At 45.4% G+C, this 72089-nt stretch overlaps 1 protein-coding gene across 1 annotated transcript; it reads left to right on the forward strand.

Moving 5' to 3' along the window:
- The first annotated feature begins 6701 nt into the window (after positions 1 to 6701).
- Ercc4 (ERCC excision repair 4, endonuclease catalytic subunit) lies at positions 6702 to 45537 on the forward strand. The gene is made up of 11 exons (XM_052194987.1): positions 6702 to 6959; positions 8394 to 8574; positions 19754 to 19949; positions 21015 to 21222; positions 22901 to 23081; positions 23983 to 24111; positions 25191 to 25301; positions 27514 to 28114; positions 30329 to 30421; positions 40773 to 40885; positions 43890 to 45537. The coding sequence occupies exons 1-11, from the start codon at positions 6753 to 6755 to the stop codon at positions 44621 to 44623; spliced, it is 2754 nt and encodes a 917-aa protein (XP_052050947.1). The 5' UTR covers positions 6702 to 6752; the 3' UTR covers positions 44624 to 45537.
- Positions 45538 to 72089: the final 26552 nt, after the last annotated feature.

Below are 72089 nucleotides of genomic sequence, written 5' to 3' on the forward strand. Positions count from 1 at the left end.
GCTGCACCTTCACCAATGGCCTTCTGTGGCCTCTCATAGTGTCAAGCCTCAGCTGCTCTTTATGACTCCTTTAAGCCTTCAAAACCAGTACCACCTGGGTGACTCTTACACAGTACCAAGTCCAGCCAGAGCAGAAGGTACAACCTTGGCTATCTCTGGAACACAGCCTCTGTGTGCTCTTAGAAAACACTTCCCAGAAGATTTCACCTCAGTGATGCTGGTCTCATCTTAATCACCACTAATTTCTTAGCTCCAGCTAACCAGCATCAATAGTCCCAGTAATGCAAAGGTTTTGCTTTAGTAGTTCCGGTATCTTGTTAATCACAGCTGATTCTTCAGCCCCAGCTAACCAAAACCACAGAATCTTCACAATCAAAGCAGCAACAGCCCTGATAAAAGTCTTAAATTTTCCCTCTGAAATTTCACAAGCCAGGCCTCCGTTTTCTGCACTGTTCTTAACATTATCTTCCAAACTCCTACAGAACATTCCACAGAGCTCTTAACATCCTAATGGCTCTTCTAACTCAAAATTCTAAAGTCCTTCCACAGTCCTCCCCAAACATGGTCAGGTTGTCACAGAAATACCCCACTATACTGGTACCAATTTGTCTTAATCAGGGTTTCTATTCCTGCACAGATATGATCAAGAAACAAGTTGGAGAAGAAAGTGTTTATTCAGCTTACACTTCCACATTGCTGTTCATCACCAAAGGAAGTCAAGACTGAAACTCAAACAGGTCAGGAAGCAGGAGCTGATGCAGAGGCCATGGAGGGATGTTAGTTGCTGGATTGCTTTCCCTGGCTTGCTCAGCCTGCTCTCTTATAGAACCCAAGACTACCAGCCCAGGAATGGCCCCACCCACAAGGGGCCCTCCATCCCCTTGATCCCTAATTGTGAAAATGCCCCACAGCTGGATCTCATGGAGGCACTTCCCCAACTGAAGCTCCTTTCTGTGTGATAACTCCAGCCTGTGTCAAGTTGACACACAAAACTAGCCAATACACTATATAAAAGTCCTATGGCATTGTGGTACTGTAGGCATCCCTCAGAAGTTAAGAGTATTTATTTGCTATTCTTGCAGAGGAATCAAGTTCAACCCCCAGCACCCACATCCTTGGACTTTGAACATGCATGGTGCAGGCAAAATATACATGTAAAATAAATCTTTATGAAAAGTCTTATAAATATCAGTGGAGATAAAAATCCAACTCTATTCATGATGTGTTGATCCAAAACCACTCTGACTTAATAACAGAGAGATAAGCAAGGGAAGGATGAAAATAATCAGAGTGTCTTAAGTTAAAGTCTAACAGACCATTGATTTAAGTCAGACATCTGGGCAGCAAGTTGGAAAGGGTGGATAACAGGTAGAGAGGCATCCTAGGCTCTGTACTCCATGCTTAGTCAAGTAGACTTAGGAAAGTTATTTAATATCTCTGAGTCTTATTCTCATTGCTTGACAAGGGAAGAAAGTAATACTCCCCACCTTTGCAGAGAAAATAAGGGAATGTGCTTAGTCTCCTGTCTGACACATAGTAGGTGCCTCATAAATCTTTGGTATTACATCTGTCATCATTATTTCCTACAAATGCCCAACAGAGGAGCCTGATAAAGACTGGTCTACAAAGAATCAAGTCATGTCCCAGCCTCATCACCCAACATTCATCTGGTGCTAAAAGTACTCCAGACCTCAGCTGAGTCCTTAAACCACCACAGCAAACACTGCGAAGCCCCATGGTGATCTGGCCCAAAAATCAGGCGAGCCCAGTGATCAGTTGCCTCCTAGTCAGTCCTTTATGTCTTAGAGAATTTCTACTTCCGGTTCCTCTCCCCAAGACATGTTTTTGTCTCCTTGTCCTATTTCACCAGGCCTCAAAACTGTGTTCAGGCACTACCTCCCTGGACAAACTACACTAGACAACCAGAGCAGAAGAACCCTTATAATGTACTCTTGATGCTTGTGTGCCTTACCGCACCTGATTGTTAATATTGACTTTTTTTTTTTTTTTACTATGTTAGCTTTAATCGCCAACTTGGCACAAACACCAACATATAAACATCCTAAATCTAGAATCACCTGGGAAGAGAGCCTCAAAGAAGGATTATCTACACCGGCTGGCCTGTGAATTTCTATGGGAGACTGGTCTTAATTAAGTTCATTGATGTGGAAAAACCAAACTCACTGTCAGTGATACTACTCCCTAGGCAGGGCTCTGTGGGTCAGAAATTAAGTTGAGTTTAACAAGCAAGCAAAATATAAGCATGTGTTCATTAACTACTCCCCGCTCCTGCTCTGTGATGTAACTGAGTTCCTGACTTAGTTTCCCCACAGTAGTGGACTGCAGCCTGGAATTGTGAGCTATAATAAACTCTTTCTTCCCTAAGTTGCTTTTTGATAGGATGCTTTATCATAGCAACAGAAATAAAATTAAACCATTTGGTTAGCATCTTCTCTTTGAGAACTCCAGGAGTGATTATCCCTGAATCCTCAGCATTGAGTCTAGGGTCTAGATTTAATGAGCTTTTGGTGTAGCATCTCTCCTATCTGTAAGCTGCACATCCATGCATCCAATCAATCATAGGAAAGATATATTAGAAATAATTGCAACTATAATGGGCATGAATAAACTTTCTCTTGTCAAAATATTCCCCCAAACAATAAGCCACAGGAAATGTTTACATAGCATGTGCACTGTGTTAGACATCACAAGTCTCCAGTGGTAATTAGTTCAAAACTGTGCAGCAAGACGCCATGGTTCTATGTGAAGACTACAGCATTTCCAGTTAACTTTTTTGCTCCATGGCAGGAAATAAAACCCAGGGCTTTGCACATGCTTGGAAAGCCCATGATCTGTCCCCAGCCCACTGCACCACTTTCTATAACATATTTGAGTATTTGCATATTAAGAAAGTGTCAAGGGAGAGGGGCTGGATCCAATCCTTCATGGATACCAAAGCATGACTGCATATAGTGTGAAAGACTACATGCTGAGAGAGATGTCCATGGCCTGGCTCTCGCAGTTGTGATGAGACTGGGGTGTGCAAGAGATAAAAATGGTGTTTAATCTCATTGCCAGCCTATGTCAATGGCCACTGAGGACCTGCCTGTGTCCTCATGGGCAAAATAAAAAGGAGGTGAGTCTGTTCTTCAGAAGGGAGAGGGGGAAGGCAAGGCTGAAGAAGAGGAAGGGGAAAGGAGAAGTAGGACTGGAGAGGAAAGGGAGAGGGAGGAGAGAAAGAAAGGGTGAGGGGATGGGAGAGGGAAGCAGAGGAGGAAGGGAAGGAGGAGGGGACGTGGCTAAGAAATAAGGCTTAGTGAATTGTGACAGTAACATGACAGGAAAACCGTCACTTAAGTTGAAAACTTATGGAGGTGATCTGTAGATCCAACTGGACAAAGTGTGCAAAGGTCCACCTGTCAGGCGCTGACCTGACATACTAGCTGCCACCCACCACGTGCATGCTAAATCTAGACTTGCTAGGTAAACATTTTTTAGTGTTTACACAGTAGATAGGGAGTTTCTCCTTTCATTTTTATTATAAAGACTCTAAGTACAAGGAAGGAAAGTCAGCGGGGAATAAACAGAAAAATGTGGCGTTTGAAGGTGATGCGGACCTCCTCCTTAGCCCAAAGATTTCATTTCTTTCTAGCACTTTCCATGAAGTCCTGTGAAAATACTATTGACGTTTTTAGACAAGTGGAACCATGCTTCATTTTTACTTGACAATTTATTCTTTCTTCAGTATACATTAAATATTGGTCCCTTTCCACCTTCATATTCAGACTTTAATAGCGCTCTGATAGTCTGCTTACTAGGGGTGCATGGAAATTTTCAAGTACTCTCTCATTATCAGACAATTAGGAATGTTCAAGAAATAACCGCAGTTCACACAATGAGAGGATCAACAGACTTCCTCATACACTAGCTCCCTAGAAGAACATAAGGCAAGGATTTTGCCTGCTTTGCTCCCTAATAAGACCCTAGCACTTGGTACAGAGCCTGACACATTGTATGCTCAATTAACATTCACGGAAGAGGGAATACTCCATGCGTATGTATACGTCTCTATACATTGTGGCCATTGTGGCCATTGTGTGTGCACGTGTGTACTCCCCATATGTTCATGCATATATTCTGTGTGCACATACATGTGGACACCAGAGGTCAACTTTGACTGTCAATTCTCAGTCACTGTCCACTTTGGTTGTTTTTCTAATTAGATGCATTCATTTACAAAAGGTGTGAGCCCACCTGAGACACACGTGAGGAAGACTGAGAATAACTTTCAGGAGTCGATTCCTGAGATCAAACTCAGGCTTAGATGACAAGCATCTCTACCAGCTGAGCCATTGTGACAACCACCTTGTGTTAGAGACAGCCTCTCACTGGCCTGGGCAGCAAGCTCCAGGGACTGTCGCTGCCTCCCAGCAGCAGAGCCTCAGTGCCCAGTGCAGTCTCACCCGGAACCTAGGATCCCACACAGGCACCCACGCTTCCCAGCAGGCACTTCCCCCGCTGAACTGTACCCTTGTCATTCTGAATATGCTTGAATTTTCAGTAAACTTTGACCTTCTAAAATAATTGCTGCCTCCAATGGTCCTCTCTATACTTTTGTTCGTTTGCTTGTTCGTCTGTTTGGATTAGCCGAGAACTTCATCTTCAAAATTCAGTGTGGCCAAAATAAGAAAAGTTTGCATATCCTGTCCTGTGATTGCTGCAACAAAGCACCACAAACATGGGGTTTAAAACAACACAAGTGCAATTCCTCCTAGGTCTAGGCACCAGAAATGCACAATGGGTTGTTGGCGGTGGCTGGAATACTTCTTGACTTTCCAACCCAGGTGTTTGTTGGCTCCTGAAGGCTGTATTTCCGGCCCTTTCTACCTCACTCTGACCCTAGTTTCTCCTTCACAGTTCCCTTTGAAGCTAGGTCCCCTGACTCCCCTTTGCCCCTAAGCACACCCTTATGATTATATTGGGTACACCTAGATAAATCAATATCATTTCTGCATCTCAAGAGTTTAGCTCAATCACATCTACGAAGTCTCCTTTACCATGAGAAATAATAGGTTCTGGGAATTCAGTGTGGGTATCTCTGGGTTGCGTCATTCTGCCTGCCACAGCCTCGGAGGACTTGGGTGTAAAGATCGGCACTGTCACCCACGCATCCACCTCTGAATGTGTGCTGAATGCCTACTTACTGTACCCTGAACTAACGCTAGAAACCTAGCATCTGGCTCTGTGCCCTTGCCTGGTTATATAACCTGCTTGCTGAGCTACAGGCATTAGCTCCTGGTTCCCAGGAATGCTGCACAGAAAGCATCTGCAGGCGTCTCTGTCCACTTTGGGAAGATTCAGGAATTATTATATGCGCTTTTCATTGTGACTAAACATAAGGAAAATGCCGGAAGAAGCAGAGGAGAGAGAACAGATCAGCTTACAGAAGGCTGATGTGAAGGGAGATTGGTAAACTGGAAGGCAATGTAATGAAGGTTGTGTAAACTCAGATAAACGTGTCATTTTTCTCCCACTAATCATCCACTTCCAGAGACGTACCCTGAGGGCCTGGGTGAACCTCTATGAACGCAGCTAGCGAAATGCTGGTGGGGAGGGATGCGAGCCAACTGAATGTTCTCAAGTAACTAGACAAGCATATGCCTCCACATTACAGAAAGTCCAGCCACATAAAGGACTTTAAAGGATTATTATATCAGAGATTTGGGAAAAATTAATAACAAACTAAGGACCTACCACTAAGTTATATCCAAACACCCTTTATACTTGTGCTGGAGTATCCCATCTCTAGCTCAGGCTGGCCTTGAATTTACTTCAGCAAGTGGGATAGCCTGTCCCACAAGGATAAACCAAAACTCGGGTTTCGTATCTTGGTTGTTTATTATTTCATATAGATAAGCAAGCAAGCGACGGAGCAAAGTGAGCATCCGCAGACTACCGGGGGCACTAAAAAGTATGGATTTCATATTGTTAACCATGGTTATTCCTGAGTAATAAAACAATCTTATTTTGCCTTCATTTGTATTTCGTATGGGCTGAAAATAAAGGGGGGATTCTGAGAGAGAATTGTCTCCTAGATTGCTTACCTGGGGTTTCTTAGATATTACAAACACGACCCAAGATGTCCCTCTAGTGGAAGGTGGAACGCGGCTGCAACTGGCGCCTGATGGCTGCTTTGTAAAACAGCTTGTTGTGTTCAAGACCGTTGCAAACAAGAAACTGAAACTCATAAAGTATTGTGCTTATTCAAAAATGTCAAGGCGGGGGAGGGAATAATTGCAAAGGTAGAGACTAAACCCTCACACTAGGAAAACGGTGTCGATTCTGGGTGCACTTGGAATACTGACAGCTAACATTCTGAACTGTCGGATTAGACTTCTCTGTTTGCATTTTGTTAGTTTATGCCTAGGTCTAGAGAACCAAAGGATAGGGAACCCCGACGCCCGCTGATTGCGGTCCAAACCCAGACGCCTTTCCGCTTGCTAACGCTTTTCGGCACCTCTCGACTGAGTTCGGCTAGACCTGCCCTCAGGCTCGGGCACATTCGGGCCATATTTGTCCCCGCCTCGACTCTTCTTCGGCTACAATCGGTTGGCTCTCTGAAGCTCGGCTCCCTTCGGCTACCTCTGTTCCGCGCTCCTTCGGCCTTGGCGTCCCTCCCCTGCGTTCGGCCATTGTTCGGCTGGATTCGGCTCTTTCCGTCGCCGCGCGGCCGCGGTCCCGGAAGAGCGCCCATGGAGCCGGGTCTTCCGGGCGAACGCCAGAGTATGGCGCCGCTGTTGGAGTACGAGAGGCAGCAGGTGCTGGAACTGCTCGACAGTGACGGGCTGGTGGTGTGTGCCCGCGGACTCGGCACCGACCGGCTCCTCTACCATTTCCTGCGGCTTCACTGCCACCCGGCATGCCTGGTGCTGGTGCTCAACACGCAGCCGGCAGAGGAGGTGCGACTGTGGGGTGGTTAGACCCGAGGGTTTGGGGGACGTCGAGCTGAGATCGGCGCGGCAGGAACGCGAAGCTGTACGGTTGCAGGGACCCACAGCCCATGCGGGTCTCAAACAGGGCACGAGAGGGAATGAATTAAGATCCCACGGGAGATGCGAGGCACCCACACAGTTCCAAGTCGCTGCGAAGGAGGGAAGGGAACCCCAGGGAAATCCAAGTGGCTGCCACGACAGGGGAGGGCATTGAGTGAGGGTCCTTGAAGGAGATCCTGGACTCTGACACTGCGGGATGACTGCCAAGTATGGAACGCATCCCAAGGAAGTCTTGGGTTCCTCAGTTGACATGGGAAAGCATTGTATAGAGGTCCTTGAGGGAGATACGCAGCCCAGACACTGTTCGAGGACACTGAATAAGGGTTCCACACACTCCCTAACACTGAAAAGGAGAGGGCCGACTAGGCTACACGTTGAGGTAGAGGAGTGGACTCGATTGTGCTGCAAAGAGACGGTATCAGAATCTGAGTAGGAATAGTGTCTGAGTTTGAAGTTGGATATTAGGGGGTTTGGGGGGACAGAGTATGGTCCCTAAAAGGACAATGACAGAGATGACAGGTCTCTGAGAGTGATTAGAAAGTGGAAAAGGAGATCCTAAGACTTCACAAAAGAAGAGGGACTACCGAAATAAGGTAGGGGTCTTGCGGGGAGACCGGAAGTTAAAGCTCAGGGAGCGATTAATCTGGGTTAAGGAGAACAGGTGATCCTGAGGGCAATGGGATGGGCTGTGCCTTGCTGGGGATGTTGGGAGATGGGGACATAGCCTAGCATGATAAATCTGATGATCCCTTAGGTGTAGTGGCCAGGTGTAGTGGTCAGCTGAGAAGAGTCACAGACAACTAACTCCTTTAAAGGCTGAGGTTCTGTTGGCTTCCCCTAGGAATCTCCAGTGCTTGGTGCAATGTAAGATGCCCAGAAAAGTGGCATTAGACTGAGAGACTAGCGGGCCATTGGACCTATCGACATTCTGGCATCTCTACAGGAAACATCAACACTGGTCTAACTGTCTAAAGCATTCTCTGCAGAGAGGAATCCCTTGTCTCAAAACCTAGCTTTGCTTGGAAGTAGTTTCTAGCTAGTAGAAAACTTTTAACCCAAAGTTTTAAAGGTTCTGTGGGTTGGTGTTGAAGTGGAAATAAGGACTGAAGCACAATTATTTCTTAATCTAAACTCCAAAGCACAACTTAACCTTACAAAACAAAGCCTTAATTAAAGTGACCTGACTGGCTGATGGGTATAAAAGAATAACTTAGTTTGCACATTTGCTGTAATGTTCATGAGCTCTGAGAATAGAGACATCATTTTAAATTCCTGTAACCTATTTTAAAACTGTCCTGCCCTGTACTAAGCCAACTTACTAATGAGTTTAATTTGATTTAGGAATATTTTATCAATCAGCTGAAGATAGAAGGAGTTGAACACCTCCCTCGACGGGTGACAAATGAAATCGCAAGTAACAGTCGCTATGAAGTCTACACACAGGGTGGTATTATATTTGCCACAAGCCGAATACTCGTGGTTGATTTCTTGACAGGTAGAATACCTTCAGATTTAATAACTGGTAAGGATTTGAAATCTTCCTTATCTACAGTGTGAACATTTTTATTTTTGTCTATCTCCTCTGCTAATGTTCTGCTCTTATTATTCAATATTGTTTAAGCTGTTGACATACTACCTGACGCTTATAGAGGAGCAGCAAATATTTATGACAGGAATGAGTATGGCTGTATGTTGCTTAGCACTGAGGATCTCTGATTTAGCTATTATATGAAGGCCCTAGAGCTTACACACAAAACCCGCATGGACGGACTGGAGAGGTGGATCAGAGATTGAGGGTTCACTGCTCTCCTCACAGAATACCACATCCCCAGCAGCCATGTAAGGCAGCTCACAACTGCCCGTATTTCCAACTCCAGGGAGTCTGAGTCTCTCCTTAGCCCTCCGAGAGCATGGACTCAACCTGCACAATGTGCCCCACCCCCACCCCATCACACATGCACAAACATATTCATAATTTTTAAGGTACAAATAAATTTAAAAATCCTGAATGTTACAGTTCAATTAGACATTGACCTCTTGATATAACCAAGAGACGTAGTAAACAGAGCTGTTCGGGCCTAACGTCACTATTAACACAGCACACTGTTTAACAGTTGGTTTGCTTTTATAAATAGAAGGGAGACCTCCAAAAATAAGGAAGAAAAGTACAGCATAGTAAATTAACTAGTCATTTAATATATTACTGAGTATTATGTACATTGCACATAATTGTACATGTTGTATGCTGTATAACTAGTGGTATATTTGTGCTAGACATTTTTAATTTTTATTTTTTTGTTCAGGGACATTTTGTGTATATGCCTGTGTACCACACATATCTGGTACCTGCAGAGGTTAAAAGAGATTAGATTCCTGAAACTAGAGTTATAGATGGTTATAAGCCACCATGTAGGTACTGGGAATCAAGCCTTGGTTCTCTGAAAGAATAAATAATTTTTACCACCGAGCCCTCCCACTAGCCACAGTATTAGTATTGGCATACAAACCCAGAAAGGGCCATGCTCTGACAGAAGTGTACCCATTGGAATATGGGTATTTTTCTGCTCTGTTTTAACCTGGCAGCCCACTGCAGGTTGAAGCATCATTATAGACTGTGTTTGTATATAAAATGTGGCCCCTTGTTTTCCAGTCTGACTTTTAGTAATATTGTAGTTGATAGGCATTTGTCCTTTGGGTATAGCCAGACTTGATGTGATTATCAATACTCTTCATAAGTCTCTAAGTAAATTTGCTTTCCTTCCTTTTCCCAAGATTTAAATTAAACTAAATAGTTACTTGATAGTTCAGAGGGGAAAGGTGGGAGATAATTTCAGCTAGGAGTAGTGTAGAAGCAATTGATTCTCATTATCATTTGCCCCTTCAGAAATCTCTGACTGCCCTGTAGGTAATGTAAGAGCCCTGCTTGTCTGCCATTAAACTACCCTGTGCCTCTCTGCCCAGAAGAAAACACTACATTACACTTGCCTGTTTATGCCTGGCTCACCCACAAGCTTTGTATCAGAAGCCCTTGGTCATCTCAGATCGGATAGCCAGTGTGTGTCGGTAACACTTATTTGATGGCTGCTGTTGAGTTGTGTGTACAGTGCTCAGTGGTGATGTTCTAATGGAAGGAAACAAGGTCATACACATACTTCCCACTGTATGCACCTGATTGGCTGATCAGGTTTTGCCAGTCTTATTAGCATGTTTCATTGTCTTTGACAGTGTCTTGAGCATCACAGCCAGATGTACCTAACTTTGAGGGCTAACACCCCACTCAAACAAAATCCTTAATTTTCCTGAACTTCATTGTCTTAGTTAGGGTTTTACTACTATGAACAGACACCACGATCAAAGCAAGTCTTATAGATAACAACATTTAACTGGGGCTGACTTACAGGTTCAGAGGGTCAGTCCATTATCATCAAGACAGGAGCATGGCAGCAACCAGCCAAGAATGGTGCAGGAGGAGCTGAGGGTTCTACATCTTTATCCAAGGAAGCCAGGAATAGACTGGGCATGCATCTAGGCATCTAGGAGGAAGATCTCTAAGCCCATCCCTATAGTGACACACTTCCTTCAACAAGACCACATCTTCTACTAGTGCCACTCCCTGGGATGAGCATATATAAACCATTACATTCATTTTCTCAGTTTTTCAATTTTTATATTAAAAATAGATTCTTCTCTCATATAATACATCCCAATCACAGTTTCTCCTCCTACCACTCCTCCTAGTGGACCCCCAGATCTACTCCCTCTCTGTTCTTTGAAGAAAAGAGCAGATGTAAGACCCTAAACCTTGGTCAGTGGTATTTGCTTCGAGATGTCCCTGAGACACTGAGATCTATGCAAAAGCAAGAGGTTTATTTTCTGGTGTGTTGGGGTCAACCTTCAACCAGTCCCTTGAGGGGAGTGACTAGAAGGCAACCCCGAATAGCCATTACAAGCAGTTTTCATACTTTTTAGGGGCACAGGTTACATCAGCAAGGTTACAGTTCAAACTTATTGGCTAAGCATGTGACCTTTAAATCTATTGTCTAGCAAGCATGATAGGCATTTTAACTCTACCTGGGACTTTCTGGAGGGTCAGGTGACTATGAGTCAGTACATTCTGAGAATTTTTTTACTCAAGAATGTTCCTGTGGACGGAGAATGGAACTTGGCCTGGCTTTGACCCCGGGTCAGAGGGAGAAGCTGTAAAGAGGTGTGGGACTGGAAAACCTCTTAGGGTTCCTCATTCCCCCCTTTCTTGTACAAGCTCCAATCCTGGAGCTATGCTTAGGGGTCTCTGGTAACTAACTCACATTCTTCCTCGGGGTCTCATATCGCTGGCATGGGGCCATCAGCTGCACTGCTCCTATTCTCTCTCTTATGAAGGCTATAAGGATGTTTGATATGCAGGGTCCAAAGGGCAACAACAACAATACAATTAGGGCTCCTAACAAGGTGGTTAACCAAAGGAAGCAGTTAAACGGAGACTCAAACCAGCCCTGAGGCTGTTCTCTTTCTCTCTTCCACTGGGCTATCCCTTCTCTCACCTTGGCCATTGAATCTTTAACTACCCCCAGAACGGTCTCCAGTATGTGCTTCTCGATGTTTCACACCCCCAGGTAGTACAGAAAAAGGGGTTGGCCCCTCAACACTGATGGGCCTGCTGCTGGCTTCTCACATCTCAGGGGCACGCATATATGGGGGTTTCTCACAGGATACTCCTCAGCTCTGGGTGTCCACATCCTAAGACCCATCCCCTTCTACCTGGAGTTCACTCAAAGAATCTATTCTGTTTTCCCTTCCCCAGGAGATCTATGCTTCCCCTGTAGCCTTCCTCTGTTGTATTCCGTAGCTGCCTGCAGCTATTACGAACTGGGTTGCTGGAACAGACGCTGATGGAGAAGGGACGAAAAGAAAGAAGGACCAGGACAATGTTTCACTGATCGAGGCCGAAACTTTAATGTCGGTCAGACCTTTTAACAGTTTGGGCAAACCCTTCCCCCCAGACTCCAGGTTGAGTTCCAATGTAAGTTGTCTAGCTTCTCCTGGAGGTCCTTGTCTTGACTGCTCCAGCAGCTGGGTGGGTCACCTGCTTAATTCAGGAATTCCACAGACCTGGAAGAACAAAGAGCTTAACCTTCACTCTGAGCTTCTCCAGCCTAGGATAAAAATGCCTGCTGTAACCTACTTCCTATTATACCTATTATACTGGCTGGTTCTGTGTGTCAACTTGACACAGGCTGGAGTTACCACAGAGAAAGGAGCTTCTGTTGGGGAAGTGCCTCCATGAGATCCAGCTGTGGGGCATTTTCTCAATTAGTGACCAAGGGGGAGGGCCCCTTGTGGGTGGTACCATCTCTGGGCTGGTGCTCTTGGGTTCTATAAGAGAGCAGACTGAGCAAGCCAGGGGAAGCAAGCCAGTAAGTAACATCCCTCCATGGCCTCTGCATCAGCTCCTGCTTCCCGACCTGCTTGAGTTCCAGTCCTGACTTCCTTTAGTGATGAACTGCAATGTGGAAGTGTAAGCTAAATAAACCCTCTCCTCCCCAGCTTGCTTCTTGGTCATGTTTGTGCAGGAATAGAAACCCTGACTAAGACAGCATGCCATGTCTGTCTTTTTGCGTCTGGGTTACCTCAGCTAGGATGATTCTTTTTTTTCTACTTGGATCCATTTGCCTGAACATTTTATGATGTCATTCTTTTAACCACTGAATCATACTCCATTTTGTAAACATACATTTTTTTTTCTTTCAGTTAAAAGATACCTAGGTGGTTACTAGTTTCTATCTATTATGAATAAAGTCTCTGTTGAGCATAGTTGACCAGGGGTCCTCGTGGTAGGATAGAGCATCCTTGGGGTGTTTGTCCAAGAATGTTTGCTATAGCTGGGCCTTGATGTAGATCAATTCCCAGCTTTCTGAGGAACTGTCATAGTGATTTCCATAGTAGCTTTACAAGTTTGCACTCCTCACCAACCGCGGAGGAGTGTTCCACTTAACCTACGTCCCCACTAGCTTGAGCTGTGACTTGTGTTTTTATCTTACATTCTGACGGCTGTAAGATGAAATGTCAGCGTTGTTTTGATTTGCATTTCCCTAATGGCCAAGGATGGGGAGCACGGCTGTAAGTGCTTCTCAGCCATGTGAGATGCCTCTGGTGAGAGTTCTCTGTTTATAGCTGTGTCCTGTTTTTAGTGGATCTTTTTGTTTTGTTTTAATATCTAGTTTCTTGACTTCTTTATATATTTTGGATATTAGATCTCTATCAAATGTGGAATAGGTAAAAAACTTCCCATTTCATAGGCTGCCTCTCTGTCCCATTGTCCCTTTACCTTAAAGAAGCTCTCAGTTTTATGAGGTTCCATTTATCAATTGTTGATCTTAATGCCTGAACTATTGATACTCTGTTCAAAAAGTTGTGTCCTGTGCCAGTGCGTTCCTGGCGTCCCACTTTCTCTTCTGTCGGGTTCGGTGTATCAGATTTGATGTTGAGGCCTTTGATCCACTTGAACTCGAGTTTTCTGCAGAGAGATGGATATGGTTCGATTTGCATTATTCTATGTGCTCACATCCAGTTAGACAGGCACATTTTTTCCAGTGTGTATTTCTGGGTTTGATAGTTTGGTTTTTCTTTTAACCAAAAATCAGGAGTCCATACATGTGGTACACAGACATACAAGTAGACAAGGCACTCATACACATAAAATAATATTTTTAAAAGAAAAAACCCACTACGTTCACATGATAGCATACTGTGCTGCTAGAACACAGTACACCTTTAATAAACAGTACCAGATAGTTACCCTTTTCAGTTGGAGATATTAGAGCATCTAAAGCCCTTATCTGTCCTGCTCTATATTGTGTAAGCATATTTTTAAGTTGCTAACATGAGAACATTGTCTAGAAACTACCACTAGATGTCAGTATTACACCAGCAGTCACGCAGAGTAGGCCTGCACAGTCTAAGAGCCTTCAGAGCCCAGCTTACAGGTGGGTTCTTGACTGAAACTGACAAAGTCAGTCCATCCTGGGACACACAGGACTCCTATAGCCCCCACCACCCTCCACACTCACCCTGCGCAGGTGCTTACGAGGACCCCACGGAGGCTTCAACAGGAAGCACGTGGTTTAGAACCTCTTTCTGTATGACCTCAGTCAGGTTGCTTCTCCTTCTCCTCTTTTTAATCTTAAAATAATGCCTCCATGAAAGGGAAAGGCATGGAGTCCTCTGAGCACACCTGCAGGGGCAAACCCTGATTGTGCAATGAGCCTCGGGGGACATTTCATATCTAAATCATAATGTCAACTGGCCCAGGGTGGCCCAGCCTCCGAAGGCCTACCTGAGCGTGTACCAAAGCCTGCACCTAGATCAGGGTGAGTGCTCTCCTTTCTTCTGGATTCTGAAACAATGTGGACCTTTTTACAGCGCAGTGTCCTAATTTGAGGCTTACCTATAGTTTGAAAGACCAGTTGTTTTGTTTCCAATTTTATGTGATATTTCTGTTGTGTGTGGTATGCACGTGTGTATGTGTGGGTGTGTGCACGGCCAGAGAAAGGGACTAGGTGTCCTGCTCTGTCACTCCTCATCTGACTCCCTGGAAACAGGGCCTCTCTCCCACTGAACTTAAAAGCAGGCTGGCAGCTAGCCACTCCTACAGCCGTGCACAGGGTGGCCGTGTGTCTGTCTCCGTCTCCTACAGCTCTGGAGTCGCTGTGCACAGGGTGGCCGTGTGTCTGTCTCCGTCTCCTACAGCTCTGGAGTCGCTGTGCACAGGGTGGCCATGTGTCTGTCTCCGTCTCCTACAGCTCTGGAGTCACCAGCATGCACAGGGTGGCCGTGTGTCTGTCTCCATCTCCTACAGCTCTGGAGTCGCTGTGCACAGGGTGGCCATGTGTCTGCCTCCGTCTCCTACAGCTCTGGAGTCCCCAGCATGCACAGGGTGGCCATGCTTGGCTTTCTCTATGGGTGGGCGCTAAGGTTTGAACTCCAGTCCCTGTGCTCGTGGGCTCTCCCTGCTGTCTGTGTTCATGTTTCAGCACAAGCTGAGCAAGTGCCGGTCACCTGCTAGGTTTAAAGTGTTTTCTGAGCAGGAGCGCGTTCTGCTCATGCCAGTTCTCCAAGCAGTTCTCTTTTGCTGTTCTAAAAACCTCTGGGTAGTTCCTCTCCTGCAGATCCTCAGACCAGTCTTTTGTTTTACAATCCAGTCATTTACTCCAGGCTCCCTTTTGATTATCCTGTGAACCACTATTCCTTGCTGATTTTTTTAGGAGACAAAACAAGCACTTTTTTTTTTTTTAACTTTGCAAATGAATTCAGAGCTCTGCCTGCCTGGGTGAAGCACAGACAATTAGCTAGCTGGGTGAGACCCCACCCTAAAATTACCATTTCTGTCCCACCTGGGCCTGTATTAGATGATATTTTCAAAACCCTGACCCAGGGTTTCTTCCCTGACTTTGACCATTTATGTACCTGAGTGAAAGACACACATAATCTTTATATCTTTAAATATGCCTTAGGCAGCACAGTAGCTGGGCTTATCCTCCATGCTCCTAAAATCAACCTTCCTATCAACCGCGTTAGTTACTAATCTAACTCAGATTGGCCAGCCACATGGCCACATGTAGCTCAGCTAACCCACAATGTCTCTCCTTTCTCCTCTCCTCCAGTGGTAAGTCCTCGAAACCTAACCCCACCTATCTTTTCTGCCCAGCTGTTGGCTGTTGGCATCTCTATTCACCAACCACAATTAACTAGGGGCAGGATCTCTCTCCCTTCTTGGGGGGGGAGGGGAGAAACAGTTTTGGGTGTGGTGCAAATTAGTATTAGAATACAAGGAGCTTTAGGCCAATATGCCTCTGGGCCTAACCTTGCTCTGTCCCAGGTCCACTCTGCCTTTATAAGCATAAACAGAAAATTTAGCTGGGTGGGATCTCCTGCTACCTCTGCTCCCTAAATCTCTTTATCTCCTCTGTTGAAGTGTTGTCTTTTACTGTTTATTGTAATGCTAAGTATCTTCCATGATTTGAAGTCCCGCACATAGTCTGAGGGACCCTGCCCCAGTTAATTCTGATTGGTGACTAAAGATGCCAGCAGCTAATAGCTAAAGAGAAAAAGCCCAAAGTTTAGGTTTTCCAGTGATAGAGACATGAGAAAGTCACTGAGAGAGAAGCCACCATAGGAAAGAGAACAAGAGAAGCCACTTTGAGCTGGGGGGCAAGAAAATATGGCCCAGAGGACTGCCCAGTTGGGTTAAGAGCAGCCCAGATGGAATGGGGTTATCGGTGAGAAAGTGGATTCTAATAGCAGTTGCCCAGCTATTGCGCTGCATGAGGCAGATTAAAGATAAAGGCTGTGTTCCTGTCTCATCCAGGAACGTAAATGGTTAAAGGGGGGGAAGGAACCCCGTGTCTGTTTTTTTTTTTTTTAATTTTTTACAATACTCCTGATGTAAGTCTCGGAGAGCCTTGCTTGGGAAGACCCCTTCTCAAGGAGACACAGACAGCAATCGATGCCAAATGCAAGAGGTTTATTGAGCCAGCGTGTGTTGCGTCCCACCCATGCAGGAGACGCAGCCCCAAGGCACATTACAGGCAGTTTTATACTTTTTAGGTTACATCAACTAGGTTACAGTTTAAGCCCATTAACTAACATCTATTGACTATTGATCTTTAGATTTGCCTGGGATTTTCCAGAGGTCAGGTGGATATCAGTTAGTACACTCTGAGCATTCTTACTCAGGAAAGTCCCCTGGGTGGAGAATGGAACTCCACTTATCTTTGACTCCTGGTAGGAGCGGGAGGCTGTAAAGGGGTTGAAAAAGCTCTTAGGGTTTCTTAATTAAGACAATTATAAGAACTCTGAACTCTTTGTGATGTTGGTCAGGTAATTCTGGGGACAAAGAAGGGAGACAGGGTCGCTGGAGCCACAGTCTTTATTTCTCACCTCCTTAGTATGTTTCTGGAAAGTTGGCTTATAGCACAGCTGCTGCTTTTGTTCCTTTAGATTCATAAAGCCCCTCACAATTACTATTGCATTCTTATAGTTTTCACAGTTGAGAAATTATGTATAACTGTGTAACTATATATAGATATATAGATATATAAAACTCATGTTTTTATAGAGTTGGTTTTTTTTGGGGGGGGTTGTTTTGTTTTGTTTTGTTTGTTTGTTTGTTTCGAGACAGGGTTTCTGTGTGTAGCCCTGGGTGTCCTGGAACTCACTCTGTATAGACCAGGCTGGCCTCAAACTCAGAAATTTGCCTGCCTCTGCCTCCCAAGTGCTGGGATTAAAGGCATATGCCAGGCCCAGCATTTACCGTTTTGCTGTTTTGCTGAGACATCTGCTATACCTTTGCCTCCCAGACTATTGTCCCTGATTATCATGAAGTCATTAACAGAGAAAACACTCCTTGAAAGAGGAATGTAAAATATGTTAATTATTCCACAAATAAGCCTTAGTCCACAGCTGCCATGGGCACTCACCCACGCATGCTGACTCTGTCCCAGAGGCAGGAGCCATGTCGTTCTGTCCCTACCAAGGCCACGCTGGACCAGCAAGGTAATGCACTGTGCAGTGTCATTGAATGACAGAAAGGGCCCTTTGTCAGCATGTCATTTTCAGGACACTGTGAGTGAGGCAGGCAGACCCAAAAACCAGTGCATGGACAGGCCAGTGTAAAGACTGAGAATCCTATGGAAGACAGTTTGACAGAAATGACATCTGTCCCCTATTATATCTCATGCGTCTCTCTATATTGTCACTAAACACACTGTATTAAAATGGGGGCTCAGCAGGTAAAGGTGCTTTGCCTGACCTGAGTTCCATCTCCACAATCTACATAGTGGAAGGAGAACCGACTCCCGGAAGTTGTCCTGTAACTGCCACCCACATATGTCCTGCCTCCCTTGTGTGTGCATACACAATAAAGAAATGAATGGAATTAGAATGGTAGTGTGTTAAAGCTCTGAGACTTAAAATTATCTTTTTTGTAATAGGCATGTATTTGTGTGTGCTTTCACATGAGTAGCTGTGCACATGTGTGCTTGTGTGTGGAGACCCAAAACTAGACATCAGATGTCTCCCTCAATCTGTGCCTGCTTTACTTACTGAAGCAGGCTCAGTAGCTCCCCCGGGTACAGGTGGACCCAGAGCCACCCAGCTGTTCTAGGAGTGCAAGCTCCAGTCTCACACCGACGTGGTTAGTGCTTTCCCCGCTGAGCCGCTCTTCAGCCCCTGGTCTTGTTTTTAAGATTCAGGGGCATTGTGCCATACAGACCAAAAGGCACCTTGCCAAGTGTGGTGGTGCATGCTTGTAAGCCCAGTACTAGGAGGCTGACACGAGAGGATCGTGAGTCTAATTAAGACCAAGCTAGGTTAAAGATCATGTGCCTGCCTCTACAAACAAAACAAAGCAAAACGTATTAAGTCTGTTCATTAAAGGTCTTTGTTTAAAATAGTGTAATTTATAATTTAGCTCTTTGTTGACTGTATCCTCAAAGCTGACTTCATCTAATAGGATGCAGATGCTACCCAGACTTATTAAAATGAAGCTCTTTTATGTAGTTCATCTGTTCAAGACCCTTGCTCCCCTCACTCCCTCAGCTTGTGCCTTGTGGTCTAGACACTCATGTAGCTCAGGTTTGTTGTGGGCCTGTGTCCTGGAGGCTTTGGCTCGGCCAGGTGTGAGAGTTCTGAAAAGGCGAGAAAGTGCAAGCAGGAAGGGGGAGTCCTTTCTATGGCTTCCACTGCTGCAGTTGGCTCCACCTCCGTCCGCTGTGCCATCTCAGTTGCTTCACGTTGCCCTGCGCTGAGTCTGGCCGGCTGACCAAGGAGGAGTGTGGGGGAGCTTCAGGTGGCATTTCCGGAAAGCAGACCTCTCCCCAGGTGTTACAGCTCTTATGACAGAAGCTCTCAGACAACAGAGTAGTTCTCACACACCTTTAATCTTTCTGGATAAGATTCTTAGATACAGTTTTGGGGTGGTCAGGGTCTGACAACAGGTACTTCTCATTGGCTTGTTCTGAGAACTGGGGGAAACCTTATTTGCAAGTAGGAGGGCTTGGTGCTGCTCCTATGTGACTGAGGACCACCCACCTCTGTGGAGGAGGGGCTTGTGGAAGGCTGTAGCTGCAACAGGAGCCAGGGACCAGGGGCATGGCCAGACACCTGCTGTACTTGCCTGCCACTGTCATCTCCTGGGTCTCCAGGGTTTCAAGCCTGAGTTTGTGTCCTCTTGTCACCAGCCTACATAAGGTTGGGCTATAAGCAGACATATAGGGCATTGTCTTAATTAGTGATTGGTGGGGGAGGGCCATCCCTGGGCTGGTGGTCCTGGGCTCTATAAGAAAGCAGGCTGAGCAAGCCATGGGGAGCAAGCCAGTAAGCAGCACCCTCCATAGCCTCTGTACCAGCTTCTGCCTCCAGGTTCCTGCCCTCCTTGGTTAAGTTCTTGTCCTGACTCCCTTCAGTGATGAACAGTGATGTAGAAGTATATGCAGAATAAACCCTTTCCTCCCCAAGTTGCTTTTGGTCATGGTGTTTCATCACAGCAATAGTGACCTTGGCTAGGACACCACCTTGAATAGGAAATCACCAGGGTTACTACTGCACTCTAATAAATCCCCTTCCACTGTCTGTATATGTATAGAGAGAGTCATCCTATACATTCTGTTACTCTAGAGAGCCCTCACTAATACAACTCCCAACAGGCATCCTCGTGTACAGAGCCCACAGGATCATCGAGTCCTGCCAGGAAGCCTTCATCCTGCGTCTCTTCCGCCAGAAAAACAAGCGCGGCTTCATCAAAGCTTTCACCGACAATGCTGTGGCCTTTGACACTGGCTTCTGTCATGTGGAAAGAGTGATGAGGAGCCTTTTTGTGCGGAAGCTCTACCTGTGGCCAAGGTAATGATGTCAGGAGCGAGCACGCTCTGTGAGCAGAAGTGCCTGAACTGAGCTGCATTTTAATTTAAGTTAATTTAATGCAGTGGATGGAATACAGTGTGACATTTCCTGTCCAGTCTATAAAGACCTCCTCCTCCTCCTCCTCTTCCTCATCATCCTCCTCATCCTTTGTCCTCCTCTTCCTTTTTGTTGTTGTTGTTGTTGGGTTTTTATGAGACAGGCTTTCTCTGTATAGCCCTGGCTGTCCTGGAACTCACTCTGTAGACCAGGCTGGCCTCAAACTCAGAAATCCACCTGCCTCTGCCTCCCAAGTGTTGGGATTAAAGGCGTGCGCCACCACCGCCCGGCCCTCCTCCTGTTTATAAACACATTTGTGTATGTCTCTCAATTTTATGAAAACTACTAGTTGTACAGTTATTCTTTTAATTGTTTCTTATCTTGAATTAAGAACCAGTGTAAATGGCAGGTTTTTGGTAGTGGAGGCCCAGCCAGCTCAGCCCTGCTGTTAGAGGCACAGAGCCAGCGGATTGCTCAGGGGTACAGGCGCTTGCTGAGTTTCATCTCCAGGAACCACATGAGGACAGAACTGACCACGGCTTGTCCTCTGATCTCTGAGTGCACAGACACACACCACAAGCACACAGATAAAGATATCTTTTAAAAAGAGTAAGGGCGAAGATAGTGAGACGGCTCATGGGTTGAAAGGCTAGCTCCCACCCTGGTGACCCCGGCCCCCAGGGCTGTCTGGCAGCCACCACACATGCGCCATGGCACGTGCACACCAAATAAGTGTCGTGGGGCTTTTTGTTGTTTCATTTTGTCTTCTGAGAGCACCAAGCTGCCCTACACAGTAAGGACTCAGGGCCTGGAGCCATGTTGAGCCACACTGAAAGCAGGCCCTGGGTTGGCCCGATGTGTTCTCTGGGCCTGCCCTGTCCTCTGGGCCCGCCCTGTCCTCTGGGCCCACCCTGCTAGACTCGGTGAGGCCCAGTGTGCTTTTATCATTGCCTTGCACTTCCGTTTTGTTTGCAGCTGTTGAAGCCGATTTGGAAACTGTCTCCTTAGGTTCCATGTGTCAGTCAACTCCTTCCTGGAACAACACAAGCCTGAAGTCGTAGAGATTCACGTGTCCATGACCCCCGCCATGCTTGCCATTCAGACCGCCATACTAGACATCTTAAACGCGTGTCTGAAGGAACTGAAGTGCCACAACCCGTCGCTAGAAGTAGAAGATTTGTCGTTAGAAAACGCTCTTGGGAAGCCATTCGACAAGGTCCACTTCTTTTCTTCCTCTTACCCCACAGCTGGTTAGGTTGTTGGTTTAAAGAATGGAAGGCGTCTCAATAGTCACCATGTTCTTTGTAGGAATTAAACTGTAGGTGACTTAAAGTGGAGCTGCCATGCCTACTGTGAAATAGTAAGTCGCAGTGACATACATGTTTGCCATGTAAGCATAAGACTGACTTTTTCAGTTATGTAGTGAGTGAATGTCTTATAGGAAGTACAATCAATGTCTGTTCCAAACCGGCAGTATCTGGGTATCTGTAGACAACAAGTCTAAAGGAATACGTCATAGTTGGGCACCCCTGAATCTACTGAAGTCTTTTTTAAATAGAAAGTTGGGTGCAGTTTTTTGTTTTAGGTTTGGGTTTGGTTTGGTTTTATGGGGGCTGTTTTTGTTTTGGGACAGAGTCTCACTATCTGGCCCTGTAGTCTGTTATAGTGAATCATGAGCTCCAAAATGCTCTCTAAGAAATTCCAGGTCACGTTTATTTTAACCCATGCTGCTATCTTTTAAATCCTGGGTCGGTCTCTGCATCACTGGGAGCACTGTGGGGGTGCACAGGACAGGCCTGTCTCCTGTGCAGTGCTCGTGTGCAGGATGGACCCATGCATTCTGTGTTCTCCTTCATGTGTGTACAGCTTAGTGTGTGCTAATCACAGACCTGTCCTAGAAAGCAGGATGCTTTGTTCAGCACTGATTTCTGTCTGATGTCGCTGACAGGTGAAAAGCAAGGATTATTTAAGACATTTCTGCACTAATCACGTGTAAAGGTAGACAGAGCTTGCATCGGGTCAAACAGAACCTTGAGGATCCATACACCCTCTAACAGAGTGCTCTGCTGCTGTGGAGTGGCTCCGGCCTCCTCGCCCCATTGCGTCTGGTTTCTTGTCCATACACATCCCGGTCTGGAGCATGAACCATTCGATCACACAGATACCTCTGTTCAGTGTGTCTGACGGGATGCCCCACATGCTGCTACTTCAGTTTGTGAGAATGAGTTGCTGGTTTCCCGATACATACCAGGCCATTTCTGTCTATGATATGTATGACCATGTGTGTTGTGTCTGCATGCTGGGTACACATGTATGTGTGTGTTACACATGCCTCTGAATGCACAGAGGGCAGAGGAGACATGGAGTGACCTCTATCACTTCTCTGCCTCATTTCAGTGAGAAAAGGGTCTTTCACTGAATCGAGAGCTAAGCTAACAGCCAGAATGTCCCAGAGGTCCTCCTGTCTTTTCCTCCGTAGCTCCAGGGTTGGAGGTACAGCCCATCTTTTTATGTGGGTGCTGGGATTTGAACTCAGGTCCTTCTTCTGCACAATGGACACTTTTACCCACAGAGCCATCTCCTCAGTCCCCTGACAGTAATGTTAATAATAATCAAGGGAGCATAACTCCATCTCATCATAAAAATTATAGTAATAAGACATTATGCTTGAAAAATTAAAATTATTAGGATTTAGTGACCTGAAACTTTTTAGCTACTTCCTTGGAAAGAAATATTTTGGGAATCTTATTGTAGTAAAATGGGAAAAACAAAACATTAAGCATCTTAAATATGTTTTTACATATCCAGTGAATAACTCTTATGGAAAGTATGGCTGTGTTAAGAAAAGCTATATTGAACATATCTTAACAACAATAAATTGTATTCTTTTTCAGACAATCCGCCATTACTTGGACCCTTTGTGGCACCAACTTGGAGCCAAGACTAAATCCTTGGTGCAGGATTTGAAGATACTAAGAACTTTACTGCAATATCTCTCTCAGTATGATTGTGTTACATTTCTTAATCTACTGGAATCTCTGAGAGCAACAGAGAAGGTGTTTGGTCAGAATTCAGGTGTGAGATTAAAAATACCAATATTATTCTAGGAGTTGGCTTGAATAATGAGTTAGTGGAAGACGTGCTGTATTCAACTCATGTTATAAATTACGTTTCATGCTCACTGCACAAGGATATCGAGATTTATTGATTGCTGATGTTCCCACCTACTTAACTTCTGTTCTGTATAATAAATATATCCATTCCCAACAGTTTTATTTCCAGAGGAGACCTCTGTAGTACAGAGAGCCTAACTTAGAAATAGGTTGTGTTCTGGGAGTTTGGTTGGTAGAAACTTAAAATTAATTTTCTTAAAGATCCCAAGGGATGGTTTCATCCACTAGAATGTCAAAGGCTTATGAGAGTCATTTAGAAGTACACACATGTACAGTAACTGTCATGCTAACTACCTAAGACCCTCGAGCCATAGGGTCAAAACCTGTGCAATTAGTAATTTTCATTGCTTCTTCAGAACTTTCTCAAATAACAAAGTACAGACCTGGGGATGTAACACCATGGTAGAGCACAGACCTGGCGCTTGTAAGGCCCTGGATACGGTGTGCAGTCTCATGGACACACAACAGTGATGAACTGCAGAGTGCGTGAGAAAGCACTCAGTGCTACTGCCTTGGATTATGCAAAGTTATGTGTGGAGTTCCCCAGTACCACCTTGGAAATGTCACCATGGTTACCTTAGAACTACTATAAGCAGAGTTTTGAGATCTCATACCTATGAAAACCTTTTGAGGAGTCCTAAAGGAGGCCCTGGGCCACACTTTGAAAACCACTGGTCTAGCTAAGCAGAGGCTACAACAGTAAGACGTGAAAGCAAGATGGCAGCCAATGTGTCTCATGTGACCATAAAGATTATTTAAAACTGCCACTAACGAAGCCCTTTTTTAAAAAAACATTCTATTAGGTTGGCTTTTCCTGGATGCTAGCACCTCCATGTTTGTGAATGCTCGTGCCCGAGTTTATCGTGTTCCAGATGTCAGACTGAGTAAAAAGACCAAAACATCAGAAAAGATGGCGAGTCCAGAAGGGCAAGGTCAGCCTTACATGCGTCTCTGTTCACAGTGGCCACAGTGGCATGGAAGCAGGTGTCACCTTAAAGCAAATGTAGCATCTTCAGTTATGCGTGGAGATGTGTGCAGTACGTGGGAAGAGTATGCAGTGAAGCCAGGATGATAGCCATGGCCAGAGACCACCAGTGTAAAAGCTACACACCGATCAAGAGTGTTCTTACTGCTGTACAGGAAGCACTTCTGCTGTTACTGTCTTGGGCACTAAAGTCTTAGTGAAACATTTTAGCATTTTTTTATAACTTTTAAAGAATGTAAATACAGTAGACAAAGGTGACTATAGGTTTGATTCCAGTTTCTATCTAGTAAGCATCGAGTACCACTGTTTCTAAGGCCTGCCAGGAATGGGATATTTAATACTTGTTTTTGCCTATCTTAAAGATGTATTCAAAACAGTATATCCATATGTTTGAATACCTATAGAATAAAAAAAAATAGTTGTTACCTGCTTTTGTCTATGTTCAGGATTGTAGAAAGCGTAGGCCTATTAGAAATAATAAATACCGCCAAGTGGCAGCGGCGGAGGTGGTGCAGGTCTTTAATCCCAGCACTCTGGCGACAGAGGCAGGCAGATCTCTGTGAATTCCAATCCAGGCAGGGCTACACCCAGAAACCCATGATTCTAAAAAGCCAAACAAAACAAAGAGAGGAAGAGAGGGTGGGAGAAAGACAGCAAAGAGAGGGAGGGAGGGAGGGAGGGAGGGAGGGAGGGAGGGAGGGAGGGAGGGAGGGAGGGAGGGAGGGAAAGAAAGGAATAAGTACTACTGGCACCTGTCCCTTGCCTATGTATAGCATCATAGCTGACAACGCAGAGCAGTCTCCGTCGGCCATGCACATGGCCTGTCCGCCCTGTCCGCCCGTCACCTCTGCACGCTTCAGCTAGGCTCGTGAGAGGCTGTTCTAGGGAAGCAGCTCCTCTGTTGAATGGTGGAAACCCAAGGACACGTCCATTCACAGTGATGTTAGTTTTCTGTTGCAGGAAAGCCTTTGGCGTAGTTCTAGCGAAACATCACACAGAGTAAGGTTATCATATATTTCTTTACAGAAACAAAAAAAGAACTGGTCCTAGAAAGCAATCCAAAGTGGGAGGCGCTGACTGAAGTCCTGAAAGAAATCGAAGCAGAAAATAAGGAGAGCGAAGCCCTTGGTGGCCCAGGTATGAACAAGGAAGTTGGGGGCATTGGCCTGCTCTGGTGGCACTGGCCTCCTCTGCTGTTTCTGGGACAGGATGTCATTGGCCCACACTGGCTTGGACTGTGCTTTGCATCTGAGGCTGGCCTTGACATTCCGATTCCAGGCCGGTGCCACCAAGCCCCACGCGGCACACAGACGCTCAAAGCCTGTTGCCTGGAGCCAGCACTGCTTCAGGTTTCTCCAGGTTGTGTCATTTTGTATTCATGAAGCACAGTCTTTACTGCTCAGCTTCTCGGGGCTTCTGTTTAAAGATTCAGCTTATTTCCATGTCTGTATTCACCAGGTTTTAAATCTAGACTCTTCCAGGACTCAGCTAATGGCTTTTTCTGTTTTATAAGCCCAGTCAAGTATCTTTCCAAAGAAGCTGAAATGCCTCTCTTGGCCGAGCTCTAGAAAAACAATTCTGATTGTAGGCCTTCTGCCTTCAGATATGAGCAAGCTATCAGAGGAGCACTATAAACCGAGACAGATGTGTAAATTAAAAATAAAGCTAGATAGTGAATGTGCATGCTTGAACTGCAGAGTAGTAAAGGCGGGGGGTGAGGGGTGGGCACTAGGAGTGAGGACGAAGTGTCATGACACTGAAGACTCCACTGGAAAACAAATGGCTTTGTGCACTAACTAAATGCTTGGTTCTTCTAAAGTCGCTCAAGGGGCTGGAGAGACAGCTGAGCCATGAAGAGCACTTGCTGCTCTTGCAGAGGACGGGAGCTCAGTCCCAGCACCCATGTTAGACAGCTCCAGCTATGACTCAAGCTCCAGAGGGTCAAATGCCCTCATCTGATCTCCACAGACATCTGCATGTTCATGCTCACACATGTATACACACACACACACACACACACATACACACACACACAAGTCTTTTATTAGAGGGCTTTCAATCCTTATATTAGTAGATCCTGGTGATAATTACCCAGAACTTACAGTACTATAACCCACAACTCAACATCACTCACACCCACATGCTCACTTAGGTAAAGTGAAATGAATAATAAAATATGGGGCGGGCAAAATTTTCTCCAGCAGTGATGAGGGTGTTGACATTAGTGTGTTTCCCTCTAGATTTCTTTCATGTGTATTTCACACTGTAATGTCACTAGGATACACCCATTCCTTGGCCTGCAGTCAAGGTTAGCTCCCCAAATGGCCCGACACAAAAGCGTATACTTGAAGCTTTAAGAGGGGGCTGGTGAGATGGCCCAGTGGGTGAAGGCCGTTCCTGCCAAACCAGATGACCTGAGTTCATTCCTGGAAACCACATGGTGGTGGAAGAGAATAAGGTTCTCTGACCAGTACACATACATTAAATAAGTTTAGTAAAATATATATAATTAAAACTTTTCATTAGAAAACTGAGGGGATTTGTGACTTTTTTTAATAACTTGATTGCACAGTTCTCGAGCAGCAAACTAGAAACTCACTTTGTAAACCAGACTGGCCTTGAACTTGGAGCCATCCTCCTGCCTCTGCCTCCTAAATGCTGGGACTCGAGGTGTGCCATGACGTTGGTTTTCATAAACTCATTTTCATTTTACTTAGCTGATTATGAGCAGAAATCACACATCTATAGCAACTGCACTGAGACAGCGTAGGTTTTGACGTCAGTAGCCTCCTTTCAACAGGGGCTCTGACGCACGCTGTCGCGCTTGCCTTGACCAACTGGAACTACACCAGGGTGTTTGCTAGTTCTTAGTAATAATGGTACCATCTATCACTGCCGGTCTCTGTCTTTAGAATCTTAAATGCTGTTTTTATTGTTCTAAAATCAACCATTAGATGCAGTGTTCTCTGAGAATTATTATTCTACTTTTAAGGCTAGAAAATCACCTCCATCTTGGGAGTGAAGACAAGTCATCTTTTCTTGTGATTTAAGATTTTATATTTAACTCTATAAATCCATTTGAAATGTATTTTAGTGCCTAAGAGCCTCTAGAAGATTATTCATTTGAAGCTTCATTGAAACCTCCATTGTGCCTTTGCTCTAAATAGTTCTGGCTTCGGCTTTCCTCCTTGGGCCTGTCCAGAGGTTGCTACTCAAGCCCCCTTTTGAAAATTTTGTAAATTGGGTTCTTTAACAAGGGTGGGATGCCTTCCTTTAGAAGGGAACCAGGGCGGCCCAAAGGGGCCGAGGATGGGAGTGAGCAAGCAGGCGTCCTTCCCTCTGATTGCAGGCCAGGTGCTCATCTGTGCGAGCGATGACCGCACGTGCTGCCAGCTGAGGGACTACCTGACCTCGGGAGCAGAGGCCTTCCTGCTGCGCCTCTACAGGAAAACCTTTGAGAAGGATGGCAAAGCTGAAGAAGTGAGGGTGAATTTTAGAAAGGGGGACGACCCAAAGAGAACTACGAAGAAATCTGACAAAAGACCAAAAGACCCCCAAAACAAAGAGCGTGCTTCTGCCAAAAGGGGGGCTCTCAAAAGGAAGAAGCGAGAGCTGACTCTGATGCAAGTGTTGGGGACTGCTGAGGAGCCGCCAGAGGAAAGGGCTTTGGAGGAAGACCTGAGCAGACAGACCAGCAGTAGCCCAGAGGACTGCGGGGGAGAGATTAAGCATGAATCATTTGATTTAAATGTGTCATCAGATGCAGCCTATGGTGTCCTGAAAGAGCCCCTGACCATCATCCATCCGCTGCTGGGGTGCAGCGACCCCTATGCCCTGACGCGGGTACTGCACGAGGTGGAGCCCAGATACGTGGTTCTGTATGACGCGGAGCTCACTTTTGTTCGGCAGCTGGAGATCTACAGGGCTAGCAGGCCTGGGAAACCTCTGAGGCAAGTCTATGCCTGACAGTTAGTTCTGCAGGCTTTAATACAAAAACTGCCCTTCGTGGTGGCTTTCTTACCATTCACCCACAAGGAGGCTGGTTTGATGCTGCTTTCTGGTGAATGAGAAACACTCCAGATGGACGTCAGCCACCCAGGCTGAACTGCAAGTCTCCAGCACCCCTGGCGTTTACCCGTACCCTGCTCATATTCTTTCTTTATGTCTGAGTGTGTCTCTTACAGGTACAGTATCTGGAAAGTCTAGGAAATTGATGATGTTCTGTGTAATACCAAAGGTAATATACTAATGACTTAACCACTGTTATTAATCTTCTAAAATACCCTGTAAAATCGTGAATGTTTTTCCTTACATGTGTGGGCATGTGCACACCATCCCAGCCTGCAAGAGCTCTATGCCTTCCAACTTTCGGTGGGCTCTGAAGGCCACACTCATATTAGACAGTGATAGATAGATAGATAGATAGATAGATAGATAGATAGATAGATAGATAGACCGACCGACCTACTGAGCCATCCCACCATCTCACGGCCTACAAACTTAATTAGTGATTCTGAATTTCTTTCTCATAAAACCAACATATTTTAGGAATTACTGTACCAAGTTTTTTGGGGGGTTTCTAGAAATATCTTTAAAAAATCTACCAATCTATCAGATGAGAAAGAATACGGTGTTCTTGCTCTCCAGCTAGCTAAAGGGAAATAAATATCAAAATTAATATCCTGAACTCAGTCTGAACCAGAAACAGAGCCAAGAGAGTCCTTTGTAGCAGGGTAACTAAGGCAGCCTTTCATAGCAAAAGCAATAGAGGCAGCACAGACAGTGCCTGGGGCACAGACCCTGGAAAGGCATCGTCCGATAGTCAGCTGCAGCCTGTTAGCAGTCAGCACCCAGGTAGCTTATGTGCACTAAGCTTCTTGCCCAAGAACAAGATACTGCCCTGTCAGGGGCAGAAGAGATCTGCAAATCAACTGCTCACTCAGCCAATGGGAAACTTGGGCTCAGAAATGGAAGTTGTTGGCTTTAGTCATACGGCACATCCCTGGAGCAGCTGAAATCTCCTAGCTCACCCAGTGACCTTTGCCCTCTCTAACTTCAGAGTAGGATGATCTGGGGAGATTTGTGCTAAAAGTAAAGCAGGCTTAGAAGGAAATGCCTCCCATGGGCATGAGGTGGCGGCAGCCTCAGCCACAAATGAGAAAGAAGAGAGTTCTCTATAGATTTTTAAAAAACATTTATTTTTAATGGTGTGTGTGTGTGTGTGTGTGTGTGTGTGTGTGTGTGTGTGTGTGTTCCAGCTGTCAAAGATTCCAGAGGAGGGTGTAAAAGCTGGAGTCACAGGCAGTTATAAGCCACCCAACATGAGTGCTGGGAGCTGAACCCCGGTCCTGTGGAAGAACAGGAAGCACTCTTCACCAACAAGCCATCTCCGGCCCCAAAGCAAGACCCTTTAGAAACCATAAGAAAGAAAGAGAGAGACAGAGAGAGAGAGAGAGAGAGAGAGGAAGGGAAGGAGAGGGAGGGAGGGAGGAATGAAGAATGGAAGGAAGGTAGGTAGGAAGGAAGGAAAAAGAAAAGAAAAAAAATTAAGATTCCTGATGCTATCCATGTGTTAAACGTTTCTGGCGCCCTTCTGCTGTGACATGGATAAAAGGGAACTGAGAAAGTACAGAGAGCAAAGATCTTAGCTGTTGAATTCATGAGCTTGTCTTTAACATTGAGTTTCCCTAAGCTGGTTCTAGTGGTGATTTCCCACTTCTAAGCTATCATTTAGTAAAAATACAAAGAAAAAAATTAAAAAATGAAGGCTCTAAGAGATTTTATGGGCTTCATTTCTTTGTTTATAGTTATAAAGAAAGAATTCTTATCCTCTAGTTCTATCTCAGTGTTTACCTAAACTGTGTTCCTCCTTTTGCTGAAAAGAAAAAGAAACCTCCCTGGGTGACAACCCTGCCCCTTAGCAGGCCGGTCTGGGGCAGCCCATGGGAGGCTGCGGGCTGAGTGGGCTGGAAGAGCTGCTCACTGGCGGGCGTAGAGGGAAAGGAAGGCTGAGCGATGGGGGTGGGGTGGAGGAGGCTCACTCTCTCTGGTGTCTGTGGCTTGAGCCTCCAGGGCTGCCGCTCTAGATGCTCCACTGTGCTGTCACTTCCAGGGACTGAGATTACATTTTTTGCAGCCTAAAAGAGTTCTGTCTTAACCCACAGGGTTTACTTTCTTATCTACGGAGGCTCCACGGAAGAGCAGCGCTACCTGACTGCTCTGCGGAAAGAAAAGGAAGCTTTTGAAAAGCTCATAAGGTGAGGTGGGAGCCCCCCAACCATGCTGCGCCTGTCCTTCTGGGTCCTACTCCGGAGGGAATAGTAAACAGCTCCCAAAGAAGGGGGTGTCGTGAGCTGGGGCATGTCTGCCTGCTGCACACTCCCCTTCTCTTCCCTCTCTCTCACCCGTGCAGTTGCTCACTATAGGTTTGAGGAGTAGAATACAAGTTGTATCTCTTACCTGAAATACTTGTAACCAGTAGTATTTCAAATGGTGTGATATTTCCGCATAAGTAATATATGTGTGAGTGACAGGATCCAATCCTGAGTGTGAAGTTCGTGTGTCTGCTAGACTTGTGGCCTGAAGGTCATTGGAAGCAGCAAGCTGGGCGCTTCTGTAAGTGCCACCAGCACAGGACTACACATGGCATTTCCTGTTGTGCCGTTGTGTTGGCCAGCCAAACACTTTACATTTTGTAGCATTTTGAATTTCAGATGTTTCATGTTAGAAATGTGTAAGGGAAACTGCTTTTGACTGTCAGCACCAGACATGCCACAAAAAAAAAAAAAAAACCTGTTCTAGGAGGAACGCTCTCTAGGCCTGCACCTCTGCTCCAGCGTCATTCTTTTCAACTGTGGGTTTCCCTCCTTATAAAATCTCTGTGGTTTGCAGGTGGGCTGCCACGCCATTGTGTCTGGGAAAGACTTTTAATCCCCACCCCCACCTCAGTTCTGACCACTGTAACTAAGTATATGTTGTCCTTCTGAATTTTGAATTTTGAATTATGTGGATGCCATCTTACCAATCCTGGTGGTTTCCAGTTTAACAGAAGGAGCTGTTTATGGGACAGTCACAAACTGGCTGGCTCCCTTCTTACCCCTAAATATCTGGGAGATCAGATGATCCACCAGGAGCCATACCAAAAAATTGTAGTGGACTGATGATCTAAGAGACATCAGAGAGCTGAGCGAGAGAGCCCAAGCCAGAGAACAATAGCTGCATCTTCATAATGGCTTTCCATACCGTGGACGTGGGCAGTGTCTGCTGAGAGGAAGCTGGCAGCAAAGTTAAGGAAGAGAAAAGGCAGATGCAAGAAATACTTAGGAGACAAGTCAGAGATGTGGCACCACTGGGTGTTGTCCAGCACCTCCCACAGTTCTTACTGCTTTAAAAATGTTCTGTATCAGACTTTGCTTTGATCAAAGTAATTGTTAGCAAATTATAAATAAACACCTAGAGTTTACATATCCTTATTAGGTCATTGGTTTTCCTGTGTCAGGGTCACCAAGGTCACTCTCCAGTCAGAGATCTGCTTGGAAGGACTCATAATTAGGTTGTCACAGCAAAAGGACACAGCTAGCATCAGCAGGGAAAGTTACAGAGTGAAATTCAGGAGCCAAGCAGGAGTGAGGTTGTCAGAGCCGTGGAGGTACACTAAAGTCTGCTGCAGCTACAGCCACAGCACATGCAGACATGGCAGCAGGGACACCAGTGCAGCCTCAGTGTCCACAGTCTTCACTGAGCCCTGGTCTCATAGGCACAGCACCCATGTGACCGACTTTGTCTCTCCAGCTGCAGCCTGCCAGAGCAAAATCAGGCACTCAGAAGCAATCACAGTCAGCATACATTGATCAAGCACTTATTCCTGTGACTCCAGGCCTGAGGTACAGGACACCCTCACACTAAGGGTGATCCAGAGCTCAGTGCCCCTCCCTGGGACCTATCTTTGGCCCAGCTCTAAGCATGCAGGCCTTTCTTGGAATTTTGCCAAGCTCCACAGCTGCACCCTGCTCTGGTCAGGTCTCTCTATTTTGGTACCTTGTTGTTAGCAGGGAGATGATAGGCTATGAGGCTGGAATCCCCTAGAGGACGCCTTCATGCTCCAGACTTGGATCTTTCAGCTGCTGCCTCTCCCCTGGTTCATCAAGGAGCCTAACTGAAAAAAAGGTGCCTGGTGTCAATATCGGTAATGTGCTGTGCACCTCCATACAGTGGCTTATTCAGAGACAGGGCCATCATCAGGGTGGAGGGCCCATGTAGCATCCTTGTGTCCTAGGTTAGTTCCCAGCTCATGAAAAAATACATATCCGCATTAATGGTATTTTACCTAAAACCTAGCATCACTTTTCTAAACTCAGTGCCTACTTGTTTTTCACTTTGCACAGCAATTGAATGATTATACTATGTAGAGCCTTAGGACACTTACTCTCCCAGAAGATTGGGTGATAGTGTTTGTTTTTAAAAACACAAAGCTAGTACTGAGCGTGTGGGTACAGCCAGGAATGCAGGGAACACGAGAGTGTCAGAACAGCTGGGACACAGTCCACCAGGGCCCCACCTGCACCCAGGAGCTGGGCAGCACCACAGCCGTCTGTGCACCTATCCTGCCAGGGGATATCTGCTCTGCATGGAGTCCCACATTTAGAAGTGAGGCCACCATCTTCACTCCTGCGACTGAGCAGGCTGTTACAGCCAGGAGCACAGGGAACACCCTACTGTCAAAACAGTTGGGGCAGGGTCTGCCAGGATCCCACCTGCACCCAGGAACTGGGCAGTGCCATAGCACTCTGTACCAGGGGATAGCTGGTCACCCACAGGTGCTGTGACAGGCTTGCAGGCACACAGAAGGGACAAGCACCAGCCAGAGACAGCAGCACCAAGTAACACCAGAGATAACCAGATGGCAAAAGGCAAACATAAGAGCGTTACTAACAAAAATCAAGACAATATGACACCATCTGAACCAAGTTCTCCCACAACAGCAAGTCCTGGATTCCCAACACTGGAAAAGCAAGATTTTGGATTTAAAAATCATAGCTCACGATGCTGATAGAGGGCTTCAAGAAAGACATGAATAACTCCCTTAAAGAAATATAGGAGAACACAGGTAAACAGGTAGAAGCCCTCAAAGAATTACAGGAAAGCACAACCAAACAGGTGAAGGATTGAACAAAACCATCCAGGATCTAAAAATAGATATAGAAACAAAAAAATCACAAAGGGAAACAACTCTGGACATAGAAAACCTAAGAAAAAAGTCAGGAGTCATGGATCCAAGCATCAACAACAGAATACAAGAGATAGAGGGAGCTGGAGAGATGGCTCAGCAGTTAAGAGCACTGACTGCTCTTCCAAAGGTCCTGAGTTCAAATCCTAGCAACCACATGGTGGCTCACAACCATCTGTAGTAAGAGCTGATGCCTTCTTCTGGTGTGTCTGAAGACAGCTACAATGTACTCATATAAATAAAATAAATAAATATTTTAAAAAGAGAGAGAGAGAAGAGAATCTCACATGCAGAAGATACCATAGAAAGCATTGACACAACAGTGAAAGAAAATACAAAATGCAAAAAGCTCTGACCCAAAATATCCAGGAAATCCAGGACACACTGAGAAGACAAAACCTAAGAATTATAGGTATGGCAGAGTGAAGATTTCCAACTTAAAGGACCAGTAAATGTCTTCAACAAAATTATAGAAGAAAACTTCCCTAACCTAAAGAAAGAGATGCCCATGAACATACAAGAAGCCTACAGAACTCCAAATAGATTTGACCTGAAAAGAAATTCCTCCCATCACATAATTAAAATGCCAAATGCAGTAAACAAAGAAAGAATATTAAAAGCAGTAAGGGGGAAAGGTCAAGTAACATATAAAGGTAGACTTATCAGAATTACACCAGACTTCTCACCAGAAACTATGAAAGCCAGAAGAGCCTGGGCAGATGTCATACAGACACTAAGGGAATACAAATGCCAACCCAGGCTGCTATACCCAGCAGATTTCTCAATTACCATAGATGGAGAAATCAAGGTATTCCACGACAAAAACAAATTTACACAATATCTTTCTACAAATCCAGCCCTTCAAAGGATAATGAATGGAAAACACCAACAAAAGGAGGGAAACTACACACTAGAAAAAGCAAGAAATCTTTCAACAAACCCCAAAAAAGATAAACACACAAACATAAAAGTTACATCAAAAATAACAGGAAGCAACAATCATGATTCCTTAATATCTCTTAACATCAATGGACTCAATTCCCCCAATAAAAAGACATAGATTAACAGACTGGATACATAAACAGGACCCAACATTTTGCTGCATGCACGAAACACATCTCAGTGTCAAAGACAAATACTACCTTAAAGTAAAATGCTGGAAAACAACTTCCAAGCAAATCGTTCCAGGAAACAAGCCGAAGTAGCCATTCTAATATCAGATAAAATTGCCTTTCAACCAAAAGTCATCAAAAAAAGACTCAGAAGGACACTCCATCTCATCAAAGGAAAAATCTACGAAGAAGAACTCTCGATTCTGAATACCTATGCTCCAAATGCAAGGGCACCCTCATTCGTAAAAGAAACTTTACTAAAGCTCAAAGCACACATTGCACCTCATACAATAATTTTGGGTGACTTAAACACCCCACTATTCTCAATAGATAGATCAGGGAAACACAAACTAAACAGAGACACAGTGAAACTAACTAAAGTTTTAGGCCAAATGGATTTAACATATCTATAGAACATTTCATCTTAAATCAAAAGAATATACCTTCTTCTCAGTACCTCATGGTACCTTCTCTAAAACTGACCATATAATTGGTCACAAAACAGATACAAGACCTCAACAGATACAAGACGACTGAACTAATGCCATGCCTCCTATCAGATCACTATGGAGTAAGAGTGGTCTTCAATAGCAACAAAAACAAAAGAAAGCCCACATACACATGGAAGCTGAACAATGCTCTACTCAATGGTACCTTGGTCAAGGAAGAAATAAGGAAAGAAATCAAAGACTTCTTAGAATTTGATGAAAATGAAGGCATAACATACCCAAATTTATGGGACACGATGAAAGCAGTGCTAAGAGGAAAACTCATATCTCTGAGTGCCTCCAAAAAGAAACTGGAGAGAGCATACACTAGCAGCTTAAGAGCACACCTGAAAGCTCTAGAACAGAAAGAAGCAAATACACCCAAGTGGAGTAGAAGGCAGGATATCATCAAACTCAGGGCTAGAATCAACAAAACCAGGAGGAGATTATTTGAGAAAATCAACAAAATAAATAAACACTTAGCCAGAATAACCAGAGGGCACAGAGACAGTATCCAAATTAACTAACTCAGAAATGAAAAGGGAGAAATAACAACAGAAACTGAGGAAATTAAAAAAAAATTATCAGATCATACTGCAAAAGTCTATACTCAACACAACTGGAAAATCTGGATGAAATGGACAGTTTCCTAGACAGATAACAAATACCAAAATTAAATCAGGATCAAATAGATCATCTAAACAGTCCCATAACCCCTAAGGAAATAGAAGTGGTCATTGAAAGTCTCCCAACCAAAAAAGGCACAGTATGGTTTTAGTGCAGAATTCTATCAGACATTTAAAGAAGACCTAACACCAATAATCTTCAAACTATTCCACAAAAGACAAACAGAAGAAACACTACCCAGCTCATCCTATGAAGCCAAAATTACGCTGATACGAAAACCACACAAAGTTCTAACAAAGAAAGAAAACTTCAGAATAATGTCCTTTATGAATATCAATGCTAAAATAAAATTCTTGCCAACCAAATCGAAGAACACATCAAAATGCTCATTCACCACAGTCAAATAGGCTTCATCCCAGGGATGCATGGATGGTTCAGAATACGGAAATCCATCAATGTAATCCACTCAAACAACCTCAGCAAAGTGACTGGATATAAAATTAATTCAAACAAATCAGTCACCTTCCTATACTCAAAGGATAAACAGGCTGAGAAAGAAATTAGGGAAACAACACCCTTCACAATAGTCACAAACAATATAAAGTATCCTGGTGTGACTCTAAACAAGTCAAAGATCTGTATGACAAGAATTTCAGTTCTCTGAAGAAAGAAATCAAAGAAGACCTCAGAAGATGGAAAGATCTCCCATGCTTGTTGATTGGCAGGATTAATATAGTAAAAATGGCTGTCTTGCCAAAAGCAATCTACAGATTCAATACAAACCCCATCAAAACCCCAACTCAATTCTTCATAGAGTTAGAAAGAGCAATTTTCAAATTCATCTGGAATAATAAAGAAACTCAGGGTAGCTAAAACTATTCTCAACAGTAAAAACTTCTGGGGGAATCAGTATCTCAGACCTGCAGAGCAATAGTGTTAAAAACTGCATGGTATTGGTACAGTGACAGGCAAGTAGATCAATGGAATAGAATTGAAGACCCAGAAATGAACCCACACAACTATGGTCACTTGATCTTTGATAAAGCAGCTAAAACCATCCAGTGGGAAAAGATAGCCTTTTCAACAAATGGTGCTGTTTCAACTGGAGGTCAGCATGCAGAAGAATGCAAATCGATCCATTCTTATCTCCTTGTACTAAGTTCAAGTCCAAGTGGATCAAGGACCTCTACATAAAACCAGACACACTGAAACTAATAGAAAAGAAACTTGGGAAGACCCTTGAGCACATGGGCACGGGAAAATTTCTGAACAGAACACCAATAGCTCTAAGATCAAGAATTGACAAATGGAACCTCATAAAATTACAAAGTTTCTGTAAGGCAAAAGACACTGTCAATAGGACAAAATGGCAATCAACAAGTTGGGGAAAGATCTTTACTAACCCTACATCTGACAGAAGGTTAATTAATCCAATATATACAAAGAACTCAAGAAGTTAAACTCCAGAGAACCACATAACCCTGTTAAAAAATGGGGTACAGAGCTAAACAAAGAATTTTCACCTGAGGAATATTGACTGGCTGAGAAGCACCTAAAGAAAAGTTCAGCATCCTTAGTCATCAGGGAAATGCAAATCAAAACAACCCTGAGATTTCACCTCACAGCAGTCAGAATAGCTAAGATAAAAAAACTCAGGAGACAGCAGGTGTTGGCGAGGATGTGGAGAAAGAGGAACACTCCTCCACTGCTGGTGGGATTGCAAGCTGGCACAACCACTCTGGAAATCAGTTTGGCGGTTCCTCAGAAAACTGGGCATAATAGTACTGGAGGACCCTGTTATACTACTCCTGGGCATATACCCAGAGGATTTCCCAACATCTAATAAGGACACATGCTCCACTATGTTCATAGCAGCCCTATTTATAATAGTCAGAAGCTGGAAAGAACCCAGATGTCCCTCAATGGAGGAATGGAGACAGAAAATATGGTATATTTACACAATAGTATACTAGTCAGCTATTAAAACCAATGAATTCATGAAATTCTTAGGCAAATTGGTGAAACTGGAAAATACCCTAATTGAGGTAACCCAATCACAAAAGAACATACATGATATGCACTCACTGATAAGTGGATATTAGCCTAGAAGCTTGGAATACCCAAGACACAATTCATATATCAAATGGTGCCCAAGAAGAAGGTAGAACAAAGTATGGGTACTCTGGTACTTCTTAGAAGGGGAAACAAAATACAGAATGAAATACAGAGACAAAGTGTGGAGCAGAGTATGAGGGAAAGGCCATCCAGAGACTACCCCACCTAGCGATCCATGCCATATACAGTAACAAAACCCAGACACTATTATCGATGCCCACAAGTGCTTGCTGACCAGAGCAGGATATAGCTGTCACCTGGGAGGCTCTGCTAGTGCATGACAAATATAGATGGGGAAACTCTCAGCCAGCCATTGAACTGAGCACAGGGTCCCCAATGGGGGAGCTAGAAAAGGACCCAAGGAGCTGAAGGGGTTTGCAGCACCATAGGAGGAACAGCATGAGCCACCCAGTACTCCCAGAGCTTCCAGGGACAAAACCATCAACCACAGAGTACAGACATATCCAGCAGAGGATGGCCTTGTTGGACATCAAAGGGAGGAGAGGCCCCTGGTCCTGGAAAGGCTCGATGCCACAGTGTAGGGGAATACCAGGACAGGGAAGTGGGAGAGGAGTGATTGGGGAATGGGGGTGGGGGGAGATGGCTTATGGGGATTTGGGGGGGGGGGGACCAGGAAAGGGGAAATCATTTGAAATGTAAATAAAGAATATATCTAATAATAAATTTAAAAAAAAAAAACCACAACGCTACACATGTGGTGCATTGCCAGTAGGGAATTTGCACCTCGCCTGAACTTGGGAGAAAGATTACTGTGACAATAAGAGAGCAGACTCTTGCCAAGACCTCCGTGGGAGATGTTATAAGAGCAACACTGGGCTGCTCTTTAAACTAAGCAGAGAGGAATGCATCAGGAGGACAGGCAGCAAGTGCAGCTGCTCAGCTGGCCCAGAGAACAGATGGCAGACGAGCAGAGAGAGCAGATTCGGTTGCTGGAGAGTAAGGGCCGCCTGGGGAGCAGGTCGGCGGTCCACAGGCAAGAGTCAAGGTCGTTTGACTTTGCTGTAAGAAACTTGTATTGCAGAAGAGGACTTTCCTGGGTGCCACAGAGGCTCCTGAGCTCCCCCTTCCCACCTCACATCATTAGAGCCATTCACATACCACAGAACATCCCAGCACTCCAAGCAAGGCCGGCCTACACAGTGATAAAAAGGAAATCATTGACATACTAAAGCAACAACAGAAGACACGAGTGCCTGATGCAGGTAGGGTGGGTGCTTTTGGTACTGTAATGTCTAGTAAGCGCATGTGTCCTGCTCAGCAAGACTTGCTTTCTCTCTGGTCTGCAGTCCCTTTCTGGGGTGTACATTTTCTCAGAAATGGAAACCGCACCAGCCTCATTTGAAAGCAGACCTTTGGTGTCTCCCGTGACCCTGGATGAGCATCGTAGGTTCGGGATGCCAGGAGCCACCCAGTGTGTTGCATGCACACTACTCAGCCTTTATTGACATTATCCCCATTTTACAGATAAGAAAACAAACTGAGGCAGGGAGCCACTGGGTGACTTATCCCAGGTCACGCTGCCTACCAGAACTAGATCTTTGCTCCTGTCTGTGTTATATCCACCCACACACAGCACATTCATCAGGAAGCCCCCACACCTCACACCTCCATGTGATCTGTAGTTTAATTTGTGAAGTGGTAGAAAGAGTGAAAACACAAAAATGTTAGTAAATAATATTGAGGATTTGCTGGCTGTGTTCTTGTTGGCCTTTGTCCTCTTGGGTACAGTGGGCGTGACCAGGAAAGTTTGCTCACAGAGCCCTTGGCAGTGACCTAGAGGAACCATCCTGTTCTCCACAGTGTCTAAGGGAGCTGTGCCCTGGAGGTCTCCGATCTGGTGGGGCCACAGCCCTCTCGCCCCTTCTGTCTTGCCTAGCCCAGTCTGCGGAGGTCCTCAGTTCTGAGGGTTTGTTCATGGTTGCTTTGCTTCCTCAGCTCTTCCGCAAGCCTCAAGAGAAAATGGTCCAGCTGCATGTGCTCTGGCAGCAGGCACAGATTAGACTCTTAGTACTTAAGCCTCATGAGGTAATCATCACATGCCCCATGGTTTTAAGCAGGAACCACCCAGCTTACCGTGATCCGGGAACAGTCCTCCTAACACTTATGAGATACTGGGTTACTCTGAAGACTAGGATTGTATGATCATATTTGTTGTATTCATTTGTGTACTTCGTGTGTGTGTGTGTGTGTGTGTGTATTCATGCCTGTAGCCATGTACACCGTGTGGAGGTCAGAAGACAACTTGCAGGGCTCCGTTCTTCCACCGAGTGGGTTCTGGAGCTTGGGTTCGGGCGTCAGGCTTAGTGGCGAGCACCTGGAGCCACTTAGCCATCTTGCCAGCCCAGTAATCACATTTACATCCTGATCACTTAACCCAGAGCAGGGGACACTCCATAACGCTTTCAAGCACACCCTTGAGGAGTGGCCTCTGTCCCCAGCTCATTCCCCAGATGCTGATTGTCTGTTGTAATCCCTGATATAAACTTTATTCTTGAATTGACCTTGATTCTCCTTCCAAACTGTAGGTGGATGATGGGGTCTCCCACCTGGGCGGGCAGGGGAGGGATCAGAGTTCCATCGTGCCTGCATTTTCTTTTTCTTTTTCCTAATCATTGACTCCTTATGACCTGAAAAATATCCAACTATAAATGATTCGATCTGTTTTCCATGCTGACAGTGCCTTGGCCTCTCAGTGGGTTGGGGCAGGCTCTGTCACACGACAGACTAAATGTGAAGCTAAGAGAGCTTCACACTTGCACTCTGGAGGGTGGGAAAGGAGCCCTGTGGGGGCTGGGCTCCTCCTGCAGTCCTCCCAGTTGTTTATCTCTAATGTATCTCTCGCCTTATCCTGCAGTCCTGTATCAGAGACAATCCTCCTGCCTCAGCTTCTTGAGTCCTGGATTACAGGTGTGCACACCTACTGCCAGCACATAGATCATTTTAGAGATTAGATTTTTCAAAAGATTAATCTAGAATGTTGAGATCAGTCAAGTGATGATTATGGTATTTGTTCCCCCAGGGAAAAAGCTAGCATGGTTGTCCCTGAAGAACGGGAAGGCAGAGATGAAACCAACCTGGACCTAGCAAGAGGCACCGCAGCCACAGATGCTCCTACCGACACTCGGAAAGCCGGTATGCCCTACCCTGAACCTAGCACCATTTCTGCCTTTAGAGGAAGCTATGAAACCCCAGAGCCACATGGCTGAGCTCTTTATATAAACTCTTAAAAACATGACTTGAGCAAGGGAGACTGCTCACTGGTAAGGACCTCTCGGCTATTCTTGCAAAGAGCTTGAGTTTTCAGTGCAGCCCCTACATCAGGCAGCTCACAACTACCTGTGACTTTAGCGCCATCCTGTGGCCTCTCCAGGGACATGCGCTCCTGGGCTGCATATAAACTCATGCAGGCACACACAGGCACATACACATAATTAAAATAATAATAGATGATTTTTTTAATGAAAAGGAAATTATTTGAGAGATGGCAGATGAACTTACCCAGTAAAGCCTTCAGAGAGCTTCCTGGGCTCTGTGCCTGGCTCACACAATAGCTGAAGGACAATTTCTCCACATCCCTCTGCCTGTAGTCTCAGGGCCACACATTACTGGGACTTCCTTAGGGATGCGCCCTTCCAGCTCCAAAGCATGTTCTGCTTCTTGGTCTCTCTCCAGTCCTGGGTGTTTGACATGCCACCAAGATCTGCTGAACTCCAAGGTTCAATAAGGACTCCGATAAGGAAGCCCTTATTCACAAGGACTTCCATATCCATGTAGGCTGCCATCGGCCAAGCAGCCTGAGAGAAACAGTGGGGTTAAAGATGATTTAACATCTGCTGGCATTGGGTCCATTCAGACCACTGGGCTGCTGAGTCCCAGCTTCATGCTCTGTCTACCACAGGTTTAGAAGCATCAGAGCCAGATGCTCATGCCCTGAGCCTACGGCCGGCCTGCCTGCGTGCCTGCCTGCTGCCTGCCTGCCTGCCTGCCTGCTGCCTGCCTGCCTGCTGCCTGCCTGCCTGCCTGCCTGCCTGCTGCCTGCCTGCCTGCCTGCCTGCTGCCTGCCTGCCTGCTGCCTGCCTGCCTGCTGCCTGCCTGCTGCCTGCCTGCCTGCTGCCTGCCTGCCTGCCTGCCTGCTGCCTGCCTGCCTGCCTGCCTGCTGCCTGCCTGCTGCCTGCCTGCCTGCCTGCCTGCCTGCTGCCTGCCTGCCTGCCTGCCTGCCTGCTGCCTGCCTGCCTGCCTGCCTGCTGCCTGCCTGCCTGCTGCCTGCTGCCTGCCTCCCTGCCTGCCTCCCTGCCTGCCTCCCTGCCTGCCTCCCTGCCTGCCTCCCTCCCTGCCTGCTGCCTGCCTGCCTGCTGCCTACCTGCCTGCCTGCCTGCTGCCTGCCTGCCTGCCTGCTGCCTGCCTGCCTGCCTGCTGCCTGCCTGCCTGCTGCCTGCCTGCCTTCCCTTGTTTTATCACTATTTGTCAGGGGCTGGAGAGAGAGGGCTGGAGAAATGGCTCAGAGGTTTGAGTCACTTGCATGAAGGCCTGAAAATCTGATTTCCGTGGCCCATCCCACCAGGTAGCAAGAGAAAAGCCACCCTGAGAATTGTCCTCTGATCTCCACACATGTGCTTGTGCACTTGTGGCCTGAGATACTTATTAAAACCATGAGTGTGCTGGCCTCTAACGCAGAGACTCTGCTTCTGTGCATGGGAACAAGGGTCACATCGCAAAGGCATATGGTAGAGAGGGGCCTCGGGCTGCGTGCTCTGGGGAGCATTGCTTCAGAATGCCTGTATCCTTTTTGAAGCAGATACTAGCTCTGCCTTGCTTGGTAAGCTCTTGGGAAGAACTGTCGCCCAAGATGTCGCCCAAGGCAGGATGAAGGAGGTGAGGTCACGCTGTAGGGACCACGCATAAAGCACTTCCTAGAGCTCTGCCCTTTGGAAGCCTGAGTTTCCTGTTGGTTCTGAGTTTCCTGTTGGTGGCTTGAGAAGCACACGTTGACCTTCCCGGTCTGCAAGCCAAGTAGACTCGCCATTGGCTGTCCCCTGTTAGCGTCAGGGGTCTTCCCTGCCTGTCAGGTCTGTAGGAGAGCCATCTCCTTGTTTCTCCAGCACCTCAGAGGCTGCCTGCATTCCTGGCTCACGGCCCTTCCTCTCCCTCACAGCCACGCTGATGTCTTCCATGACCCTGGTGCCTCTCCCTTTCCTAAGTTCTTAACCAGGTTGCTTTGTCAGTTCTCTGAGGCTATGGCGAATACCTCATGAAACAGCTCAAGGGAGGAGCAGTCCGACCTATTGCAAAAGGCCGCAGTCCACCCAGCCAGCCCCATTGCTCCCAGGCCTATGATGAGTCAGAACACCATGGGAAGGCTGCGGGCGTGAAAGCAGCAGACAGACAAACGTCAGCGTAAGTGCAGGACACCTCTCTGTGGCCTGCCCCAGTGGTCTGCCTCTTCTGAGGGCCCTGCCTCCCGGCGGTCCATTCAGCTGTGACTTCATCTCACTACCTTCCTCTGGCCTCCACATATGGGCTCAGCATAGCTACACACACATGCTCACATATGTACACACAAATAGCACTCATACCCAAATGAGGTTGTTCTTAGCATTAACATCCCTGGAGTTTGTTGAAAATGCAGGTTTTGAACCTTTGGTCCCACACTGCTGTGTTCCAAATTGGTTGCTGGCGTTGCCCCAGGTATGCACACCAGTGTGTGTAAAGCTGTCCCAGCATCTTCCCTTTCCCATCTCAGAGGTAATGGCAATGGCTTAGAAGGCCGGACTGCACGTGGGGCCTAGAGCTGTAAGGACCAGCACATACATACATACATACATACATACATACATACATACATACACATTCATTCATACATATATACTCTTCATGAGGGAGCAGAGAGGAACCAGAGTGAAGGTGTTTGTGTGCCATTGTAAGTCATAAACTACAAGCACAGTCTTAACTTTCCTATTGACTCCATTTAATTTGGGGAAAACTACCTCTGCTTTCTCTATAAATTCTATTTTTAGAATGAGTTAATAAATAAATTCTATTTTTAAATCCGAGTTTAACAACAGAAACATTTAAACCCATACAGGTGATCTCTTAAGTTCTCTTCCCTGTGACCCGACCTAAATTCCTCTTTTCATAGGTGGCCAGGAGCAGAATGGCACACAGTCCAGTATCGTGGTAGACATGCGTGAGTTTCGGAGCGAGCTCCCGTCTCTTATCCATCGGCGGGGCATTGACATAGAGCCAGTGACTCTGGAGGTGGGTGATTACATCCTGACACCTGAGCTGTGTGTGGAACGCAAAAGTGTGAGCGACCTGATTGGCTCGCTGCACAGTGGCCGCCTGTACAGCCAGTGCCTAGCCATGTCACGCTACTACCGGAGGCCTGTGCTGCTCATTGAGTTTGACCCGAGCAAGCCCTTCTCCCTGGCACCACGAGGTAGCTTCTTCCAGGAGATGAGCAGCAGTGACGTGAGCTCCAAGCTCACCCTCCTCACCTTGCACTTCCCGCGCCTGCGGCTGCTCTGGTGCCCCTCACCCCACGCCACAGCTGAGCTGTTTGAGGAGCTGAAGCAGAACAAACCACAGCCTGACGCAGCCACAGCCATGGCCATCACCGCAGACTCAGAAACACTGCCTGAGTCGGACAGGTATAACCCTGGCCCCCAAGACTTCGTGCTGAAGATGCCTGGGATCAACGCCAAGAACTGTCGCTCCCTGATGAATCAAGTGAAGAACATCGCGGAGCTGGCCACCCTGTCCCTGGAGCGCCTCACAGGCATCCTGGGGCACTCAGGAAATGCCAAGCAGCTGCACGACTTCCTGCACACTGCCTATGCAGACGTGGTGTCCAAAGGCAGAGTGAGGAAGTGACTGCTCGCTATTGATCATTTGCATAGCAATTCATTCTTCCCCAGGGCGATCGGTGACTGTAATTCTGTCTCCCCGGTGTTTGTCTAGAAGCCTGGATCCCCCCTCCCCCATCCCACCCCCACCCCCACCCCCACCCCCTGGGCTCTGTGCTGAGGTGCGTACCCGCCTTCCCTTGCTGGCTCTTGCCTCTCAGTAAGGTGTGGTGAGATCTTGCCCCTTGAAGCAAACAGCCTATGTTTGCTTTTCAGGCTGGTAAAAGTACTCTTTCCTGGTCCTGACACCCGCCAGGGCTTGGTAGCCTGAGGCAGGGCTGCTGTTCCTTATGTGCTTCTTCACCTCACACACACAGAGACAAAATTAGGCCTCTAGTCTCCTGGTCACCAGGTATATGTAACATGTACTGTTACTTGGTTGGTTAAGCCAGAGTTTTTAACAGAATTAATTGCTTATGGACAAGATTTGATGAGGTAATAAAGGGCTCCTCAGAATTCTTGGTTTCTCAGTGTTTAGCCTCCAAATTCCTATTCTAAGTCCAAATGACAGGTCTAAGTGTCCCCCACCTCACTGGTGTAAGATGCCGAGACTGTACCAGAAGTACGCCATCTCTGCCCTGCCCGTGGTCCTGTCCTAACTACTTCTTGCCTGAGTGAGCCAGGTGCTATCTACATGTGGCTTTCTCTCCTTCTTACTAAAGGATTGTAGATAAATGGATAAATCAGCACAGATAACACATAAGAATGCAGAAGGAATACACAGGTGTTTAAAGACCCACAAACCAATCTCATGATTGATTCCGACTGGATTTCTGTGTTAAAATGGGATTCGTCACATCGTTATGCTGTTTGTAGACTGTGACACTTAAGCATTAGCTGTTTATGTATTCAGTGGCAAGCAGTAAAGTTTCTTCCTCAAGAGCTAATGCCTCATGAATTCTAGCTCGCCCCATGGTTAACTGTCCCATCGGTGTCAGCCATCTGTGGCTGAACTGATGAGAAAATGGACCTTGTAACAAAAATACTGTCTCCTCCAACTTTAACAAAAGCACTCTAAGCTGAATGTGTTGGCATCTTGATTATTGGGACTTAGCAGCACAGTTGTCCCTCAGTATCCATGGGACATTCCTTCCGGGACCTTCTCTGATGATACAGCCTGTGCATCCTGCAGTCCGTCAATGCTGTTTGCGTATAACCTCTGCCTGTCCCCCTGTGAACTTCAGACCATCTCTAGGTGGCTCACAGTGACTGTGTCAGGACAGGTGGTAGTGGCCTGTCTGTCCCCTGTGCTCCTCAATGACAGGAAAAGAGCCTGCGTGTTTAGAAGAGATTCGGTTGTTCCTCTGTTTCCACCCCTTGGTTAGTTAAACCCAAGGGTAGAGAGGACATCCCCTGAGCATCCTGTCCAGAGCCCCATAATCAAGGACTATGGAGCCATAGAAAACAGGGGAAAGATAAAGCAGTAAGCTTGTGATGGAAAGGGGTCTAAGCTACTTGTTTCAACCCAGGATTAAAAATGTATTTGCATTCTGAACCAGGACAGAACTGCCTGGAGTCGCACTGGACGGTGTGGTCGTTCCCAGCGCGTGAGCACAGACGGCCACTTCCACTTAGAGTAGCGGTTCCCTTCCTCCATGGAACTCTGCCTGCCTTTTCTGTTGTTTTGTTCCATAAAACAGAAATCTTAACTTAGCACATGCTATGATGCGTGTTTCATTCGAGTTAAAATTTCAAAGCTCTTCTGGACAGTGTTTTAAACAGTCCTTGTTACCTAGTGCAGCAGCCTGTAACCCACAGGCTTCCGTGTCCGTCAGCTCAAGTGAGCTGCTCACTGGGACACCGCTGACTGGGGCTTCTGTTGCCTCGCATCCTCCTCAGCTCACCGCCTCGCACATTGCCAGGCTTGGAGGACTTCCCACACAGCTAGCCATTGTTTGGTTTCCTCAGACTTTTTTGTTTTTTTTACACATTTTGGAATCTTACTTTGTTTCCCAGTAGCATTTTGCTACCTTTGATGGTGTTGTTGTTGTTGTTGTTGTTGTTGTTGTTATAAATTATAAATATTGATAAGCTCCTAACTTTTAAAAGCTAGGTCAGCATTGTGGTTACAAGCTGTTTACATAGAGATAGAGCCTTGGTTATAAGAAATTATCCTGGGGCTAGAGAGATGGCTCAGTGGTTAAGAGCACAGACTGCTCTTCCAAAGGTCCTGAGTTCAAATCCCAGCAACCACATGGTGACTCACAACCATCTGTAACGAGATCTGACGCCCTCTTCTGGAGTGTCTGAAGACAGCTACAGTGTACTTACATATAATAAATAAATAAATCTTTAAAAAAAAAAAAGATGAATTTACTTGCTTAAATCCTAGCACCTCTCTTGGTATTCTTAAAACTATATGAGGAGATAATCCTTCTTAATAGTAGCGATCAAGGATAGCCTGGTGGCCCACAGCCCAACTAATCCCAGCTCTAGGGAGACAGAGGCAGGTGGGTCTCTGTGACTTTAAGGCTAGCCTGCTCTATATAGTGAGTTCCAAGCTAGCCAGGGCTATGTAGTAAGACTTGTCTCAAAAACAAACAAATATATGTGGTGGCCATCAGCACTCAGTAGTCCTGACTCCCTTTGGTGAACAAACGCTCTCTAGACAGTAGGCCTGCCTGCAGTGTTTGAGAGCCCTGTGGTGTGATCTCCAGGTCAGAGGGGACAAGAAATGCTTTCATCCAGCCCCCACCAGGTCAGGAACTCCAGGTCTGCCTTGCTGAGATGCAGGGACTTCTCGAGGAGGGAGGCTCAGTTCTGGACTTGGTGAGGAGGGAGGCTGAGTTCTGGACTTGGTGAGGAGGGAGGCTGAGTTCTGGACTTCATGAGGAGGGAGGCTGAGTTCTGGACTTCCCTTTTGCTTCTCCAGTGGATTTGATGTCACACTGCCTTGGGGAACCTGATGAGGGAAATTCTCCATTAGTTTAGTTTAACTTTAAAATGTCCCCTCAAAAGAATTTTAAGAAAAAGATGACAGTGCAACCAGGCTTTGACAAGAATTGTCACTTTCCTTGGTTATTTTGCTCTCATTTTGATATTTCCTGTCTGATCTGAGCACACAGTTGTCCATCTTCTTCAGCAGGCGCTTGGTAGTACGTACCTTTGGGCTGTTGGAGGACTGTTTCTTTTTGTTGTTTCAATGTATGGTTCCATAAGCCAAGATCTGGTAAAAGGGAGAGAAAACTGAAATATATTTACTTGTAATGTGTGTGTGGGGGGGGGCGGTTATTTATCATCTTCCTTGGCTTTCTGGGCAAAGTAAAACTTTCAGTGTGGTGCACAGTCAGAGGGCAGGCACATGCTGCCAGGATGCACCATTACACGCTGAAGGTGTTCAGTGTGCAGAATAGAGGGCTGACACGGGTCTGCTCTGAGTTGCTGCTTCTGCCTGGCTCTCAGTCACACACTCTCTGTGTCATCAATGTGATGTCCTTGGCTGTTCCTTCCTAACATGCTGTGACATCTCCTTAACCGAAGACACTAGGGAAGAAGAGCTGTCGTCCTTTGAAAATAGCAGCTTGTTGAGAACAGCAAGCAAGGCGTCCGGGGCGTCCAACAAAGGGGGCTCTATCCCTTTTGACTCACGAGTTGGAAGAGGGAAATTGTTCTTTTGATAGCACAGGAATTTATTATTATTTCATAAGCAAGTTTAATTATCCTTTGAATTGGGTCACCACAGTGGTGTCCCCATTGCTGCCTGGGCTTTGAATGTCCGTGCACAGCCCTTTCTAGTGTCCAGGAGACTGGTTATTTTTCAGAGTTGTATCCTCTGAATAAAGACTGGCAAACTATTGAACCATTTCTTCACATTGACCACTTGTGCCTTATCTCATTTAATCCCCAGCATGAAGTCACGCAGGTGCCACAGACCTTTGTGGTGACAGCTGTGGCCGGAGAGCTTAAACAGTTTGCCCACCACTGTTATTCACAGAACCACGATTTCAAGCCCACGTGGTCTGACTTCAGAGGCCATGATAAAGCATGAGTGTGGGAAGGTTCCCGGGGAAGGGACTGTCTGGGGGTCGGGGGAATAGTGTGGGCGTCCATTTTCATTCCTATAGTTCCAAATACCCTAAGGGAAAGTCAGATGAGCGTGTTTCCCAGTCAAGATCGAGCATGCAGATCTGGGCAGAGGACAGAGGCCCCCTCAGACGTTGAAGGGCTAGGCACCTTCTGCTGGTTGTTTAGGAAGACAGTCTTGTACTTATATTTTTAAAAAGGAGAGAGATTTTTCTAGCTGTGTCAGCGCTTGCCTGTGTTCTGAGCACTAGCACTCAGGACTGAGTGAGGCAGGAGGATGTTGGAATTCAAGACCAGCCTAAGCTGTATGCGGATTCACTTGTAGCAAGTGATAACAGTACTGTTGGTTCTTGCCCAGGAACTGGAAGGGTTGCTGGGCACCTCTGAGCCAGCTCTGTGTGTTGGTGAATTACTTCTGCATAACTCTCCAAGTGTTTGATTTATTTTTAACCCAGTCTTCACTCCTTTCTTATTAGTTCAATTACATAAAAAACCAGGACTCAGTGTTCGGTCTGGAGAGATAGCTCAGCGGTTAAGAGAATTGGCTGCTCTTGCAAAGGACCCCAGTTTGGTTTCCAGCACCCCCATGGTGGCTCACAACCATCTGAAACTCCGGTTCCAGAGGATCCAAACACCCTCTTCAAGTACCAGACACACACACACACACACACACTCAGTGCACATATGTTCTTTTAGGCAAGACACTAATGCATATAAAAGTAAATAACTTTTTTTAAAAAAAAAAAATATTTTCTTATACAATACAACCACAGTGTTTTCTCCATCCACTCTTAGAAACTCCCCTGTTTCCTCTTCAGAAAAGAGATGGCCTCCTAAGAGACGACAGCCAAACATGATAAAACAAGGTACAATTAGACACAGCAAAAGCCCTCATATCGAGCCTGGACAAGGCAACCCAGCTGGAGGTAGAGCCCAAAAGCAGGCAAAAGAGTCAAAGACACACCCACTCCCCTCGCAGGAGTTGATATATGGCCATAACACATACACGGAAGACCTGGTGCAGACCCTTACAGCCCCCAGGCTTGCCATCTTAATCTCTATGAGCCACATGAGCCCTGCTTTCTGGATTCAGTGGGCCTGTTGTCCGGGGTCCTCCATCCTCTCCGATTCCACAGGGTTCATCCACTGCCAGAGGCAACCTCTCCGATGACCACTGGACACAACACCAGGAGGAGCAGGATATCGTTAGGAGTTGCTTCATTGATTTTGGTTGTTTTACAGGTTCTGCCCTAGATCTCAGAGCTCCCCAGGTCAGGAGAGGTGGATTCAGTGAGCGAGAGCATTTGCTCCCCAGTGAGATACCGGGATTCAGACATCCCCAGCACCCCAGCAGCAGCTGGGCGTTCTCAGCTTGTAGCCTCTGTGTGGCTGAGTGGAGATGAGTCCCAGAACTCACTCATGAGCCATCCTATCATGATGGTGAGCTTCAGGCCCAGTGAAAGACCCTGTCTCAAAAACACAGGGAAGCAATGGGAAAGCAGCACTGTGTCTTCCCTTGGCTTGTACGTCCGAGTTCATGGACACGCATATATACATCAGTTTCCTTAAACTTTTTGTCTGCTCTTTGGGAATTTCACATCATATACCCCAATCCCACTCATCTCTCCTCTCCTGCTCACCCTGCACTCTGGAAACCTCCCCCACAACAGAGAAAAAGAAAGCAGTGTGTCTCCACAGTATATATACCCTTCTGTCCACACTTCTTTGCTTGGAATTGTGTGCATTGTGTTGGTCTAGTTCAAGGCCTCTGACTTGTGCTACACTATAAAGACTGGAACCTCACTGGGAGTCCTCTCGGATATTCTCTTATTGTAAGACCAGGTCCTTCACACACTCCAGCAGAGTCATCCATGGGGTGGAGAGGGTGGGTGCTCCTGCTCTCACACCCCAGGGCTGGCCCACCAGCAAGTCCCATCCCCTACCTCCCACCCCCACCTCTATCCCTACTCTGCTACCCCCAGGCAACCAGAACCAGCCCTACCCTGCTGCCCAGGTAAGCTACAGGACCTGCAGCCAGTGAGGGATATAGCCAGTTACCCCATTCTCATGACCTAGAAGCCAGTTCTTTTGCCTGTCATAGGTGGCCAGGGCATAGAGGGAGGACATCTCTCCTCATCTGGACCTTGTCTGACAGCAGACAAGAGGCAGGGCTGGCTCTCCTGAGCTCACATCCTCACCCTCAGGACAGCTCACCTGTGACTCCCAAATGCAGGGCCATCTCTACTGAAATCCTAGCACCTCGGAGGTAGAAGCAGGAAGACCAGGAATTGGGTGTCATCCCCAGCTGCATACTGAGTTAGTTCCACACCACCCTGGGCAATGTCTGGAAACAGCATAAAAACAAATGAAGCTGAATTTGAAATGGAAAGGAACTAACACTGAGTACTCACTCTCTGAGGGTCTCTTAAATCTCCAAAAGATCTTTTAAAAGTCAAACCACAGAAGTACGTGTAGAGGTTGCCCACTCCACAGCACATCTTCCTTCTGCTTTCTGACTACCCTGGGGGAGTGGGAGGCAGAGTGGAAACCCCTTCCAGAATCACTGCAACAGGGTCAGCAACGGAAAATGGGGGTCACAACTGAATTGAGGGTTCAGGAACTAAAAGAAGGGCTGAAGAAGCATCATGCACTGGGGAGGAAAGCATGTGCTACAAGAGGTGTCCTGAGTTCAAATCCCAAGTACCCACGTAAGAAGCCAGGCATGGTTGTACATTCCTGGAATCCCAGCACAGAGGTGGAGCTCAGCGGCAGATGCCACCTCAAGGCGTTAAGACTGAGAGCACCAGAGAAGACTCCTGGTGGCTGGCGTCCTGCTCTGTGACACACACAGGGGCAGTCTGTGTAGCAAAATGCCTAGGGAAAGGCTAAATCTAAATGATGTCCAGTTTTAAGCCTGAACTCAAGAGATGATAATATCTAATGAAGATAAAACAAGTCTGGAAAGGGTCTGTTCCCCGACCCCATGGGAAAGACAATTCTAAATTGATTATTTGATTGTAATTCAGACAGGAAACAGTGTCATATGGAGACGTAGTAGATTAAAGCAATGTTGAGGGCCTCTAAGGAACCATAGAGCTTTAGAAAATGGCTCCGTCTAGAGGAGGGGGGAACTGAATCAGCTGTGATGCTAGAAAGCAGAGTGTGCTGGTCACCTTACACTGCAACCAGAGGAGGCCATTGTGGGTGACAGGCATGGAGAACCCAGGGGGGCAGCCCGGGAGACTGAGAAACTGTGGAACGGATGAAGGCCAGGGAGGAGAGTCAGCTAGCATCAGAGAGAAGGTAGCCTTGCTAGCTGGTGACCAAGATGAAGGAGGAGAAGAGCTGACTAAAGGGAAGAAGACGCTGGGCCACCGAGATGGCTCAGCAGGTGAGGATGCTTTCAGGTAAGTCTGATGCCTGAGTTCAGTCACCATGCTCCACACGGGAGAAGGGAAGAAGAACCAGCTTCTGCAAGTTGTCCCCCAAACCCCACATGGACACCGTGGCTTGAATGCAATGATGCAAGCATACACAGGCACATACACATACACACACACACACACACACACACACACACACACTGAATAAATGTGCTGAGAATGGGATTGGGTAGAGGAAAAATAAAGAGGATTTTGCTTTTCTAGCTTGTCGCACCTACAGAAAGCCTGTCTGAGTTGTCTCTTCTAAAGACCGTCATTTATGTTCTCATGTTTACCCCTAACCTGGGAGGGAACTGGCAGCCCCAGTAAGGGAGGGTGAGCTCCTTTCTCCTGCCTGCTGCTTTGTAACAGCATTGCTGTTTACCTCTGTGGTCTGTGGGTGCTGGAAGATGACACAGATCAGCCTGGAACCCCTTTACATATGGAACCCAGCCTTATAGGTTTATTACTATTACTTAAAACCTCTTTCTGAAAACCTAAGAAATCAAAATGTATGCTGGCCACTGTCACCTGGGAGCTGAAAGCCACCATTCAGCAGCTGGGAGAGGAGTTTTATTTTGGTGGTGTTGAGAGCACTGTAACTGGGGCAGCTGGGTTGCTATGGTGACTGGGTCTCAAAACAGAGCCCTGTGCTTCCACACATCCACACAGCAGATGAATCTCAGGTTGGCATGGTCCTGACACTCATCCTCACTGAAGCATCCCCAAACTCCCATCAGACTCGTGGAAGGGAAACTTGGGATCAGGGCCTAAAAAGCACTGGTTAAAAAATTGCAGCTTGGGCTTTTTTGAGCTGGGTCTTCTAGGTCCTCACACTCCTGAAAACCATCGGCTCACAGCCTGAAGCTCTCCCTTGCGGGAGGCTTGTAGCCTGGGGAACGTTCATCCCGGAAGCAAGTGTGATTAATTGCTCCAGTGCTGACAGAGTCTGAAAACTGAGACCCAGACCACATTCTTGTCACTAATAGATGGGATGAGGGTGGGGCGGATGAGGGTGAGACGCTACCGAGGCTCCAGCAGCTGCTCTGTCTGGGGCAGCACCCCCAGGTCACTGCACACCCACGATCATCGCTACTATTGGCAAGAGCCAGGGTCTGCCATCAGCCCATCAGTGGATTGTGACAAGAAGACTCCTGTCAGTTCAGGGAGATGGGTGGAACTGTAGACAGTTGGTTTTTTGTTTGTTTGTTTGTTTGTTTGTTTGCTTGGTTGGTTGGTTGGTTGGTTGGTTGGTTGGTTGGTTGGTTGCTTTTAAGAAGCCGTACTGAGGCAAATATTCCTTTTCTCTCATCTGAGGAATCTGGACTTCTTAAAAAAAAAAAAAGAATTAATTAAACTCTAAATATATGTGGCATGGCAGTAGACAGGGAAGAAGACCTGCGGCGGGGAAAAGGCGAGACAGACACAGGAAGGCAATTGCGAGTGAATGTGAGCAAAGGACTATGATATGTATGAAAACGCCGTGATGAAACCTAACATTTTCACTGACTAAAACAGAACGAAGGGAAAGGTGCTGGTACTTTCGCGGGGAGAGGGTGGGCGGGAACAGACACTGCGTTTGAGGTGTGCTCTGAGCAGACCTCGGCGCCCACGCTGTCCTTCCAGGTCTCGACAGTAGGGGTCCCCATTGAGTCGCGCGTCTTACACTAAGCTGGGGTACTGGGCTCTAAGGATGGCGACGCTTTGAATAGGGCGTATCTGCCTCTGGTTCTTGCCTAAGCCTGACATGGGAAGCGGGGTAAAAAAAAAAAAAGAAGGAGAATCCTGACTTGCAGCATGACTCATTATGAACAAACGGAGGGCAGACTCGCTGCCTCTTATCGGAGCCCCAGTACACCCCGGGGACAAGCCTGAGTCAGACCAGAAGCCCTGAGTCTGGTCGGTCAGAGAGTATAGTACCCCTTGAGGGAGAAATATATTTAGGGGAAGTGGTACGAATTTCTTAAGGTTGTCGGCAACTTCAAGTTAAACCCTGGGCTTCTGGGAGAAGTCAAATCCCTCAAAACTAAGAAGCCTCTTGATTGAAGATCAAAATTGGCCACCCCCGCAAAGACACCAAGAATAGGTAAAAAGGTTTGTGACCTTAGAAGCACACGCACGTTCTATGACACACGTACCTAAAACCATCAGCTGTGCACTTTACGGCATAGAAACCCGACCAGTGATTTTGGGTTTTGTTTTGTTTTGTTGTTGTTGTTTTGTTTTTTGGATTTGGTTTTTTTCGAGACGGTTTCTCTGTATAGCCCTGGTTGTCCTGGAACTCACTCTGTAGACCAGGCTGGCCTCGAACTCGGAAATCTGCCTGCCTCTGCCTCCCAGAGTGCTGGGATTACAGGCATGCACCACCACCACCCAGCTGTGACTTTTGTTCCAATTGTACTGGTTTTGTTTTTGAGACAGTCCAAGCTAGTCTCAAACGCAAAAATCTTCCTATAGCAGCCTCCTGAGTGCTAAGATAGAAGTGGACCGCCACACTAAACTTGAATGGTATTTGTTTTGTTTTGTTTTAAGAAGAAACAGAGTTAGCCACGCCTGGTGAAGCAGACCTGCAAACCCAGCCACTCAGGAAAAATAAAAAGTAACTGGGCTGGAGAGTAAGTTTGGGGCCAACCTGGGCAACTGGGTGAGACGATCCCAAAAGGCAAGGTAAAAAGAGGGCTGTGTAGATGTAACTTATTAGTGTTTTCCTGGTATGCCCATGACCCAGTGGCTCAGATAGACCACAGACACACAGACAGACAGACAGTTTAGTGGAGGAAAAAGCAGCTATCCCACATATTCAATTCGTTGTGATCTCCCGGGGGCTCCTTATTTGCCCGTCTGTAGGGATTAGTTGCTTATATTTAGTGAAGACACAGAAGTGAGCAGTACAGGGCACCACAGCACAGGGCTGAGCAACAAACCCTCTGGAAGGGCAGCTGCTGCAGGCTCTGCTCACCTTTACCCAGCTCCCTGTTCACTGGCCTGGGGGGAGTGGACGCCAGGGTATCCGGTGAGCGAGGATTGGCGGGGGCTCTGGAGAAGGCGTGGGTAGGAATCTTAGGTTGCAATGGAAAAACTTGAGTGTACCCCGCCCTCCCCTCCCCAGTGAAAGCAAGTTGGTCAAGTCTGCAGCCTGAGTGCACGTAAGGGCTTCTGTCACCTCTGCTTGCAAAACACACACACGAAATGACTAACCACTTGGAGGTGTGCACACTAGCAAGCTGATTAAATTAGGGGGAAATGAACACATATGCACTTAAAATGGCAAAAAAAAATGCATCTTTCCAGGTGGAGTTAATCAAAAGCACTCGGCCTCAGAAGTAGGATGTCCCAGATTTTTTTTTCATGTAAATATCTTCGATTGGAAAAATATGAGCATGTGCCTACACATGGGCTTGCTTATGAGCTTCTAAAAATATGTATGGCTTTTCTGCCTTCTAAAGCACCTTCAATGGATAGTAAAGAGACTTTTTCTTTTTTTCTAAATAGGCATTTTCTTGGGGACACCTGCTTCTGACAGCTAACCCTATGAGAAAGGTTTTTACTGCTTTCAGTTTAAACAGTTTACCTTACCCCAAAGGCTTAATTATTTCCTTCATTCTTCTCGCCCTGGCATTCCCCTACACTGGGGCATTGAGCGCCTCAGGCCCACTGATGTCCAGCAAGGCCATCCTCTGCCATATACGTGGCTGGAGCCATGGGTCCCTCCATGTATACTCTCTGGTTGGTGGTCCATTCCCCGGGAGCTCCCAGGGGTGGGGGGAGGTCCGGCCAGTTGACACTGTTGCTCCCTCCATGGGGCTGCAAACCCCCCCTCAGCTCCCTCAGTCCCTTCTCCAACTCCTCCATCACAGACCCTGTGCTCAGTCCAATGTTTGGCTGCGAGCATCTGCCTCTGTATTTGTCAGGTTCTCAGGCAGAGCCTCTCAGGAGACAACCATATCAGGCTTCTGTCAGCAAGCACTTCCCAGCATCCACTATAGCGTCCAGGTTTGATAACTGTATATGGGATTGATACCCAGGTGGAACAGTCTCTGGATGGCCTTTCCTTCAGTTTCTGCTCCACACTTTGGCTCCATATTTCTTCCTGTGACTATTTTGTTCTCCCTTCCAAGAAGGACCAAAGTTCCCACACTCTGGTTTTTCTTCTTGAGCTTCATGTGATCTGTGAATTGTATCTTCGGTATTCTGAGCTTCTGGGATAATATCTACTTATCAGTGTGTGCGTACAATGTGTGTTCTTTTATGAGTTACCTCATTCAGGATGATATTTTCAAGTTACATCCATTTGCCTGCGAATTTCATAAAGTCATTATTTTTCATAGCTGAGTAGTATTCTATTATGTAAATGCACCATATTTTCTGTATCCATTCTTCTATTGAGGGACATCTGGGTTGTTTCCAGCTTCTGGCTATTATAAATAAGGCTGCTATGGACATAGTGGAGCATGTGTCCTTATTACATGTTGAAGCATCTTTTGTGTATATGCCCAGGAGTGCTATAGCTTGGTTCTCAGGTAGTAAGTACTATGTCCAATTTTATGAAGAACCACCAGACTGATTTCCAGAGTGGTTGTACAAGCTTACAATCCCACCAGCAATGCGTGATTGATTATATGGTCAATTTTGGAGACGGTACTATGAGGTGCTGAGGAGAAGGTATATTCTTTTGTTTTAGGATGAAATGTTCTACAGATATCTGTTAAATCCATTTGGTTCATAACTTCTGTTAGTTTCACTGTGTCTCTTTTTAGTTTCTGTTTCCATTGATGAAAGTGGAATGTTGAAGTCCTCCACATTTATTGTGTGGGGTGCAGTGTGTGCTTTGAGCTGGAGTAAAGTTTCTTTTATGAATGTGGGTGCCCTTGAATTTGGAGCATAGTGCTCAGAATTGAGAGTTCTTGGTAGATTTTTCCTTTGATGAGTATGAAGTGTCCTTCCTTGTTCTTTTTGGTAACTTTTGGCTGAAAGTTTATTTTATTCAATATTAGAATGGCTACTCCAGCTTGTTTCTTGCTACCATTTGCTTGGAAAATTGTTTTCCAGCCCTTTACTCTGAGGTAGTGTCTGTCTTTGACACTGAGGTGTGTTTCCTGTGTGCAGCAACAAGTTGTGTCCTGTTTACATAGCCAGTATGTTAGTCTACATCTTTTTATTGGGGGAAATTGAGTACATTGATGTTAAGAGATATTAAGGAATATTGATTGTTGCTTCCTGTTATTTTTATGTTTTCATGTTTTGGGTTTATTGAAAGATTACTTTCTTGCTTTTTTATCCTTTGTAGGACTGGATTTGAGGAAAGATATTGTGTATATTTGGTTTTGTCATGGAATGAATGTCTTGGTTTCTTCATCTATAATAATTGAGAGTTTTGCTGGGTATAGTAGCCTCAGGTTGGCATTTTTGTTCTCTTAGGCTCTGTATAACATTCTAGCTTTCATAGTCTGGTATAATTCTGATAGATCTGCCTCAGTATGTTACTTGACCTTTTTCTCTTACTGTTTTAATTAATTAATTAATTAATTAATTAATTAATGTATGTGAGTACATTGTTGCTGTCTTCAGACACACCAGAAGAGGGCATCTGATCCCATTACAGATATTTGTGAGCCACCGTGTGGTTTCTGGAAATAGAACTCAGGACCTCTGGAAGAGCAGCCTGTGCTCTTAACCACTGAACCATCTCTCCAGCACCCTCTTACTGCTTTTAATATTCTTTCTTTGTTTTGTGCATTTGGCATTTTGACTGTTATGCAATGGGAGGAATTTCTTTTCTGGTCCAATCTATTTGAAGTTCTGCAGTCTTCTTGTAGTTTATAGATATCACTTTCTTTAGGTGAGGGAAGTTTTCTTCTGTAATTTTGTTGAAGACATTTACTGGCCCTTTAAGTTGGAAATCTTCACTCTCTTCTCTACCTATTATCCTTAGGTTTGGTCTTCTCATTGTGTCCTGGATTTTCTGGATGTTTTGGGTTAGGAGCTTTTTGCTTTTTGCTTTTTCTTTGACTGTTGAGACAATGTTTTCTGTGGTATCTTCTGCGCCTGAGATTCTCTCTTCTATCTCTTGTATTCTGTTGGTAATGCTTGCATCTATGACTCCTGATCTCTTTCCTAGGTTTCTTTCTCCAGGGTTGTCTCACTTTGTGGTTTCTTTATTGTTTCTATTTCCATTTTTAGATCCTGGATGGTTTTGCTCAATCCTTTCAGCTGTTTGGTTGTATTTTCCTGTAAATCATTAAGGGATTTTTGTGTTTCCTCTTTAAAGACTTCTATTTGTTTATCTGTGTTCTCCTGTACTTCCTTAAAGGAGTTATTTATGTCCTTCTTAAAGTCCTCTATCATTATCATGAGATGTGATTTTAAATCAGAGTCTTGCTTTTCTGGTGTGTTGGTGTATCCAGAGCCCACTGTAATGGGAGAACTGGGTTCTGATGATGATGCCAAGTAGCCTTGGTTTCTGTTGCTTATGTTCTTGCCCTTGCCTCTCGCTATCTGGTTGTCTCTGGTGTTAGCTGTTCTTGCTGTCTCTGACTGTGGCTTGTCTCTCCTACAAGCCTGTGTGTCAGTACTCCTGGGAGACCAGCTCTTTCTCAGCAGTATTTGGGTATGGAGAGCTGAGCACATAACAGAAGTATCCTGTCCCCAGCTGTTCCTTGGTTCCTGTGTCCTCATGGCTCTGGGTAGATCCCCCCTAGGCCAGGTATTTGAGCAGAAGTGTTGGTCTTACCTGTGCTCACAGATATGTTGGCACCAGCTCTCTCCCAGCAGTATTTGGGTCCAGAGAGCTGTGGCACAGGGTCAGTTCTGGGTGCAGACTCTTCTGTCTCTTTGAATGGAATGTTTAGTATCTGGTCTACATGCAAGCTTCATTGGGTACCTCTAGGAGATAACCACATTCCATTTGTTATCTAATGTTTATTTTTCATTTGGCCACCAGTGCATAGAATAACAGGAATCACAGTCTTAGATTCAGTGAAGCACATCATTGATGCCAACATGACCTCTTTAATTTAGTTTGTTGCTTTTTAATAATGCAGACAATACCCATACTCTTCCACCTTAACAAAACTATCACCTACATACAACCCCATGTATATATCTATCTGCCTGTGTATATATCTGTGTGTATATCCATCCATGTATATATCTGTCCATGTGTATATCCATCTGTTTGTATATCTGTCTGTATGTATATCCATCGGTGTGTATATCTGTCCATGTGTATATCCATCCATGTATATATCTGTCTGTGTGTATATCTGTCCATGTGTATATCCATCTATGTGTATATCTGTCTGTATGTATATCCATCGGTGTGTATATCTGTCCATGTGTATATCCATCTGTGTGTATATCTGTCTGTCTGTATATCCATCGGTGTGTATATCTGTCCATGTGTATATCCATCTGTGTGTATATCTGTCTGTGTATATCTGATGTCCATTCTGTCTCCCTCCCTCTGCCAATCCATTGTCAACCTGCATTCTGATGGATGTGTTTACTACTGGTTGCTCTCTTTCCCATGAGATAATAGTCTTTTTTCTTTTTATGTTTATTTAACTATCTTGTGCGTGTGAGCCTGGGTGCACACAAACCTGCCGTGACATACATGTAGAGGGCAGAAGACAAGTAGTGGATGTTAGTTCTCTCCTCCCACCATGTGAGTCCCAGAGGCTGAACTCAGGTCATCAGGCTTGTGGCGCATTCCTTTACCTACAACGCCACCTCACTGGCCTCAACGGCTCTTCTCAGATCAACCTCTCTTCCATACTCACCCAACTTTGTGTCTTTTTTCTTAGTCCATCAAGACTAATTCATATGTGGGCATCCACTGGAACACAGGAAACTTATCAAGGGCTGTATTCTTGGAAAAAATTGACTCCCCATCTCCCATCATCTACCAGTTCCAACAGCTTCTTGGCTAGGGAGGGGATTCTGTGTCCAGTTCCTCTGCCCATGATAGGATTTCTCTGGCTTGAGCTTGCACAGGTCTTATACTTATTGTCATGGCTGCAGTGAGTCTATACGTGAGACTGCCGTGCTATGTCCAGAAGACACTATTTTCCTTGTAGCCACCCACCACCGCTTACCCTCTTTCTGTGCCCTCTTCAGAAGTGAGCTGGGAGCCTCGGGAGAAGGAGGTATACAGAGATAGCATTTATGAGAGAGCACTCTGCAGCCATTCGATGCACCTTGGCCAGTTGTGCGTCGGTATGTCAGTCACCATCTTCTGCCTATAGAACCTTCTCTGGTTAGGTTGAGAATTGCATTGGTCTATTTGTCTCACTGCTCAAGAGGAGATGGGACCTGGGAGAGTGGACCCAATCAATGAGTTGGGCTAAAGTGTCACGCAATCGCCAGTTTTATTCAGAGCATCAGACAATTTATACTCTAAGGGTTAATAGGAGTCATATGAATAACATGTACAATTATTTGGGGGGGGGCTGCACTTCACAGACAAGCCCCACATGGCAGGCAAGATGCATTGGCATAAACATGTTTTCCCCACATAGGGGCATATAAATAAATAACAATATCCAGTTGTGTGAATAATCTGAAATAAACTCACTCCTGCTGCTACACCTGGGAGCAGCACAAAAGCATAATCCAAGAACGATGCCACATTTTGAAGAAACTGAAGCCACAAGGCTCTTGTTTCCTTGGAGTTTTCTCAAAAACATCCGGAAATCTCCTCACACAACTTCATTCTAGGACTGTGTTCCAACATTTCATACACACCCCTTTTCTGTTTTTAACAGCAGCATATCCAGAGTGGTTTTTGTTTGAGATATTGTAGATAAATCTAATTGTCATATGAAGCATGAGCATCAAATTATCAACATGATGAATGAGAGTAGAACAGTCAAAGCGTTGCGTGTAGTGCTGGGCCACCAAGAACAGGGATCCAAACTCTGCCTAGTACTATTGGTTACATTATTATATTGATTAGAAAATGTAGAAAATAACTTTAAAAGAGACCTATATGATTAGGAGCTCTATTCTCTTGTAGAACATAAACCTATATTTACCTTTAATAGGAATATAAATGTTATGATGTCCTATGCAAATAGGAAGTGATTTAAATCCCAAGGAAAAATTAAACATAGTCCCTTCTCCAGACAAATGAATGAGTCTATTATGGTCCCATGGCCCAGCCATAAACACAGATTCATTAGGAGAATAATTTCTCCCTTAGTGCATGGGGCCTTAACATGATCCCAGGCGAGCAGGCTTGACTTCCGATGACATGGTCAGTATCTCACTTTACCTTTAGCTGGAGATTTGCTATCTTTCTGGCAACTCTGTCTCTTATCCTTGACGGCTGGAGAAGCTAAATAGGAATCCATAGTGTTTCAGAGGATCCATCTGTAACAACAGATGCATACCCCTTCCCAGTTTTCTTCTGGAGAAGTAAAAATAGTGCAGGTTACTGCATCAGCTTGCTTATTTCCTTCTGCGATAGGACCAGGGAGGTTAGTGTGTGCATAAGTATGAGTAATGAGCAAAGGATGTGTGCAGGTTTTAATTGGATGTTGTTCCCAACATAACGAAAGCATAACAAAATGTGAAGACAAAACTAAAGGTATTTCTATTGGTAAAAGTAATCTTACAGCATAAACAGAATCAGAAACAATATTTAAGGGTTTGTGAATTAACCATACTAGATGAATTAGAACAGCCAGTCCCAGCTGTTGAGCTGAAGAAAAAAATTAATAGTTTGCTGAATATCTGGACTATGAATCTCTCCTATACTATTAGATGAGCTATAAATAATATAATGTAATGCAATGCAATGCAATATAATATAATATAATATAATATAATATAATATAATATAATATAATATAATATATATGTGGCATGAGAAAAGGTTGAAAAATTTTTGTAATCACAAATTAAGTTGCTATGAGAAAATCTCATAGCTTATAGCCTAGCCAGTTGTAATGAATAATCTGAAGTAAACTCATTCATATCCACTACACTTGGGAAAACATAATCCAAGAGCAGATCAGTGTTTTGAGGAAACTGAGGCCACAAGACTCTTGTCTTGCTTTCTTGGAGTTTCCTCAGAGTGCTCAGAATTCTCTCCACATGACTCCATTCTTGGTCTGTGTTCCAATATGTGGGTATAATTTAACTCATTAGAAATTGTTTTAATATTATGTCCACTTAGCTAAATAATAATAGGTTATTCTCTAGGGTCTATGACCAGCCTAGCTCTAGGCTCTTGGCCCAGTAATAGGCTGGGTATGGGAGTGAGTAGGCTTTAAATCCAATCAATAGAAAGTGATTGGTTGCTCCCATACTCTTTGTACCACTATTGCCAGGCATGTCTTGCTGGGCCAGATGATAATGTAGTTCATATGGTTGATAGCTGGGGAAATTTTATTATTACTTTCTTTTCCTATTGGCATGCATTAATACCATATATATATATATATATATATATATATATATATATATATATATATATATATATATATATATATATGCCTTAACACTATAAAATCTTTTCAGTAGGGATGAAGCTTCAAGATCTGCTTTTAATTTTTATTATTGCTGTGTGTGTATAATAAGTGTGTAAATATGTGCACATGCATGCCTGATGCCCATCATCAAAGAGAGAGGACAATGCTTGGAAGCTGATTCTCTCCTTCCAAGTTCTACACGGGTTCCATGATCAAGGCCAGGTCACTAGTCTTGAGGAGCAAGTGTTTTTACCCACTTAACCATCTCATCCACCCTCAAAGCAGCTTTTGCAGTGACTGCCCCAATTATTAACAATAAATCAAAATATGAGGATCAATGGGTCTGTAAGAATCTTCTGGAGAAATCCTCTGGTATTATCAGGTTTAGTTTATGCCTAGCAATTGTAAGTTAGTGGGCACCACATGATTGATACCACCATCTTCACAGCAGTGCCAAGCATCTTCTGTAGGTGGTTTTGAGATTGGGCCCCTAGAAGAAGGAGAAGAGGAGGAAGAGGAGGAGGGAAGGAAGGAAGGAAGGAAGGAAGGAAGGAAGGAAGGAAGGAAGGAAGGAAGGAAGGAAGGAAACAATACCCTTGGGAATTGGTTCTCTCCTTCTACCATGTCATTCCCGAGGATCAAACCCAGGCCACCGTGCTTGGCAGCAGGCGTGTTTCCCCACTGAGCCATCTTGCCACTCCTCTGCCTTGCTAAAGCTTCATTCCCAGAACTGGCACACAGTAGGGCCAGACTGCTCTCTCTTGCTTTTCTTCAAAAATGTCCTGGTGACTGTGGCCTAAGTGCAGTTAGACTCTCTCATCGAGCTCCTTGAGATCCTTCTTGTGACTTTGATCGCAATGACCTTGAATCAAAATTCAGTCCTCACACTATCCAGGAGCATGGGATGTCTCACTACCTGTTTAGCCTCCTTTAACACTTCTTAACAAAGCTTTGTTATTTTTGAAGCAGGGACTACAGATACATCTTATTCAAATTATTTTAAGATGTTTTACATTATCTGATGCTGTTGAATGTTAAACACAACCATAATTCTCACTTGAATGATATTTAGGAACATGGTTAAATCCCATTTATTACAACTTGACTATATATATGTATATATGTATATATATGTATATATACATATACATGTGTGTGTATGTGTATGTATACACATACATATACATATACATATATATAGCCATATTTTCACCTTGCTATTTTAAATCATGACAACTTTATTCCTCCTTTCAGATCCCTGCTGCCTTAATTGGTTTTTCCTATCAAGTTGTCCTGGACACCGTCTCATACATTGTTGGATGACGTGTTGGTATCAAGTTCCCTTGGACTGTGACATATAAGGGACTATTTTAACATTTTGGTGTGTGTGTTGCTAAGGGACAAGCCTGGGTCTGCTGTACCATGGAACTACATCCCAGCCATCTAATGCGCATGGGTTTGCAGTTAGTTTCTGGAGTCCCTGCAGCCCATCACCACACATGCCTTGTTTCTTTACCTCTTTGGGGGAGCTCTTTAAGCTATGCTTTTCTCTTTAAGTGAGCTTCTCTATTTAAATTTCAACATGTCAGATACTGCTGTCAGGATATTTATGAATTATAAAGCCGTGAGAAGGTATAAGCCTGTAGTTCGGTCCTTCAGCAGTTGAAGGAGAAGGGCCACACATTTCACGTGAGCCTAAACAACCAAAGGAGACCCTGGCTCAAACAACAAGCGCCTGTGTAGGGCACACTGTCACAATTCACAGGCAATTCAGGTTTGGTTTTGTCCCTCCTCATCTTCTTTCTTCCTTTTATTTATAATTTTTACTGTAAAATTGCAATCATTTTAAGTATTTGTGTTTTGTGTTTCTGTGAGGCAGGGCATGCCTCCTGTGTGGGAATCAGAGACAACATCTGTCTGTCCTTTGGCCGTGTGTCAAATGCAGGTCATCAGATTTGGCCACCAGCACCTTCGTCTGCTGACCGTCTCACCAGCTCAGCCTTTCTTTTTGTTTTGTTTTCAGAGATTCTAGCATTGCGTAGAACTCACAGAAAGCCCTCTGCCTCCAACTGCTAGAGTTTCTATGACAGGCATGCATGGTGACAACTCTCCAACCTCCGCTAGTTTTTCTTGTAATCTGCTAAGAAGTTGTAAGATGCTTTGAGTCAGATCCCCAGAGAAGTCCCAGGTCAAGCCACAGCAGGGAGCTTGGAGACAGGAGAGAAACCCCAAGCAAAGTTGGCATAGCACTGGCTCTGTGCTACCTACTGTGCTCGTCCTACCACCTTACTACAGAACTTGCCAGAAATTCCTTCGAGGCTGCAGGAGGGATAGACAGAGCCAAAGCACTGCAGACTGACTTCGCTGTGGACTGAGAAAGGCGGAGACCAAGAAGCCCCTTTCCTGGAGCCTCCTCTCCTCTTCCCAGAAGAGACACCAAATAAGCCACAGTCCCAACGGCCCCCACCCTCCTCGAAGGAGACCTCAGGCACACAGCTGACCGAGGGTGTCTGGCCAGGCCAGCGATCCCCTCACCAGGATAAGAGTACAAACACTGAGTCCTGCTCCATCAGCACACCCTAGAAGAGTGCTTCCTTGGCCAGGGCCTCCATAGTGAGGGGGTAATGGACGTCTCTGAGGAGCCCCTAGTATCCTGGCAAGGCAGACGCCCCCAGTCATGGCCCCCCACTTCTAAACAGGCACTTTGGAAGTAAACATGCTGGCACACGGGCCCGTGTCTAGTCCTGGAGGTCGGCCGAGGCTTCTTGGAGAAAGAGAAGCCCCAAGTGAAGCCAGAACTCATACAGTGACTCAATTATTACGGACCTAGAGTACTGGCTGTAAGGTCAAGTATGAGCTCTGGGTTTGCATAGCCCCACCCACAAAAGCATCCATTGCTTTCATTCATAAAGCATAAGTCTATTAGAAAAAAATTAAATAATATGCTGGATATATAGTTCTTAGTCAATTCATTTTATGACTAACTCACAGAAAATTAACTTATAAAAATGAAATTTGCCAAATGACCAGTATACTGAAATCTGCCAGGTACTGATTATTCTTAAGATTTATTTATTTTTGCATGTAAGTACACTGTAGCTGTCTTCAGACACACCAGAAGAGAGCATCAAATCCCATTACAGATAGCTGTGAGCCACTGTGTGATTGCTGGGAATTGAACTCAGGACCTCAAGAAGAGCAGTCAATGCTCTTAACCACTGAGCCATCTCTCCAGCCCCCTCCCCATGTGGTTTTAATGGGAATATTCAAACCACATGTAATTGAAAGGTGATTTCTGGCTGTCGACTCAATTGAGATTGACAGCTAAGTGTGAATGCAGCAAGTGACCGTATAGAAATGCTGCTTTGTGATTTCTCATTTGTTGTTGCTAATTCTTTGTGGCCTCAAACCTATGGGAATTCTTCTGATTTCAGCTCTTCAGTTCTATCATTTAGAGGCATGAAGAGCTATGCCTGATTACTTCGTATTTTCTGTGGTCTTCTCTGGACTTCCAGTACCGAAGGCTGAGCACAGACTTTATACCAGCCAGGCAAGTACTCTGCCATTGCATCCCAGCCTTGCAAGCACGGCTCCAAAGGAGACGCCGATGAGACGGTAAAAGTGCTTGTCTTGTTTGATAACCTGGGCTGGATCACAGGAACCCACACGCGTGTGGGAGAAGAAAACCAACTCCACAAAGCTCTTCTCTGACTTCTGCAAGTGTTGTGATAGACATATGTCATGGACATATATGTCTAATTAATAAAAAATTGTCAAGGATATTTTAAAAGGTAGCAGTGTGAAGCCCTCAGTTAAATCCTAAAATAATGTTATATCAAAGAGCAAAGTAAAAAATAAGTAATTTTTACAATGAAGTATTGTTAAGCTACTTAAACAGTTTTTAATGTTTTACTGTATGTATATTTTATTTCTAAGTGTGAGCATATGTGTGCATGCATCCCATTGTGCATATGTGAAGGTCAGAAGACAACTTATGGGAGTCAGTTCTCACCTTCCACCAAGTGGGTCCTGGGATCAGACTCAGGTCACCAGACTTGGTGGCAAGCCCTTTTATCCACTGAACCGTCTTGCTGGCCCCTACCTAGTAAAAGTAAAGCATCATCTGTCATTAATTTCTATTTCTTTTATTCCTTTTGATACTTTTGAGTATCTTCCCTATTTTTCAAAGTATAAACATTTACAATGTTCTCTGTTCCTTTCATGCTATTTCAGAGTAAAATTAATTAAATTTAAAATTGAATTTATTTCAAATTAAATTTCAAATATATCAAGGTTCAATACACATCATAGCAAGGGAATCTGAAATCTTAATGAGACATGAAAACAGACTACAGGCTTGGCTCACTGGAACTGTCCTTTCCTGGAAAACGTTGACATTTCGGTCATTTTCTCAGCGATCATTTGGGATAAATGAGTGAACATCAAGTCACATCCAAGATTGACATGAACCACCCTAAGGAAGTCAAAGGGAAGAGTTAATTTCCCAACAGTGACTCCTCATGGTGGGTCAGATCATCAAGGTATCAAGATATTGGGAGCTGAAGAGTGGCTCAGTGGTTAAGAGCACTGGCTACTCCTCCAGAGGACCCAGGTTCGAGTTCAGCAACCACCTGGCCATTTACAACTGCCTGGAAGTCCAGTCCCAGGGGATATGATGCCCCCCTCTTGCCTCTGTGGACAGTGCATATACATGGTGTACAGACATACATGTAGGTATGTAAAAGTAAGTAAATAAAATTGCAAAGAACTAACACAACTGAAGGTCTACTTTGTCTCAAGAACCAAACTCAGCATTCCCTCTGGGGCTACTGAAACTTTGTTTCAGGATATATGCAAACTGCCTTTTCCAGCCAGTATTCTTGGGGGAGTTGGGGGCAGGGTGCTTTTGATGAATCTACCACAGATAGATCAGAACTGGAAGAAGAGAAAGACATCCTGGCAGGAAAACTGTGTGGACACAGACAGGAAGCAGGGAACAACAGGTGGAAATTCTGTAGCCTGGGAGGAAGAAGAAATAAACAGAAACCAGGTTCTGGTTGGATTCACAGAATACAGTATTATAATATTTATTAGCTATGTGTATTTTCTTTCTTGGTCATAATAAGCATAGCTTTATCTTGTTGAATTTGGGATATAGACGAAAGTCTGAGAAAGAGGATGAAACCTACAACCCCATCACAGCTCTGCATTATGTGTATTCCTTATCCCATCTCTTGATACGGTGTTCATTCTCCTGAAAGGTTAGAACCCTTGATATGGCCAAGCATTGCAGGCCAGGACCTAATCCTGCTTCCCCCCACCAGCCAGACAGTCTTGACCCTGCAGGAGCACCAGTGGTGACTTTTTAAATCTTAGATTTAAATCATTTTAATTTTTATGTGCGTGCATGTTCAGGTGTCATTCCTTGAAGTCATCCACCTCTAGTTGTGGAACATTGTCTCTCACCAGCCTGTGACTCACCTTAAACACTGTATTGATGGAGCTATTTGTCCTAACTCAACCAGTCCCAGACCGTTGAGTGTGCACTCGCAGGCTGTGCTTTCCTGGAAACAGATATGACATGAGCATCTTTTTGCAATAAACCTTTGTGCATAGTCATGATCACTTTCTCAGGATAAGTGGTAATTCCAAAAAAAAAAAGGTATGATCACACTATCCCAAGAAAGTTTTATCCTGGTCCATAAAGACAAAGCCTCAAAGACAAAGGATCTGATTCAATCCCTAGTACCCACATGTTGGAAAAAAGGATCAACTCTCAGGAGGTGTCATCTGATTTCCAGGCATATACTTTCACATGTGGGTGGCCACACACATACCACAAATAGGTGCTATATGATATGTGAAGGGTTTCACTAACCCACACTCATTCCTGTGAGGACTTCTGGATCAGCACCCTCAGTCATCATCACCGTGGCTTCCCCTGTTGCCTCTGAGGCCACACAGTCTCATTATCCAACGTGGAATGTTTTCAGTTGCTAAGGGTACATTTTTCATGTGTCTTGACCATTTGTGTTTCCTTGTCTCTGGAGTGTGTGTGTGTGTTTGTGTGTGTGTGTGAAACTGTGTGTGTGTGTAAAACTGTGTGTGTGTGTGTACAGCCCAGTGGTGTGAGTGTGGTTGTGGGTGTATGTGTGTGTGTGTGAAACTGTGTGTGTGTAAAACTGTGTGTGTGTAAAACTGTGTGTGTGTGTGTGTGTGTGTACAGCCCAGTGGTGTGAGTGTGGTTGTGTGTGTGTATGTGTGTGTGTATGTGTGTGTGTGTGTGTGTACAGGCCAGTTGTGTGAGTGTGGCTGTGTGTGTGAGTATGTGTGTATGTGACTATGACTGTGTGTGACTCTATGTGACTGTGTGTGAGTGTAGCTGTGCGTGTGTGTGTGTGTGTGTGTGTGTGTGTGTGTATGGTGTATGACTCAGTGATGTGAGTGTAGCTGTGGGCATGTATGTACAGTCCAGTGGTGTAAGTGTGGCAGTGTGTGTGTGCATGTGTGTGTGTGTTAAGTATTATGTCCATTATGAATACTGTTTAAACATGTCAAACCTTTTTTTAAATTTTGTTTTATTTTTTTTCACTATTTTGCATTTCCCATTAAATGTGTATGCTGTTAAATCTCACTGTTTTTCAGTTTTCTTTTGTTTGATTTATAAAATACATCCGCATTTTTCTGGGACTATTGTTCTTGTTTTTATATTTGTCAGTATTTCATTAACTCCATAGCAGTGTGTCCAGTAAGGAGTTGCTTTTAGGATGGGGAGCTACTTGCTGAGCCGTCTTATTTCACTTTGTTTTGCGGCACTGGGATTGAACCCTGGACCTTGCGCGTGCTAGCGAGCCGTGTACCACTGGGCTCCAGCCTGCTCAGCCTGCTGATTCCAACCACTCCTGTGCAGTAGTGCACAGCCCCCTGCAGCTATGCGTGTCTCTGGCTTTCCCGTTATCCCTCTGTTCCTGTGTGCATGCGTTTAACAACCATTCTTGGTTCTGGTTTCCTTTCTGTTGCTATGACAGAGCCTGACAAGAGCAAACTAGGTGGGGAAAGAGTATTTCAAGTGATAGCTCTCAAAGTCTCTCACTGCAAGGAAGCAACGGTGGGAATCGGAAGCAGGTGATCACCGCACCTTAGTCAGGAGCAGAAGAAATGAAGATCATGTGTTCATTTGCTTGCACCCAGCTACATTTCTTCCTTTTTTAAAAATTCTGTTCTGAAGTTTATTTTATGTGTATTTTGTCTGCATGTATATCCATGCACCACTTGTGTACCTGGTGTCCAGAGAGGCCACAAGATGGCGTCAGGTCCCCTAGAACTGGAGTTAAAGATGGTTGTTAGCTGCCATGTGGGTGCTGAGAATTGAACCTGGGTCCTCTACAAGAGCAGCCAGTGCCTTTGACCACTGAACCAATTCTCTATCCCCAATCTCTCTACTCTTATACAGTTCAGGATTCACCAAGGCAATGGTGCCACCTGCTGCAGGCTTCCTACCAATTATCTAAGATGTGGTCATAGGCCAGCTCAGTGTAGACAATCCCTCACTGAGACTGTCTTCCCATAGGATTCTAACGTGTGCCGAGCTGGCAAAGCTGATCCTCATGGGACGGCGGTAAACATAAATCACTGGTCGGATGTAGCCTGGAAAGCTTCACTAGTTAACTAAACAGCCTCTAGCATCTATTCTTTGAGATGCTGAATGTGTAACATTATTTTTTTCTGTTTACTTTTTATCATTTGGGTTTTTTTTTTTTAGACAGGATCTCACTATGTATCCCTGGTTGGCTTGAGACTCACCATGTAGACCAGGCTGGCCTCAGCCTCACAGAGATCCACCTGCCCCTGCCTCCTGAGTGCGGTGTTGTTGTTTTTCCTTGGTTATCACTATTGTTTGAGACAGAGTCTCATCTATAACCCAGGATGCACTAGAATTCATTGTGTAGCCCAGTCCAGCCTCAAATTCACAGCAATCGTTCTGCCTCCGCTCCCTGAATGCTAGGAAGACAGTTGTGGACTAATATGCCTGGAAAGATTGTATCACTACCTTTGCCCAGCCCCATGTTCGCTGTCTTTTTTAAACTAGTTCTTCTATAACTTTCTGCCTCATCAGATCTTTCCTGTGTGGGTTTAGCTGGTTTATTTTAGTCGGTGTTCCAGCAACATAAATTTAAAGAGGTATGCTTTCTACATTGATCTCCTTCATCTGTTTGGAAGCCCTTTTGAATTCTAGCAGTATGCACTCCTCCTTTACTCTTTCTAGTGTGATCTGACAGAAATATCCACTCGCTGTAGACAGAGCACCCCATGACAGACCAAAGTAATGAGTCTATCAAAATCCAGCTTGGCAAAGCAGTGCGTTTATTAGGGTTGCTTACTGGAGTCTGGTGAGGAGCACAGATAACTCAAACACAGCCACGTCACCTGAGAGGCCACCCCAGCTGGGGACAACAAAGCCACAGCTGCTCTGTGAGGCTAGCCTCCATCTTTCTTATTTACATGGGTCCTGATGATCCAAACTGCAGGCTCCCCTGCCTCGTGGAAAGCACTACAAGCTCTAGGCCATCTCCCAGCACTCACTTTTAATCAACCATTGCAAAACAGTCCTCAAATTTACTCATTCCAAAACTGATTAGTACTAACACAGCATGGAACAGCATAGACCGCAGACAGCATGAACCACAGATAGTAACAGGAATCCTCACATAACAGCACAAACTACAAATATTAAGATGACCTCCAGTGGCACCAGAGAAGACAGACATCAACATGGCCTCCATCGACAAAGCAGACCATGGATATCCACATGGCCTTCGGTAGCATCACAACTCATGTGACAGCAGCACCGACCATGGATATCATCATGGCCTCTGGCGACAGCACAGACCTTAAAGGCTTTTTGAGGAAGCTCAATGCAGAAAATAAACCATTCTCCATCTTGGACATCCCAGCACTGTTCAGAGTCACGATAATGATGGATCACGTGGCTTGGCAGTGAGTTCAGGGGTAGAGACCGAGTGAGCTCCAGGCTGCTGCCTCATACCGCCTGTGTCCCTACTTGACATACAATGTCCCCCCACCCCCAGTCCTCACTCCTCACCCCAGTCCTTCACAGCTGCCCCACTACTGCCCGGTGCCTTCGGGGGCCCGCTGCCTGCGTCTCCACACCCCCTCCGCCTCCACGCCCCCTCCACCTCCATGCCGCCTCCACCAACTCGCTGCCCATCCCTTCTTCTGCTTCTCTCCACCGCAGGCAAGCGCTGCTCCTCTCAGCTCCGCCGTCTTTCCCACCTCTCCATCGCACATTTGTTCATTCAAAGTGTCATTGCAGAGTGCAGTGACACACAGTATATATATATATTTTGTCCAAACAGCTTTACATGAAAATACTGGTTACAATGAGTCGTTGGTCTAGCTCAAGGTTTCTGGCTTCAGAAACACCATAAATACTGGACGATAGTTGAGACTCTACTCAGATATCCCATTGTTGCCCAGAGTCAGGTTGATCTTGAGG

Source organism: Apodemus sylvaticus, chromosome 10, assembly GCF_947179515.1.
Source record: "Apodemus sylvaticus chromosome 10, mApoSyl1.1, whole genome shotgun sequence".
Classification (NCBI taxonomy): Eukaryota; Metazoa; Chordata; class Mammalia; order Rodentia; family Muridae; genus Apodemus; species Apodemus sylvaticus.

What these genes read in the sequence shown, in the direction of transcription:
- Ercc4 (XM_052194987.1), top strand. Translation starts at nt 6,753, where the DNA reads ATGGAGCCGGGTCTTCCGGGCGAACGCCAGAGTATGGCGCCGCTGTTG. An exon ending in GGTGTTTGGTCAGAATTCAG is followed by an intron (nt 23,082 to 23,982) that starts GTGTGAGATTAA and finishes ACATTCTATTAG; the next exon opens with GTTGGCTTTTCCTGGATGCT. An exon ending in CGAAGCCCTTGGTGGCCCAG is followed by an intron (nt 25,302 to 27,513) that starts GTATGAACAAGG and finishes CTCTGATTGCAG; the next exon opens with GCCAGGTGCTCATCTGTGCG.